The sequence below is a fragment of the Falco peregrinus genome, chromosome W, assembly GCF_023634155.1.
Source record: "Falco peregrinus isolate bFalPer1 chromosome W, bFalPer1.pri, whole genome shotgun sequence".
In the NCBI taxonomy this organism is placed as follows: Eukaryota; Metazoa; Chordata; class Aves; order Falconiformes; family Falconidae; genus Falco; species Falco peregrinus.
Window position 1 is genome coordinate 21,801,655 of NC_073743.1, and position 71,700 is coordinate 21,873,354.

The 71,700-nt window shown below is 41.9% G+C and overlaps 2 protein-coding genes across 3 annotated transcripts; both read left to right on the top strand.

Annotated features, from left to right (window-relative positions):
- The first annotated feature begins 3,087 nt into the window (after positions 1 to 3,087).
- LOC129782548 (methyl-CpG-binding domain protein 2-like) lies at positions 3,088 to 43,579 on the top strand. Of its 2 annotated transcripts, none has more exons than XM_055792620.1 (7): positions 3,088 to 3,233; positions 15,791 to 15,950; positions 22,667 to 22,804; positions 32,917 to 33,007; positions 33,754 to 33,931; positions 40,785 to 40,925; positions 43,084 to 43,579. In XM_055792620.1, the coding sequence occupies exons 1-6, from the start codon at positions 3,121 to 3,123 to the stop codon at positions 40,912 to 40,914; spliced, it is 810 nt and encodes a 269-aa protein (XP_055648595.1). In that variant the 5' UTR covers positions 3,088 to 3,120; the 3' UTR covers positions 40,915 to 40,925; positions 43,084 to 43,579. The 2 variants fall into 2 exon arrangements, with proteins under 2 accessions (XP_055648595.1, XP_055648596.1); XM_055792621.1 differs by lacking the exon at positions 3,088 to 3,233 and adding an exon at positions 11,752 to 11,775.
- Positions 43,580 to 43,701: 122 nt separating this feature from the next.
- Positions 43,702 to 51,372, top strand: LOC129783004 (uncharacterized). The gene is made up of 2 exons (XM_055792612.1): positions 43,702 to 46,202; positions 49,229 to 51,372. Exon 2 carries the CDS (start codon positions 49,876 to 49,878, stop codon positions 50,980 to 50,982), a length of 1,107 nt encoding a protein of 368 aa, XP_055648587.1. The 5' UTR covers positions 43,702 to 46,202; positions 49,229 to 49,875; the 3' UTR covers positions 50,983 to 51,372.
- Positions 51,373 to 71,700: the final 20,328 nt, after the last annotated feature.

Sequence of the window (71,700 nt, forward strand, 5' to 3'; positions counted from 1 at the left end):
GCATTCCATCCTCGTTGCTTCACCTTTGCAAAAATATTACTGCAGCCAGTATTTAAGAAAAAAATGTTCCTAAAGAACTACACAGGCATAATCCTAACATAGTGTATAAATCCCATATAACACCAGCAGGATATGTTTAGTGCTGGACCCAGAATGCAACCAAGCTTATTTTATGAAATGCTGACGTTGTAAGTAGTATCATCATGCTATGAGGCTCATTTTAATAAAAACTTTTAGAGCAGGAAAATCCCAAATACTGTTGCACTGTTGCACACGTGTGCACCCGCACACAGAGTTTAACAGAAAGCATTTGGCCTCTACTGGAAAATTGTTAATTTTGTACCTGTAACCTTGTACGACATTTCCCTGTATGGAGTTAGATCTTCCCCATTAACCAGGATCAGCTGAGGACACTTCTCCTTAGCATCCTTGACAGACATCAGTTTCTTAACTCCAAGTTTTCTGGCTGCATAGTTACAGGTAACTACAATGTATTTCTGTTGCACACCTAAAAATAAATGTTTTTTAAAGTTTAGGTTTTTTTGTACTTTACAGAAGACTACAGTACGTTCATGCTGCTGCAAAGCATACGCTTTGATCAGAACGCCATGCCACAGAACAAGCAGACAAAGCAACACAACAGTCTTATTTTACAAAGACCACGAGAAGGACAGATCTCTTGATTTAATTACTGGATGGTAAGAACATTTTAAAACCTTATAGATGTTTTTTTCCCATTGTATGGTTGCTCTCAATTTTGGGCCTTTTTAGGCAACCTACCCATGAAAGTGCTCTTTATGTAATAGTCATTTTCGGATGTACTTTCTTCACTGATCATAAGACACTACCGACTGCCTCACATTCCTTCTTAACTCCTGGGTGAAATAAAGCGTGCTTTAAGCATGACTGTGTCAAAAGGCTCTGGCTCACTTGGGGAGCTCAGCCCTCTCTATGCCCATGTTATAAACCAGCTTCAATCCCCAGAACTGCTCAGACACGTTGGCAAGTGCCTGTACTTGTGCTCAAGAGGATTTATTAACATTGTAGTCAGAGCCACACAGAGTCTAGACTGCACCTTGCTCACTCTGGATGTGGTTACAGGCTCTGGCGTACCTCACCACACAGTCACATCCTCAGTTTACTCACATCCTTAGTTTTTTTTTTCTGCCTGAATACACATAATCTCCAAATTAACAACAAAGTAACTCAAACCTAAAGGCTTGTCTCTTAATTCAGGATTACGGATAATTTCTACTTGTGCATAAAAGCAGTCCAAGTCAATGTGCACAATCACTCTGCGTGCTGCGCTTCTTGCTGATATGGACTTGCTGTGGCCTGCTGCGGGGAAAGCAAATGAACAGATTAAAAATTACTCGCCAATTTACATGCAATGTTACAATTTTTTAAAAAGTTAATTCAGAGTAATAAACATATTACAAGAAGACTATAAAATTTACAAGTTTTATGCTAATTCTCGCATTGCGTTAATTCTAGGATTACTTAAAGAGTGTAAATTGTCCATAACAACTAATCACTCCCAGTTTTGGGGGGGTCAGTTGTATTTGTTTTTCACTGAACTGGTTTAGAACATCGCTTTACTGATACAATATCCTTTTACTGAAACTTCTTTTTAATGTATTTCTGTAAAATAATCTGGTCTTGTCTTTGCTTCAGACAGCTCTATCAGATATTTGCCTTTCCCAGAGGTGGCCAATGAAGATGGCAAATCTCCATCTGACAAACAGCAAACCCTGCTACAAAAACAAGCCAGCCAAGGTTAAAAAAAAAAAAAAAAAAGAAAGGAAAAATTTAAGAAAAAAAGGTGTTTATTTCCCTGAGGTGAAAATAACCCCATGAGCAGATACAGTCCAGCCGCAAGCCCGGTCCGTGTGCCCTTCTGGGGGCGCGGCCCCTGGCCGCGAGCGGCACCACGGCGGTAACGCCAGCCGGAGCGGCCGGGGCTATGGCTGCCCAGGAGAGGCTATGGCTGCCCAGGAGAGGCTCTGCCCCGGGACGGCGCCACGGGGAGCTAGCCCTTGCCGTCCCTGCCCCTCCGAACCCCACGCGTGTCCCCGGCTAGCGGCAAATGGGGGGGTGCGGGCGCGCCGCCGCCACCGCTCCCCTCCGCAGCCGGCACCATTGCTCCCCGCCCCGCCGCCAGCTGCGCTCACATGGGGCGGGCACTGCGGCCCCTTCGCGCTGCGCCCGCCCCGGGGAGGAGGCGACCGGCCGCGCCGCGCAGGTCCTAGCGCCGCCGCCGGGGAGGACCGGGGCCTCCGCAGCCGTCCGGGCCTCGGCACCCCGAGGGGACGCCCCCGGGTGGCTCTGAGGGGGACGCGGGGGACGCAGAGCCCTTCGGGTGTGCGCTTTGGGCTTTGCGGCGGGGCCGCCGGGGGTTTAGGTCGTGGTGCGAGGCCCGAGCTCGGCAGGGCCGGCAGCCCCCGGCCGGGTGAGGGGAAGGCGGGCGGGGAGGGGGGCGGAGGACACAAATAAACTGAACGTGGGGGCTGCAGGGGTGCTTTGTGCATGGGCACCTCGGCGGAGAACACGGGCGAGGGCGGGCTTATGGCATGCCGGCATCCCTGCCCCGGTGGGTTCCAGCGCCGCGGCGGCGTCCCCAGACCGGCCCCGGGCGCCCGCCGCGCTCCCTCACGCTGGGGGCCAACCGGGACGGGACGCGCCACGGTTTCCTCCCTCCCCAGCACCTGCCGGCGCCGTCCCGCTCCGGGCTCCTCCAGCCTCCGCCGCCGGGGAGCCGGAGCCCTGCCGGCCCGGCGCAGCTCCCCTCCGTAACGCGCTCCCTCAGGCGGCCGCCGGCGGCCCGGCACCGCCGCTGCCGCTCTGTCCTGCCTACGGCGCTCTCTATGGTCGGTAAGGTTGGCCGCTCTGGCCCCTCTAGGCCGCTGACACGGATTCCGGGGCTCGGCCGCGGAAGCGGACGCCGGGCGAGAGCTTCGCCGGCTGCGCGCGCAGCCCGTGCTCCTGGCGCCGAACAGCGCGCCGCGGCCGCCATCGCCAGGGGGTCCCGGCCCCGGCCGTGTCCGGGAACAATAAAGCTCTTGTTGCGAGTACCGGGGGAATCCCTTCCTCCGCTGCCGCCTCGGGCCTAGCGCCCGGTGCATGGAGAAGCAGGGCAGGATGGACTGCCCCGCGCTGCCCCCGGGCTGGAAGAAGGAAGAGGTGATCCGCAAGTCGGGCCTCAGCGCTGGCAAAAGTGATGTCTATTACTTCAGGTACGTGCCGGCCCATGACAGCCCGCTTCACCGGCGGGACGGCGCCGGCCCGGGTGGGGACCGGCGCCAGCTGCTCCGCCGCCCGGCCCCGCCATCTGCTCCCCGGGTTCCCCCTTGTCAGGGGCGGCGGGGAGGGTCGCGGCCGGTGCCCGCCCGCCTGTCGGGGGGCGCGGGGAGTCCCGGTGCCCGTCCGCCTGTCAGAGGGCCGGTCCCCTCCTGCCGCCCGCCTGTCACGGAACCGCCGCCGCTCGCCTCCCGCCGTGGCTCGGCTGCCGGGGCCGGCTGAGGGGCTCGGTCCGCTCCCGCCTGTCAGGGGCCGGGGGAGGATGGGGCCTGTTCCCGCCCGCCGCCGCCCGCCTGTCAGAGGGCCGGGCCCCCCCCGCCGTGGCTCCCCTGTCAGGGGCCGCAGGGCGGCCGAGCTCGGTGCCCTCCCGGCGCCGCCCGCCTGGCAGAGGCGGCTGCGGGGAGAGGCCCTCATGGCCGCGCTGAGGCGAGCGGCGGTGCCGGCGGAGGGGGCGGATGGGCGGCTCTCCTCAGGCAGCCCAGCACCGGCGGCGGCCGTGGGGACCGGCTGGCTGAAGCCTGCGGGAGCCGTGCGGCTGGCGGCGGGGGTCTCGGGGAGAGGCGCCCGCAGGGTGGGCTGGCGGCTAGCCCCCCCTCCCCCGCCCTCCGCCGGGGCTCCTTCTGCCGTGTGGGCAGGAGCCCCGGGCAGCCAGCCGTACAGGTAGCGATGCTCCGTGGTTCCCTGCCAGTGCTGGGCTGGCCGGCTGCGGGGCTGACAGCTGGGCAGCCGGGGAGCTAGTGAGACTTGCAAGGAGCCCCCCTACCCGGTTTTCCTTTGGGAGAGGGGTGCTGGTGGTGCTGCGTGCTGGCCCGCCACAATCCACCCAAGCCCGGCTTTTCAGTAAGAGCGGGGTCAGCCTAAAGGGAACACCCCCCTGCATTTAAACTAAGAGTTGCCATGATCTATATCCAAGAGGTCCAACCAAAATAGTTAGCTCATAGGCGGGATGTGTGCACCCCACCCCCTGCCCCAAATTAATTAGGAAGCTTACCATTAGCAACAACAGCTGAGATTTTAGCAAAGTTAAGGGCATGCAAAAATCGGAGAAGTCTTGCCACTGCAAAACGCTCTCATTATTACTGCACAGGTTATAGTAAACCCAAGAAAAGCAACAGCAACCTGATTTTGTTTCACCCTCCTGCTTGCTTTCAGAAACTGAAAGGATAGCTCTTTTCTCAAGGGAGAAATCAAATAAATTCTGAAGTTTTGCTCTTAGGCCTTGCTTCTGTAAGTCCAGCCTGCTGCACAGCAGAAGAAGCTGTCTTCTGCAATGGCTAACCTCTTACCCACAGCGCCTCTATTTATAGCTCTGTGTGCATCTGATGAACCACACCTGAAACTTCTCCCTAACATCGCTGTTTCTGAGCAGGCCTAGCAGTCTCCTTTTGTAGCAGTGAATGGATTTGGTCTTTCTGCTGCCCGGCTGGAGGAGTGGGAAGTCATACTTGCTCCCTCTCAGATGCCAGCTAATGGAAAAGTCGGTTTCTGTCAGTGCTGAATATGGCATCATTTGACCCATCACGTGCCTGCTGCTAAAGAAAATTCAGTGTCTGACAAAAGGATCGCTAGATGTGGAGGAGGAACGTTGCTTTTTTTTTGTGAGCTTTTTGAATAAATCCGCTTGAAAACCTTTTTAGACAAGTTCTGGTTTTGTCTTACCGCCTTTGTCTGAGTCGTGCTCCCAACCATATGCTAATATTGCAGCAGATGATTGGGTAACATCTGGCATCACTGTCTTATCTCTTTGCATCTGCCTTTCCTTTCTTCGGTGCTGCCCTGTGAAGCCTGTCTGAAAGATTGTGCTTGAGTCCTTGAATTTTCTGGATGGGTCCTGTTTTTCTGCAGATTGCTAAACTGAACTGTCTGCATAGGATTATTCTTTCCAGAATTAAATGCCAGACTTTTCTCAAGCCAGACAGTCACTGCTGACTGTGTTGGAATATATTTAATGTAGAAGGTCCAAGTAACTTCAGCTATTTGCTCAGAATGGCCTGTTTTAAAAACACTTGAGTTTAGCCACATGTTTGTTCCATCAGAATGTAGGGGTGTTGGTGTTTTATCTAATACAGATCCTTAGTTAAACTATGAAAACATGGGGGAAAATGCAGCAAGTTCTAGTATTTCCAGGTTTTAGTTTTGGCTTTGCAAAGAATGATATGTAACCTCATTAAGTTCATTAAAGTGCCTTAGTTAACTGACTAAAACCCTGAGGTTTATGGTTTTTTATGATTTCTTAAGGCTAGAAAAAAATGCCAAAAGGCATTGGACAAAGCTTCATTTACTGTGATGGTCTAAATAATAATAATGGTAATTAAGAACAACTCTTGCAAGATTAATATATGTTGCAATCTACCTTATTTGCATTTTGAAACTCACTTGTTTCAGGACTGCTTTATGGTATTTTTACATGTCATGTTTTAGGAAGATGTGATCCAGCTGCTCAGATGAAGTAAAACACCTCCCGTAGTTTCTGGTAGGGTGTTTTTTGTCCCCCTTCACATATATCTATGAGTTTTCTGACCTTTGTGATTATCATAAATAAGCTATTAAGAGGGGTGTGGTGGAAATACTTCATGTATACTGTACTAGATCAAAACACAGCTTTTGAGGTTAGCTCCTTCTGTGTAATGATCTGAGCCTTCATCCTTCAGATTTTGCTGCTGCTGTTGCCCTGTTAAGAAACTCTTTAACACAGTTTTTGTTGAAGATGCAAGACTGTAATCTGCTCATCACTGACTCTAGAATTCTGTCTTTTTAATGTGGGAAAGTGGTAGGAATAAACGTTTCAAATTTTAGGACGCCTTCCAGCATGGTTAGCAGTGATGCAGATCATCTGCCAAACAACCGCAAAATTGAAACTCAGAACTTACCAAACAGCTCATAGTTTAGAGTTTGTTGATTTCACTACAGATTACAGGTTTGGAAAAATAAGTAGTCATTTATGTCTAGAGGAATAACTTCTGTTCAGCAACAGGACTACTTCTGCACAACCAAAGTAAAACAAGTTTAAAAAAAAAAGTTTTGTGGCTGCAGGCAGGACTGGCATAGGAAATTTATCATTCCCCACCCCCCCCCCCCCCCTTTCATTCTGTTATAGCTATGAGGCAGATTTCAGCACTGCTATATTTAAAACAAATGGAAATCTGTTTTGATCCAGTAAGTAGAGCAGGCCAAATACATTCAAAGGAGTTATGTCACTCTAGTTCTGTTGGAAGGGGAAAAAAAAAAAAGGAAAAGAATGTTAACAAATGCTACGTTGTTAAAATATGTAGTTGGGTACAAAGCGGGTTTTGGTTTGTGTGCCTTATACAGACTAATATTCCTTAAAAGCCTGTGGAGTCAGGGTTTGGCATGACCACTTAAAGAATAATGCCACCCTTTTTTGGCAACTGTAGGATAATGGCAAAAGTGTACGTTGCATTTTAAGTTTATATGTCTTCAGAATAATTGGCTTAAACTTCTGGTTGCTTAATTTTATACAAACAGTCAGAAGAAATAGATTTCTGTGTGTGTCTTGCTTTGAGGATAGTAGGCTTGCGCAGGTGATACCAGAGGTCTGGCTCCACTTGCAGAATCCTTGTTAATTGTGATGGAGAAAAATCTAATTATTCTGGAGCTGAGTTTAGGGGAGGAAAGAATCACTATATTTAGTGACATAAACTTGTTTGGGCTAGAGAATAGTGCATTAAAAATCATGATATTGAATGTAGGACATGCAAAAAACAGCACAACATTCTCAGAATAAATACTTGGATTAGACCTTAATCCACACATTAGGTAACTTCCCAGAGGGTTTTACTGGCAGTCGGTCTGATGTGCATTGCCTGTAGCTCGAGCACGTACTGTCATAAATACAGATGTTCTGTCTCAAGAGCAAGGGCTATTCATAGCGACAATGATATGGATTAAAATAAAGAAGATTACGATGGTACCAAAATGAAACAGTGTTCTTTTGAATCAGTTTGAGATACGTAGCAGCTCCCAGGAATATATGTGTCTTTTTCTAGTTTAAAGAAGGCAGGAGTTCTCTTAACGACCATTTTGTCCATACTGTAAATTTAGTGAGCACTCACAGCAAAGGCGAGCTGAAAGGCAATTTTTGTTGATCCTCAAGAATAAGAAGTCCTCGTTCTGAGTTACTTGTCTGTCTTTGCTGCAAAGTCCAATGTCTTCCCCATATCTGCAGAGTGATAATCTGAGAGTATTCTTTCACTTTGTTTACAGACAGGAGATTACATTTAAAGCTATACATCTGATTTTTCTTTTAAGTCAATATGCTGTGCTTGTGATCCATGTCTCCACTTTGTCCTAACTGTTGTTGTCTCATTGTAATCAAAGTTTTCTGAGAAACTGTACCTGTACAAAGAGCCTTTTTGAAGTGACTCTGCTACTATTTGTGTAAACCCTAATACTGTAGTAAATTGGCATCATAATTTTTTTTAAGGTATTATTTCTTCAGCATATGATGAGGTAGGGGGTGCTGCTGTCCTGCCAAAAGACTCAGTCATGCTTCCAAAGTCCTGCAAAAGTCTGAGTAAACTAGGAACTTTGAACATGGGTATCTCAGCTATTTTTTTCTTTACCCCTTCTTTTTGTTGGTAAAATCCCTTTAGTGTATATAACCCCCTAGAGCGTTTACCTGTTGAAAAATGTTTCTTAAACTCTGGCATGAAATTATTTCTTTCACAGCAGCAGCAAGTTAAAATTCTGTTTTGATGCATTTGTTCTTCATGGGAAAAAAAGCAAGCAAGAACTACTCTACTTTTTTTCTAGTCAAGATTAAAAAAGCCAAGTAGTTGACACAGTGTTCACTGAATTCTGATAAACTGTTAAGTTTAACTACAAAAGCTTTTCCAGTAAGATAAATGCAGGAGAGTTTCCAGTGACAGTAGGATTAGGTTAATTCTGTGCTGCCTTTTTTTTTTTTTTTTTTTGGGTGCCCCCTTTGCTCTTTTTTTTTTTTTTTTTTCTCCTTAGGGAGACCTTTACTTTGTCTTTGAAAGCGAGCAAGTCATGACTTCCTGTGTGATGCTGAGTTGTGCTTATGTTATACATAAACTTACTGATTTTTTGTTTCCAAAGGTAATTAGAGCATAGAAAAAGTCCTAATAGTGAGGTCTACATTTTGAGATTGTACTTCACCTTCTGTGCAAGAAAAAACCTGCTGCCATTAGCCGCATGTTAATCTCTTAGTGCTGCTCCTGTTCTTTTTTCTGCAGTGCACCCAGCTCAGGGGCTGGCCTTCACTGAGGAGAATTTGCTGTTGCCATCTTGTTCTTCTCATCCCTTCTGAATGGCTGCATCATTTCTCCTTCACTGCTGGAAACTGTACTGCTTTTCTAAATTTAAGTGAAAACCAACACAAGGACAATGGTAATAACAAACAAGTTAGCCCAGGTTTTCTTGGGTAGGCTTTCTCTTACCATCATTAGCTTTTAGTTTGAGTATTTTGGCTGCCTTTTGTTTTGCCTGTTGGAAGGAGAATGAAAAAAGGAAGTTTTAAGTGGAACAGGTGTTATTTTTTATCTCCATGGCTCAATTACTTGCACTGATTCTGAAAAAGCGTGGTAACAATCTCCCCTACTTAAGTTCAGGGCAGCATCCGGTGTGCTGGTTGAACTGTGCTGCCTAATAGGGTCTTAGTATGTAAAATAAATCTGTTTTCTTTATAGGGTGAATTTGTCCCTGTGCTGAATGATAATAATGATTATTACAAAGTCACAGTGGTAACTGACTTCATTTTACAAGGGCACAATGAATCAGTCCTCTGTCCCAGCAAAGGAGCTGGTCAGGTTGTTTAGGAAACAGAAATAGATTCTGATAAATGAATCCAAAATATTTCCATAAATGGAAGAGTAAATAACAATCTAGAAATTAACCTTTTACAGTTGGTTGGTGTCAATTGTTGTTGGTGATTTAGTGTGGTAGTATAAGCTACATGTAGTATTGTATAAAAATTGTATTTTTGTTGCAAGCGAAATTAGATACCAAATGCTGAACTCCTTTGAAAGCATGAACATGTATTGTGTTATGCCATTTATGCAGTGACTTCTTCACTGAATCTTCAAACATCTTAAAGCATGTGTTTGAGTATTTGCAGAAAAATCTTTGAGGAAAGAGATCTCCAACAATTGCAGAGCAGTTTTGATATCCTGAACAAATCTGTCATGTTCCCTTAGGAGGTTTTGTCAGCAGCTGTCCAATGTTAGGTTCCCCTGAACATAAGATCAAACAACTAATTTTGTGGAATTTCTGTGGTCGTATTTACTATTACACTGTGAAATGCTCAAATATATTTTCAACCTCCCTACCTTCCTGGGCTTCATTCCCAACCTATGGAGGGGATTGACTGGTAGAAATACTTTGCCTAGGTAGCCAAATGAAGATGTCTTTAATTTGCTTTGCCTTTTCAAAAGTGTTCAGCATTTTTGTTCCCCTTCATGGGTATGTGGCAGTTCAGCCCTCCCCTAGGTCAGAATACAGCCTGCCAGATGGGATCCTGAGAAACCAGGATCTGTGCAACTGTTGGCCACCTTGGGGTAGGTGGCACGACTGATTTTTTTTTTTTTTTTTTTTTTTTTTTTTTTAGACTGACCCTGCGGTGCTGAAGTAGAGGGTGTAAACACTAACTTAAGTGAATGAATTGTAGTTTTAATAACCATGAAATCACACTTTCTCTTTCTTCAGTTTCTTATCATTTTAGCCACTGTGGCAAAACTGTAAAGCTAGAGCTGCTTTTAAAAGCAAGACATTTTAAACTTGGGTGGAGACAGCATGTTTTCCCTGTTATCATCTGCTGTTGGAGCATCTAGCTTGCTATGGTTGAAATTTTCCTCTAAAATCTGTTTGATGGGGAGGGCCAGCAAGCAAAAGCTCAAATAAAAAAAAAAGAAGATAGCTTGCCAACATTTTTTTGAAAGCAACCAAACCTAGAAATGTCTGCCAACAAGGTTATTGTTTTAATAAGCCACACTACTATTTTGCCTGTAAACTTGCTGCGTGTTTTGAACTGAGGAGGGGGCCAGATAGGCTAGTATCAAGTAGATTTTACTGTATGATAAAATTAAAGGTAACTTCCTTGTATGTTAATTAGCTTGCTCTGCTGCTTCACAGGAAAGATCTGAAAAGTGTCTTTTTTTTAATAACGTTCCTTGCAAGTTCATTATATGACATAATCATCCTCAGCCCACTAAGAACTTCAATTTGTATATATGTGAATTTGCACAAGCATGTAGCTAGAGGTGAAGGGTTGTGTTCTTCATTTAATCTTGTATAATGTGATTTGAGCCTTGATAGTGTCATTGAAATAATAGTTTTCAGAGGTTGTTGCGCATCACATCTTTTGAGGAGTGCTGGTTTTTGTTAATTGGTTATGTTAATAAACATCGTACAGTGTTTAATTTGACAGGATAAATTTTTAAGTGCTGATACACACGTAGAACTAAGTCTGTCAGGTGCACTAAATATAATATCTCTGATGGACCCACACACACCCCCTGAAACTTCTACTGAAAGTTAATAAAATTTTTAAAAACCTATAGAAAGTTTACTGTCTTTAGATAAGACAAAATATTTGTAACTTTTTTGGTTAGTGCTTGTAAAAATAACAATCTTACAACAATCTTATTGTTGAAACTCTATGTGGAGATCTTGCTGTGTAATCTCATATTGATCTTGCAATGCTAAATTGTCTCAATGTTGGGGCACGCTGCAATTTAGTTGGACCAGAGGCTTCGCTCTGTCACAGCACCCTGAAAGAACACTTTCACTTGCTGCTTATATGAAAGAAGTCAGTGCAAAATTAATGAAAGTGCAGAACATGTGGATGAGTGCAAATTTTACCGGTTTCTCCCATATCCATGTAATGTTTCCTTAAAATAATGTAGTGGTCCAGGCTTCTGACTTTTGTGGCAGTTGAAATTTTCATGTATGTGAACTCAGAGCAATGCATTTTAAAAATCTTCTGCAGCAAGTGTGACTTCGAAGTCTGAGTTTTCTTGAATGTCCCCTTGAGTTTCACTTCTAAGATATCTCCGGAGCATCATCCAAAGAACCTTCTCGGAGAGAAGAAAGCTTCATACCTCTCCTTCTGCCTTTCTATTCTACTCAAAACTAAGTTTGAACTTAAACTTGGTTTTAACACTTTTAGGGAAAAAAAAAAAAAAAAGAATATGCTGTTTCTTAGTTTCAACCAAGATATGTAAGTAGCAGGCTTTTATGTAGACATAGTGGTTTAAATAGGTTCTATAACCTCACTCTTTTCCATTAGTGCATACTAATTATTTAATAGATGCTCAAATAAAGCCTCTGCAAATAGGCCTTTTATTTGACTTTTACCTCATGGAGCTTTCTCTGCAGGTAAGAGAAAGCTTTGCAGCAGGAGCACGTTGGAGACCGAAGATAATCTGGGAATGATTCAGAAATGAAGGCATTACTTTAGTGGTTTGACAGCCTGCACTTTCAAAGTAGAAAAAAAAAGTAGGTAACAGCTACTGTTAGTGAAAAAATGAATATATGTGAAAACTAATACAAGTGGAGTGGAAATACAGTTTTGAGTTTATTCAAATCCTTCCAGCTCATGTATTCATCCCCCTCTTAGAACAGGGCAAAGGTCTGACATACGAAATGACAGGTCTGGATGACATTAGAAAAAATTGCAGCCTTGAAACTGAACAGAAGGCTGGTGGGTATTTTGTTTGCCAGCTACCAAGGTTGAACCAGAAGGCTTACAAAGCGTGTACTTTTCCAGTGTTTTGACATCGTATGAACTTGTTGAAACTCTGAAATGAAGAACAATTAAGGATAGGGGCTTTTGTGAAATATGGAATCAAATGAAATGTAGTTTCATAGCAGAATTGACTAGGTTTTAGAGTTTGTGCTGAAATAATGTTTTGCAGTAAGCAGAAGGAATGCTACTCAGTCTGTTGGACTTCAGTGAACTTCACTTTCAATGATGTGTCATTAGATTTCCTTGAAGCTGGAGAATGGAAAATACTACAGGTTTTGTATAATGGTTAAGGTATGGGCCTTATGTTAAAACAAGGGCTTCTTGGGTGTCATAAGCTACTAGTGGAGTTGCATGGATGATGTTCTTGGAACCAGTCTGTTCTTAGTATCTTGGATGCACAAATGACGTGTGCTGTGTATGCATTGTGAGCAAATTTCATACCTGGGACATCATCAGAACAAGTGAGAATCAGAAAATAATCAGGAGAAATTGAATGACTTTAAAGATAAGGGCATGATTTAGGATGAAAATAATAAGGAATAGAAAACTATGCATTTAAGGACTAAGAAAAACAATTCCTGTTTTTTCTCAGAGAGGGCAGCTGGGTGGTTCACCACTTGGAAGGAAAAGATGGGTTGACTACAATATGAATGTAGCGGGATGCAAAGGAGTAACATACTTCTGTGGAGACAGGAAGCTGCTGTGGTCACCAAGTGCTGACTGGAGGCAGCAACATCTGGGGAAGGAGTAGGGCAATGAGTGGTGGAATATGGGAAACGTAAAAAAAAGTCCACAATAAGTACTTGACTGAAGTGGCAACCAAAGCTAAGACGGGCAGATTGCTCTCTGCCTGCCTTTTTGTTTCCTCTCGTCATGTCAGGTCAAGGACAGACAGAGCAAGTCTATCATCCTTCACACTGGTGTGGGAAAACAGAGAACCAAAAGCTATGGGACAGGATAAAAAAAATGCCCATTTTCTGTAGCTTCTTTTTTGTCTTGGATTATTTTTTAATTGGCATGTTTTAGTTTTTTAATCTCAGCACAAAAACACAGTTTTTCTTGACACTGAGATTAAGGTAAATCTAGATATTTTGCTAATGGATTGCAGTCTGTCCCTGCTAAGAGTTTCACTGTTAAGTGGTAGATTTTACGCTTTGGATTGGAATAGCCTTTAATACCAGTCTTACTGATGATCCATGCAGATGCCAGTATGGAATATTGAATCATATACTTTGATTTGCTTTTGGATGACTGAACAAAACAAACAAACAAGACCTGTGAAACAATAGATTTGTAAATAAAAATGTTGGATGCATTTATAAAATTTGCTTTTATTTGTGAAATCTGTTTTCAGAGTTCTACAGGAAGAATTTTTAGTGAAGCTAGGCTGATAACTGCTCACTGCTGAAATTCTGAATTTCTTTGAGGTGTATGTGAAGCATTTATGTACAAGGAATCTGAAGAGGAAAGCTAGTAAAAAGAGTGCTGTATTGATGGCAGAGTCTGTTAGCTTCTTACACAACAACAGAAGGTGGTGATATGGGAAAAATGAAAGCATTTTTCATCTTTGGTACCAAAATTAGGATATAATAGAAGAAGATGTAGGATGGCAAATTTCTATTTTCTATGTGCTTTTAGTAGTTACTTAGTTACGGGCTAAAATGACTCTGTGTGTACAGGTTTTAATTAAAAAAAAATAAATAAGAATACTAACACCAGCTTCAGGATTTGCTTATAGTCATTGTTTTCTCCTTTTCATTCAGTGTTTTATGTTCATTGGGAAAGCAATTTGTAACAGGAGGCTTTATTCAGTAAATTCAACCCTTCCAGTCTGTTGGGAAACCGGGATGTTTAGCTAGGCAGCCAGCAATTCTTGACAGGGTTTTATCCTGATCTTTTCTTATAGGTGCCTGAATAGGAATGAAAGGCAATGGGTCAGATTATTTTAATAGCAAACTTCCTTGCCCCACAAAAGCCTTACTCTGTCTCTGACCTTCAGCACAGAATTTTTTCTACTGTTAACAAGCCAGAGTGTTAATCTGCACTATCTAAAATAAAACTGGTGTTTTGTTTAGTTTGGCTTATAGCATAGCTTCAATTCTTGGTTTATGAGAAGTAGAAAAGAGGTTTGTGGTGGGGTGTGTGTGTCCATATGTGTGGTGGGGTGTTTTGGTTTTTTTTCCCTCCCACACCCATCCTCGAGGAGGTTAGCTTCAGATTGTGATCTGTTTTAAGTCTTTTTCTCCCACCCTTTACCGCTTGTTAATTATGTCTTTCCATATTTCTGGATTCATTTTAATGACTTTGAAAAATGTTTGGCTTCATTAGCTATTTTTTCCCAGAATTCAGTACATATTCTTCAGTGGGGAAGTTCTTGCCTCAAGGCATTTTTAAGTTAAAAAAAACCCAACAAACAAAACCCCCCAAAAAAACCCTCTTTGGAAAAGTGAAGAAGACAAAAAAAATCTTCAGTAGTTTTCTGCAGAAAGGAAGTAGCGTGAAAATTCTCTGAGCTCAGTTAAGCTTTTGGGTTTCAGTAGTTGGGAGGATTTTGACACTTGGCTTGATTCATTGGGTCAAGATTTGCGTTGGACCAAGGGACTGTTGATGTCACATGAGGAGTCTTAAGCCATTTTCACAGCTCTCTCTACTGAGTTGCTATTGCAAACTGGTGTTGCAGTTTGAGTTTTACAGAGCAGTTCTCGATGCTTGATTTTCTGCTGAGCTTGTAAGTCGGGGGGCAGCACACCGCTGGCCCTTACCGTGAAATGAATTATGTAGCGTCTTGTCAGTAAGGTGCTGCTTAGCCATGCCTTGCACACAGGGCATGCAGACTAGTTAGCAAGTCTACAGGAATCTCCAGTGAAGTCAGTGAAAATACGCATGGATAAAATGTGTATTTAGCGCAAGCAGTGTGCACGACGTGTGTGACTGTGTTCGGTATGCTTGAGAATGAGGTAGAGTTGAGAGGATAGAAGGTTCTGTGATTGAAAGACTGGTAGATGTAGCACATCCTTAGGATAACTGGAAATGGGATGTTTGTTGATGTTACTCAGAAACATCAGCTGGGACTTTGGGTAGAAATAATTCCGTAATTCCAAATGAAGATGATTTAAATAACTTCCCTACCACTTCCATATGATTTCATTGTTATGGTGGGATCTATATGCACAGTGGCAGCTTTGGACCTGTTTCATATTCTGCATCATCTTGCTTGCTGCTTGCTTGCTTGTCGCTCAGTTACTTCCCTGGCTTTGCTCACCAGCCTTAGTGACTGAATAGCAATGAGAATGTCACATCACCTCCACTCCTAGTCCTGCGCAGCTGTTTAATGCCTTGCTGTTTGATAGCTGGGAAGGGTTGCTGTTGAGTCGAGGTTGGCCTTAGCTAGCCATCCTTTGGAACCTCGCATATGGGCTTTACATTTGTGCAGAGAGGGTCCTGCACTTGGCCACAGTCTGACATTTATGCTGCTTAGACTGGAGTTTGGTTTAGCTGTACTGCTAAGCTGGCTTCCCAAGGTGTAGTGTATCCTAGTGTCCCACAGCCTGACATATAAATCAAATCCTGTGCAAAGGATGGGAGTGGATATGCAGAGATTGGGCAGGTATGCCGTCTCTAACCGACACAGCAATGAACGTGCCACATGGAATAAAGATAATGGAAACTTTTTAGATATTTAACAAGGTATAGAACCTGTTATAAGAAGTCAAGGTTGTATCCTCTTGTACAACAAAACATACTAAAGTGTTTTCTTCTTTTTAGTCCAAGTGGTAAGAAGTTCAGAAGCAAGCCTCAGTTGGCAAGATACCTGGGAAACACTGTTGATCTCAGCAGTTTTGACTTCAGAACGGGAAAGATGATGCCCAGTAAATTGCAGAAGAACAAACAGAGACTAAGGAATGATTCTCTCAATCAAAATAAGGTTTGTTAGTAAATACTGTGTTTAAGGATATCCTAAGAATTTCCTTTCCTGTAAGTTCATTTAGCAATTTTTTTTTCTGCTTAAAGCAGTCTGCTTCTAAGATGTACATCTATGTTTAATTTTTAGTAGTGGTAGAGACATAAGTTTATAAATAGAAGGAATACTCTGCTACTACCGAGAAAAATATCAAGGTGAGGTTAAGTATGAATCAAAAGTTTGAGTAATTCGGGAGTTGGCTTGGGACTAAGAACTTCAGTGCTAGTCATCTACCTGAATGATGTTCTTCTAAATGGGAAAAGTTAGGACTGTTGATGCCAAGAGATTCTCCTGTGCAAGGCTTCAAATTGTTATGTTCATCTTCCTGTTCTGAGATGAAATAGTTCACATTTTTAATGTGTGCAGTGTGTGCCAGGAAGCTTGTTTCTGAGGCAAATGCATTTATCTGTACAAATCTGGATGGCTGTGTACAGCTATGTGGCTTAACAAGGCCAGGTGTTTTTCTGTTTAAGATTGGGCCTTTCTCAATTGATCTGATTGTTCTCTTATTGTCAATTTCTTTTTGAACAACAGTGTATCCTTTTGAATACTGAAGAAAATGTGTATAATAGATTAAAAATAAAAGGCTGAAGCATACAGGAGTGAAACAAGTGATGTAGCACATAGGAACATGACAAGTCAATTTAGCTGACTCGGATATAATATGTTTCTGGACAAACTTTAGAAACCTTATATGACAGTTTGAAAGGGCTTCTGTAACAACCTGCAATGTTTTCTTTTTAAAATATTCTATTTTCCAGGATTTCTTAACTTACAGTAGTGTATGAAATGACCTAATAAGTTATAGGTATGTCTTGTGCACTGATGTGTTTTTGTCATCTGCCATTTGTAATGTGGGAACCACACATTTCATGCTGGTTTCTTTTTATTTAAAGCGTGTGTTCAAATTATTTACTATTTTCTTACCACAGACATGAGGCTTTCAAATAATTTAACAGTTAGGGGTAGTCCAAGGAAAGGTTTTGATTATGCTTTTTGCATGAGTAGAAACTACAAAATTTGGTATATAAAATCGAGATGAGTCTGTGCTCGCTTTGTATTCCTATGATCTGAGATTACTTGAATGTTGTTGACAGTAGCTCTGTTACATACAAAATTAGGAAAGGGTTTTTTTTTGGGGTGGGTTTTTTTTTTTAGGTAAATAACATTTATTATTTCTTAAGTGACTGAATCTGTAACTCATGAGCTTTCAGGAATTTCTGCAGTATTCCTGTGATAGTTAAAAATGAAAATAAACATTTTCCTGGAGTTTTTTTTTTTTTTTTCCACAAGGCACTGAAAGAGTTTGGTTGGAGTTGTCTTCCAGTCCACCTTGCAGCTGTGCTGCTGGGGGGCTGTAAAAGACAGACTTGCATAGGCAAGTTTGTGTATAAACTTGCTCCTATTTTATAGGTTGTTTGGTTTTGTACAAACAATTTACCACAAATGTTTCTAAATCCTTTGGCTTCTTGTATGTTTCAAGAAGGAATATCAAAATACACTTGAGTCTTCTTTCTGGGACATGTCTAGGCAGTTAGATTTATGCAGCTGGTGGATGGAAATGCTGTCTTGCCATACTTGTAACTTTTGAGATTCTCATGTAACTGGAGCAGATTACAACTCAATGTCAAGATTGACATACTAATGCTACCTGGCTTCAAATGGAACTGCGGATAATATATGCTAATGAATGCTCTCCATTTTGTGATGTTAAATGTACAACAGTGTAAATAACACGGAAATATTCTTCTAGCAAAATACTTCTCTCCAATCTTAGCATTGCACATTCATACTGACCGTTCAGTATTGGCAATAAAGGCGTATATATGATAGGTTTATTTACGGTAAAGCTGCAGGAGGAGTTTCGCTTCAACCTATACTAATCTTGCCATTGTTTTCTGTGTATCCATTTTTACATTTCACTTGCAAATTATGCTACTTTATTTATTTGCAGTGCTTTTGAAGAGACAATGAAATAAGTAATACAATTGAATATGAATCCAGTAGATACAGCATACTGCTGTGCTTATAAAAATATGCTTATAAATTCTTCATTTTGTAAAGAAAACATAATAGAGAGTACTGGTTAAACATGCTGTCTGGTTATAAGTGACTTCTTGGATTAAAGGATTTGAAAAGCTTGAAAATCCTCTGCTGAGTTTTTAAAATGGTTTTATGTCCGGGGCATGTTGATGCTTCTGGAAAGTCATGTCTTTGGAAAGGTAGTGGGCTGAAATTCTTTTGGAAATCCTTGTTGGACCATAAAATACTCCTACTGAGTAAAAATGAGCAGGGAATTGATTTTTCTGCTGGCTAGTACATTACTATAGTTCCCAGAGTAGGAAGAGATTTTGTTCTGTGATAGTAGTCAAGCAGCATAGAAGCCCACAGTATGGCTGTGTTTCTGAAGGCCAAAGTGTGCCTAAAACTGAATATTGTGAGCTTAATCACCATCTGAAGTGAAGTAATCGGTGTCTGACCATTTGAAACGTGTAGGTGGAAAGCTCAAAAGAACTTTCTGTTCTCCAGGAGAGGTGTCGGTTGTAGGGATCTTTGTTACTTATTTCTATGAGGATGTGCTGGAAACTTTTCCTTTGTCACGGATAAATCTTATGTGTGGCTGGCTTATGATTTATTGTGAAAAAGTTTCTCTGAGTATCAGTCACTTCCTGTTAACGTGTGATACTTTTTTTCCTTGTATATCCCAAGATCTGCAGGTGCCGGAGATGGGTGAGCTTAGCAAGTTTCTGTGCTAGAGTTTTATTTCTATCGTTCAAAACTCAGTGACACAAATGAGAGACTGTTTATATAGGATGAGATCAGAAAGCCCAGATGTGGCAATGATTAGAGAGGAAATAAAACAGGAAAGTAGTGAGATTATAATTACAGTACTTAGGAATTGCTCTGTTCTTCGTTTAAACAGTTTATCCTGATGACCGTTTTCTAGTATGTAGCCTTGATAAAAAGTATGTGGGCCATCTAGCCCTTGAACCTGTATTTCCTGCATCGTTTATAGCTCATCAGGGTTTCACTTTAATTCTGGGGGCCATATCATTAATGTAGCTGCATTGTCTTGATTTTTCAGACTGCCTGAAGAAATCTACTTTTTATTTTCTGATTTTAATGGATTTAATTTTTAACTTCTCTTTAAGTCACATTACTGGCCATAAGGAGCCTGTAAATATTTTCTGTGAACCTGAATGAATGAAGACCTTTGTTCTAGAAATGTTCACTTTTCCAGATTTATCTCCCATATGGCAGCTGGCTCTGTAATATTATTGGTTTTGTCAGTTTTAATAGTTATTTTACCACTAATACCGATGCTACTGCACAGAATGCACTGGGGCCATGGACTTCAAAGCTACAAATACTTCTTTGAACTTGATGTCACAAGATCAGGGAATGCAAAGCTTGTAGGATAGGCAAGGTCTGTCAAGGTTCTGGTGTCAGTTATGTGGTGTGAGGAAAGTTCATTGTCAAAATACTTTGTGCAAATTGAAGTACGTGTGATTACTGTCTAGCTCTGGTTGGTGATGCTATGCTCATCAGAGATACTTTAATTATATATGAAAAAATGTATTATATATGAGAAAGTCTAACATTAGACTTACTATTGTCATCATCGGGGAGGAAAAAAAATGGAGCCCATAACCAGTATCCACCATGCAAAGCACACGCTAAAAGTGATGACCGCAGTATCGAAAGTATTTTTCTAGTGGACCTGGACTACCTGGGTGAAACATTAGGTGAAGATTGATGTCTAGATTTACTTATAAATTTAGATTCTCACTTTTGCTTTGTATAAAAAGATCTTAGGACTTCCATGCTAATTTGAATGGTAATTTCTCTGGTTGGTTAAAACTGTTAAGTGTAATGAGGCAGAAGTACTCATGCTCTGTTGCTGTTTGCTCTGGCCATGGAAACCCTGGTTCCAGTTAAACAAAATTCAGCAGCGTGTTAGGGGTGGAGCTGAAGGTGGAGATCTCTGAAGATATGCTGCTTTTCCCATTCAAAAGCTGTAATATTGCAAGACACAGAGATCGGTTAGTTTCTGGCTGTAAGTAGATGTCTGAATTTCTGAGAAAAACTTCCATTGCTTTAGCCTTATTATATTTAAATGAGTTAACTGCACTACCTGGAAATTGTGAAGAAAGGGGGCCTATTCTCAAAGCTCTTTTGCAACATAAATGATTCTATGATTCTGTGATTTAAAGGAGTGGTAAGAATAGAGAGCTGTGATCAGAACTGCTTCCATTGAAAAGAATAGATTTCTAGAACTCTTTCAGAATTCACCTGTCTGTTGTTGAATATTCTGGCATATTTCTTCTGTTGATCTGGGAAAGTGTTCTGGCTCTTGTGAGAGGATGAACAAATCAATATTAAGCCGGGATTCCCAACATGCTACAGTGATAACTATAAATGAGTGTCTGAATGGAGTCATACTGTTGAATAACTAAGAATACGCATAGTACTCGTGATAAATCACCACCTTTGCCATCTGCATGAAAAATCGAGGCCTGAAATTTTAAAACTATCCCTTCATTTAGATTATGTTGAGATGCCTGGATAAATGTGAAGTGTTACTATGTTGTTTCTTCCTGTCAATTACATTCCCTAGAAATACATGGAGGAATTCCTTATTTTTTTTCTGCCAGGCAGGATCTAATAGCACTGTGTCATCCTGGAGAGGCTATAACAAGAGGCCTCTCCCTTGCCTGTTCCCCCACCCAGCAGATGAATCAAATAGCTGGATAGAAGCACCCAATATAATAACTGGTGTATTTTGGGATTAAGTGGCTTGCCTGCAGAATGGTCTTCATGATAAAAATTACTTTCTGTGGAGTGCAGAGATTATACTCTCTTTATTGCTAGTTTATAGATTGTGCACTGTACACATATAGAAAGAATGACTTCACACTCTCTTTTCTCATCAGCCATCCGCCTTGCAATTACAGAGGTATGCTAAAATCAGGGTGTTCTGATGGTGGAGGAACTACCTTATCAGATTGCTTTAGCAAAGCTCTAAAAGAGGGATGTGTACTTTTAAAATAAGAATTTAATCTGCAACAGATGCAATGAAGAGAAGTCTTATTGCTTAATAAACCTAAGCCTGTTGCCATATTTTTAATCTAATTTTGATACAGGTCATTACAGAATATCTATAGTCAGTATTCTGACTTTTGTCATCTGGAATTCCAGAGTGTTGATCTTAGAAATGAATGCTTTTTGAACAAGCATGTGCTCTTTGGTTCTTAATGTAGTCTGTTTTATGAAGTTGTGTAGTCCAGATTGTATAATCTATATATGGAGGATATGAAGATTGAGATTTAATTCCCGTTTCTAAGACCAAGTGATTGCGTTCTCTCACAAAATTAGGAGTGTAAGTAAATCCTAATGAAAAACTTTTAACATGGATGGAGTCTAATACCAGTGTTCACTGTGTAACTTTTGACCTGTGATCTCACAGCCAATTATGAAACTTCTGAGATGTGAAATACTTATTTCTCTTCCTTTTGAATGACTGGCAGTAAACTTATAAAATGCAAAAGCTTAACCATTTTTCTATGTCAGAAACTAGATATGGCTATGAATTGTTTTGAAGTGCTTAAGACTGTCCTGCAAAATAGTGAACTTGCTTTTTGTTACACGTTAATTAGGAAAGTATTTATCATGGGATATTTATTTTCAGTGTCTCTCTGGTGTCAATATAGTGACGTGTCTTCTCAGTCACACTCTTGTATCCTTTGGGGGGGAAAAAAAAAGATTTTATTTCAGTTAAGGAAAATATCAGACAAAATTCACAAGCAGAAAAGTCTGGTATTATGTGTTCAAGACTTGGAAGAAATGGGATTACAAACAAAAAGCTGTGAGGTGCTGTTCCTTGGCACAGCACTTCAAACTGGCAGTCTGCTTTTGGATAGAGACAGGTTTAGAAAAGCTGGAATGGTGTAAGGTGATGATCTATCTTCTTTCTTCATCAGTTTTGGGGGTCATGGGAGAATTCTATTCCCCCACCCCAAATACTTCTGGGGTTATTGCTACAAAGAGGGCTTCAGGCACTAGTTTCTCCATTGGCCTAAGGGTTTGATGTATGACCAGATATTATTGGTAAAGTTATAGCAGATGCCTGGGAATCATCAGTTCACAAACCTGATAAAAGCTAGCTTTGTCAAAAGGTTTGTTGAAGTTGATATAGTTTTAGGTTTTTTTCCAGAATAAATTGCTGCACTTAATGAGGATTTGTTTGGTGTAGGAATTGCTTAGGAAATTTGTGACCAGAGTTATGTAGGAAGATGCTGTCCTTTAAGACTTGGAACTCTATAAACTGTTACAAACATATTTTCATGAAGCTTTGGAGATTTCATTTTGACATCTGATTGTGAAGCTGTCTCTTTTCAGAATGTAAGTCAGTTGAACAATTAACATATATATTTTAACAAAAGATGGACTTTCAAGCAGTTTGATTCTTCCCAAGAAGGGGAAAAGTGTGGAACCAGCTAAGTGTTACTTTTTTAAAAATTTCTTTTTAAAATGGAGGGCTGCAAAGGTTAGTTAAGTGCAGCATTTAAAGGAAATCTTTACTTCAGAAAAAAGCCTCGGTAGAAGAGGGTGAATCCAACATTAGTTTGTGTACTTTTTATGTATAATTTTTGCTAATTCTCTTTTTTTTTTTTTAACAGGGAAAACCAGACTTAAATACAACTTTACCAATCAGACAAACTGCATCAATTTTCAAACAACCAGTCACCAAAGTTACCAATCATCCTAGCAACAAAGTACGATGTGATCCACAACGAGTGACGGAGCAGCCACGACAGGTAAGAATCAATCTATTTCCATTGTTACTGCTCAGTAAGTTGTGAAACAAGCTGAAAATGTGCTTGTTTTCAGATGTGCTTCAATTACAGATGAGAATTCCAATCTTGAAGGTTACTTATAGGAATGTATTTCAAAAAATACAGAAATAACAGTCACATCATATGGAGATTCATAGTTCTTAATCCAAAACTTCATTCATATCTGATTACCACATTCCTCTTGAAATTCAGATCTATGCTGTACTGTCACAACTGGACATCAATTATAAAAAAATAAAATTGTTCAGGTGCAGCTTCTTAATAGAAGTTTCAATAAAATACACAGTTCTCATCAAGTTGTAATATCTCTTTTATATAGAAGAACTTTGCACAAAATCAATAAAATATTGTATTTTAAATCCCTCTTTTTCACTCTACTGCTACTATAAATTTAAACTACGGTAACATCAACTCATCTTACACAAATTCTTCTTTTTAGCTGCTTTTCTTTATGTCAATGACAGGTCGCCTGTTCACACAGCGCTTTTTTAGTTTTGTATTTTATGGGGAGGAGGGATCTGAGAAGAAATGAGAATCTAGTTAACGAATGAATAATTGGGTAAATAATGTAGTGTATATTGGACTGAAGTATTGTTTCTAAGTCTGACATGTCTTTTGAGGCATAGCATTATTACCATCAAATTGAAACACCTTATTCTGTTTTAGGGGTGCAGGGATGAGAAGAAAATGCAGAGGCATGTTCAAATTTTTGTACACTCATGTCACTAACTTTTAACAACATTTCCTTTGAAACTCAAGCTGTCTCTAATATTGCACTTTCAAACATCTTGAATGCTGTTCTTGTAAGAAATAACATGAGCAATTTAGACTCTGCATCCTCTAAATTCAGGTGAGAAAGAAAAAGAAGAAATATCGAGCCATATTGGATCATTTTGTTGAGATGTCTTTCAGCAAGATTTGAAGGCCTCAGCTAACCTCACTGTTGGTCCCATGAAGTTCAGCAGGGGCCATGTAAGTGTATCACATTCAGATCTAAAAGATGCATAATTGCATGTGTCTATTGATTCTCTTCACATTCTTTGGGTTTTCCTGTTGAATTACTACACTTTGTGTGTCAGGAATTTCCTTTTGGTCATGTCTGCTGAACCAGTAATAATCACCAAAGCATATGAAAATTATGGCACCTTTGTGGCAAGAGAAATGGATGCCTTAGCAATTCGTGTCTTGATGGATTTAAAACCATTTCATGCTTGCCTATTTCCTCCCTGATTTCTTTCTTCCAGAATCTTTTCTTCAGATATATAGTGACTGAAGTCTTTGGGAATGCATCCCTTATCTTTTGAGAAAGCCTATTTTGCAAATCCTTACCGGATAGTCAATTTTCAAACCTACCCAAGTTAAATCTTTGCTGCCTTAAAATAGGTTCTAATGGATTAAACTATAGCAAGATCTTCAAGAAATCGTTGTCTGCTGATCACTATGTCGGCATTCTTTTTCAAACTCCTTTCTCCAAGTTTGCAACAGTGCATCTTCGGAAGAGGACACTAAACAATAGTCTTACTCTGTATTGCCATACTTCATTTGGAAAAAATGCTAGCTCTGATCACACTGAATGTGGAATAATTAATCTTATATATCTAATAGGAAAGCAAATCTTGGTGTGCCTTACTCTTGCTTTTCTTCAAGCTAGATTGCTGCTTTGAGCTGTTTTTTAGTTTGTCATCATTCTGAGTAGTGATGATTGACATAGGTGGGAGACTTGGGAAAGGAGAGAACAGATTGTTACATTTGTTTTTACATAAAATTTGAGTTGTTTTCAGTAAAATTTTCATTAAAAAATCTGGAACAAAGAAATTTGCTCTAGGTAGTATACAGTCAGTTACTGTAGAATCTTAAGCAAATTGACAGCTTTCCTAAACAATTTCCAGTGATCTGGTTTCTTTACGCACTGATTTCCGTCATACAATGAACAATATTGGTTTGGTATTAGTAATAACCAAAAGTATGGAGAAACTGCAGACACTGAACATGTATCCACCCTTCATGTATGCATACATAGATGTACACACATGCCCATTGTTTGAATATAGCATGCAGTTCATTCCAATGTTGTACTCGCTAGCTGGAGCATAAATATTAATAGGTATGATCTTTGCCTGGTTTTCAAAAAGCAGTGATTTTTTTCTTGATAGGATCTGTTGAGATAAAGTAGAGAAGCCAGGGTGAGGACAGAAGTTGCTGGAAAACTTTGTTCTTAATAAAGTTTGTACCATGTAGAGCACCTGTTGCTTGAGATACAACTGTTGGACAAATGCGACCTTGCAAATGTATTTGAATTCTCTTCCCCTCCAGATAAAGCCTCTATTTTCCTTACATAAATAACCCCTATGTGTGACACTGTCTTCTCCTTCTCTCATACTCAGGTGTGCAAACTTTTCCGTACACAGACTGTAAATATATCAGTGTTGGATATTTAAGTGAATGCTGAAACACCGACTACATGGTCTATTTGTATATAAAGCTTACTCAGTTACCACTTCCTTCCAGTGTTATTCCTCCCTGTTTTCTTCAATCCTTGGCCCAAATCCCTTAAGGGATTCTTGCTTCTGTAGATATCCATCTCTGAAAGCTTTATCTGCTTATATCTATTGTATCTCCCTCTTCAAAGGACAGTCTAACCAGAATTCCCTGAAAATTCTCTTTGGCCTGCCTGCTTCTGTGAAGATCAAAATAAATGAGTACTGTAGTTCCTTTGGCAGTCAGTAGGTTTTTTCATGACCTGAGAGCGAGAAGACATGCCTGTTGGTGTTGGCAGGGAACATATTTGGCAGCAGCTCTTCTTTTAAGCAGTAAACCATGTTGGAGTTCTTGGAAAGATAAACTAATCGCAGCTTGCTTATGATCTTCGTATAGGTAAATCTGTCAAAGCAACAAATCTTTGTGGCAACTGCTGGTTCCATATATTCAGCATGCTAGTTTGTGGCATGCAAGAAGTGTCATGAGGTTGTCCAGGCCTTTTTCAAGCAACAGCTCTGCAAGACAGCATTTTAAAGCTTTCAAAGCCATTCTTAAAGGTTTTATAGGTTACTGGTTATCAATCAGACTGGAGAAATTTACCCAAGAAAAAATGGAAATGTTCTGAGAATCCTGGAAGTAGGCTGTGTCAGAACTTGAGCTGTGAGTGTATGCATGCATGCTCTGAAGGGTCAACTGGTACTCACTAGACCTCTCTTCACTATCAGCCTTCTTCCTCTGTGTGGCTTTTGTTCAAATACCAGCACCAGTCAATCCACTGAGATTTCGCAAAGTCTTCCTATCTAATCAAATGATAGTAGTATCTGTAAGTTCCTAAATAGCAAATCTAATAGCCTCAATTGCTGTTTTCTTCAGAGTGCTTTAACATCTCTTTTTGAAGTATCAACCTGCACAAAATATTTTGATAAAAATGTTTTGATAAACCGGTGTAAGAAAAGGAATCCTGAAAGATTGGTAGTGGGCCCTGCAAAGAAAGGAAAAAAAACCCAATCAAACCCCAACAAACTCCTCGGTTTTAGCCTCCTCTCCACTGTTAGAAGATTTCGATAAGACATGATACATTCTTGATGGATTTAAGGGTGATGATTTACATTTAAAAAGTCAGATTAGCATTGCTGAAAAGGAAACTGGAATTAATGATGACTTAATAAATCATGTAACTATATCTGTCATCTTCCTCTTAGGTGGTGTTGAGTACTGTCTTAAAATCACATTTTCTCCCTCCTTCCTATTTTGCAAACAGGCCACTAGATGTAGCAGTTCTTTGGGGCACGTTAATGCTCCACCTGTGCATCTGGATTTGAGTATTCCTCAAGTGTGAAGTGGGTGAATGTGAAGCAGTGGAAGTCCGGAAACTATTATAGGCAGTAAATCTTTTATGTAATCTCTTAAACTTGAGTTACTTGCCTGTCAAGTGTTCTTGACAGTACCTAACTGGATGAAATTGAATGGTGCTGCAAATCAAACTTTCTCATGGATCACTGCCCTTTGTACCCTCACTCATGTGGTGCCTCCAGAGGGTCCAGGTCCCTGTGTCCTACGTAGAGCACTTACCCTCTTCTTCGTCTGTTAGAGCTTCTTGGTTCACACTGTTCCATGCTGATTGACCATTTCCAGGGTAAATCCAAGACTCGTTCATTTTCCCCCGTGCCCTAAATGTGTGGTACCTGAGACACTGCTTTGGGAGAACTCTTGACTCCTGAGGACCCACTGATCACTAGTTAAATCGGGTTTACACTGTTGGTAGTGGTGGTAGGGATATTTGAAACCATACTAGTAAAACTGATGTTTATGTGAGTGGTAATCCGGTAAACCAGTGAATTTGCAAAGCAAATCAGTATCTTCCTGATCCATTTGGCTTAAAACATCCCACAAACATACCTCAAGTGTTTAAAAGGACATCCTTCCCTTCAAAGCTCATTTTGAGAAAATTGGACAGGCAGTATTATGTGATCCAATTCCTCTAGTTCTGTGACAGACAACCACCTTTAAAAACCACCTTAGGATAATTCTGAGGGTATTTTCTTTTTTAAAATGCCTTAGGATACAGCTGATATATTTACTTATAATCTATTTGTAGGCCAGAAGTACTCTTTAAAATTGATTTGAAAGTCTCTTTTATAAACTTACCATCATATATATTTGCAGTGGCTTGTATTGTAATGGGTTATTGAATAGGATTATATATGACAAATTAAATCTGACCATAGTCATTTCATAATATATATGCAGTCTAAAAAGCCTACTTTATGAGAAAAATTGCAGGATGTCATTTTATGTATGTCTTCTTGTGAACAGTTCTTAATAAGAAAGGCATATTTAGCTCTTAGCACTTTGTATTTTGTCAAATAGATGTGACTTTTTTTTTCCTGTGGATCAACTTAAAGGGTTAGAATCTAGAATTCAAATAGGGTTGGAAAACTTAAGCTTCTTGGTTAATATCTATTAGAATTATTAAAAAGAGGGATGGAAGCAACCCAATGAGATTTAAGTTTCATCTCCCTCTCCCAGGCAGCTAAGGGAACACTGAAATTTTGATTGGCTGTTATGGATGCTGCAGAGCTGAGCAGCTCAGCAACTGGATATAAAAAGAGGAAAGAATTTTTCTGATTTTCTGCAGAAATTCTCATGCTTTTTAAATTCTTTCATGGAGACTTTGAAAAGACCTCTCTTTAATCATATCTCCTTACTTAACTGCCTGCAATGTCATTTGTTTGAGCAGTTTCCCGAACAGTAACTGGCATTCTGGTCTCAGCCTTTAAAACACATTTTAAAACGTTACAAAATTGCAGGCTGGCTGTGTCTGCAGTACAGTATAGATATGTTGACTGTGCTTTGTGTAGACTAACTTTTAATCAGCTTGCAGACCAGTTTATAATGCACCTGCAAACAGCATGGAAATACACGTGGTTGCAGAGAGCTAGGAAGATGCCAAGGCAGCTCCTGGAGCTGTGACTGTGCTGCTAAACTTGCTGTGTCCATCCTACTTCTGAATTAGATGGTAGCTTTTTCTGACTGCTGCTGCAAGTTAAGAGTGGATATCTGTAGTTGTCTAAATAGAAGAAACTACCTCGGTAAACAAATCTGTGAACTCACCAACACTGGAATCATTGTCCTTTCTTCTGTGTGTCCAGTCAAGTACCTCAGTCTGTTGACATCTACAGTATTTTCAATACTCTCTAAATAGTAAATGGCAGAAGAAATCTGAGGTTCTTGTTTATGTAGAAATCAGTCACCCTCCAGGAATGTTTGAATGTTAAGAACACATGTGCTTTTCTTTTAAAAATAATAGAATTGGAATGGATTTCTTTCTAGCAAAAATTTCCTGTAGGCTTCCTTGAGCTTGAGCAACTGCAAATAGACTTTTATTTATCTAAGGAAAAGGAGCGAGCAGCTCATAATATGTTTGGTGGTTCTTGCAATAGAAAGGCTAATCTATTGTTTCTTTGTTGTCTGAATGAGAAATAGTTGCTTAGGAGACTGTGTTTTTTGCAGAGATTACGGGTTAGATTATAGTTCACCATTAGTCACAAATAGTTTTTCTTGGACAAGAAACAATTATGGAGGAAGCAATATTTTATAATTCTCCAAATAAAGAACCTCAGAAGCACAGTTGTGGTACAGCTCTGCCATTATGGAGTTTCAGAACAAGGAAGTGAAAATTCTGCTCCACCCTGGGGACCTTGGCATTGCATTCCTATGCTGCCTCCTCTGTCACAGGAAAAAAAACAGGCTTGCCCTCTGGAGAGTAAGTTTGAGAGATAAGGGATACATTTCTTGCTCAGCAGGAGATTATTGCATAAGAGGTCACTTTTGACATAACGCGCATTGATTAATTTCCTAGGAAATGGAGCACTTGGCTGATGGGTCTTTCTGAATCTAAAACACTCCAAACATCAGTAAATGAAGGACCATGGCTTTAGTCTCTTTTTGATGTGTGTTCCCTAACCACTGCTTCAAGCTAAACTGAAATATAGCCATTTTTCATCGTCCAGCAGGATGAATACCCATAACTGAATCCTCAGAACGATTATTCATTTTGCATTAGTAGTGAAATACCACATCAAAACAATGACAAGTCTTGAAATCCAGTTCTTCTCCCATTCCTTCCTCTGCTGGTTCCATCAGGATTCTCATTACTGAATAACAGGTTCTCATGTCTGCTAATGCTTCTTTCCTTGGGGGCATGTATCTTGCTTTTCTGTCTGTACCAGTGCATCTTCAAGCTGAGAAAAGCACAGGCTGGAGAGCTCAGTCCATTTTATGAGGAAACCTCTGATGGTGAGATGCTGTAAGGTTATTATGCAGAAGGTGGCCTCTGTGGCTGGCAGTCATCTGTTGAGTTTGGCTGGCTGTAGCTGCAGACGCTTGCATTGTGTGAGGGGCTGTTCCTTGTTTTACAAAGTCCAGCAACGCTCTATGGCTGCTGATGCAACCAAACTAGATGGGATTTGTATGAATTGCTCCTAATTTAGGAGCCTGTTTCTCTGCTTAGCGGGGCACAAAGCCTGTGAACCCGAACTTTATTTTCTCTTTTTCTATTCCCAGTCTCACTAATGGTGAGAGAGCTGTAAGTTAAATAGTGTAAGCTATGTTTAGGGCTGTACCTCGGAGGCAGATATTCTGCACATCAAGACTTGCATGATCTATTTCGGTTACTTCTGCTGCTGTGGAATGGTTGCATCTTCATCATGTAAGTGAAGTAACACAAAAGCTGTGTCTGAATTTGTATTTAGTAGCTTCCTTCCCTCTCTCACCGTCCCTTAATAGCTATTCCTGGCACAGCTGATAGGGAAATACTTGTCCAGATCTGGTCCAGCTCAGAATCTTCAGTAAAAACCAAGAAAAGACACAGGGCTTCAGAGGGAACTCGTAAGAACCCAGAGAGGGTTGGAAAACAAACTTCATAATAAAACTCTAGGAATGCAGTTCATTTCTGGGCAAAAAATTAGTAGGAGTGACGTGTGCAGTCTCGGTGGTGATCTGGGGAGGTGAGAATTTGAAGCACAGTCATTGTCATTTGCAAATAATTATACATAATGGTGCTGGAAGCTTTGTGCTAGGAAAATGCTTTGCTTCAATCTTGTTTCAGCAAGTGTGTCTAAGTGCCAGGTGCTTTCTTCTACCTGATGCTGACCTCAAAAGTCATCTGAGGTGTTGCTAGTTGTACAGACTTTTCCCTGCCTTCGCAATCAGTGCTTAAAGAGCTGAGCGAGTCCTGATCTTGGAAGCTACACCCAATCAATACTGCGCTACACTTCCCAAATCTTCTAAGCTTTCATATGTGCTAGTTGTCCTTCTTCAAGCACTCTCTCCCACGTGGGGATTTGCATTCCTAATATACTCTCTATAACCAAACCATTCTCCCGATTCCTTGTCCCTCTGTGATGTGTGCTGGGTTGTTCCCAGTAGGGACCTGAAGAATCAAACCCCAGTAATGTTTGATTGTATTTGGTGATGTATTTGCTGCTGTAGACCAGTTCATTTTATCCCGAATGAACAGAGCTGTTCTTATGTTTACCTGTAGCATATAAAAACGTGGCTTGGATTTGGGGTTGGTGGGCCTTTTGCTTATCTCTAAAAGTTGATGAAATGCAGAAGGAAAGGAGAATGCAGGGTGAATTCTTTGAACAGTGGAAAACATAAGTAAGCTTTCTAGAGACTTTGTCAAGATCGGAAGCTAACCCAGTGACAAAATACTGAATTGATAAGATTTTACTTTGACATCATTTATCTGAATCCTGATATTGCTTTTAGAGTTTGGCTAGCAAGTTGCTGGTTTTGCCTCTGTAACAAAGGATTTCTTTAGCCTTCTAGACAGCTTTAAGGCACTGCCACTCTGTCCACAGAGCTGTAAGGACCGCTGTAAGACACCTCAAGTGATTTCTTGGGGTGGGGGCTTAGCAATAGTGGTAAACAGCAGGAGGAAATGGCTGGAGGTACTAAATATTTAACATTCAACAAGGTAATGGAGGTGCCTTGATACTCAGCTAACAATGTAGCTCAAACCTGGGTTGGAATGTTGAAAATTAATACTAGTTAAGAGTGAGGAGTCAGTTTACAGGAAGCATTTGAAGTTTAAGTGGCTCTAGTAAAATGAGATGCAAGTGTCAACAGGTATTTTCAAAAAGCTGTCAAATCACGGAGATGTCAAGAAGGTGTGAAATGTAGTCAGTTTGTAGAGCTTACTTAGGTGAACCTGTGTGGGCTTTTTAAACCACTTAGATCTAAACTCCATTACAAATGCGTCCTGTTGTCCAGAGAAGAATGCTTAAATAAGTAGATCTCTATAAAATGACATAGTAATCTCTCAGGCAACACAAGTGTCATTCAACTGATTTATGAAGCTGTACAGACGTGTTGTGGAGAGTACTGCATTTTTCTTAGCGTAACTGTATGTTTTATTTTCAGTCAGTAGTATGCTTTTAATGCTAAGGTAGATGTTCTTTGTTGTGTTTTTCTTTGACTTTACTACCTCTGTAACTGAAAAAAATGTGGGTTTTTTTCTGAATAAGAATCACTGATGTACAGTGATACAGTTACGATGTTGTGTGACTGGCACTTTAGGTTCCACAGAAGATGAAAGAGGATGTGCTAGTGGTTTCACTTCGGGTTTTAGAGCAGAGTGTGACATTCAAAAGCCTCATCTTAAACTACCGCTTCTGGTTACACAGCTGCAGCAAAGAATTTCCTAGGAATGAGAGTAACTGCCTGTCTAGTTTTATGTCTCAGATTTTGCATCTATGAAAAGAAAGATATTTTTTTTCTCCCCCAGAAAAATAAGAAAAAGTGCAGGAAAATCAAACTATTTCTGAATGCCCTTTCCACAGAAAATTGCAGAGCTACGATCTTGCTTACCTCCTTATTAAGATTTTTTGTTAAAGGTAGTTTCCCATGGAATGGAAATCAACTTTTTAACTAGCTTTCATCACTATCTTGTTAAATAGAAAGGCCATTTTAAAAAACAAGTGTGGCTAATCTCCAGCCCAGAACTTCAGGATGAATCTTCAGACCAGTAAGATAGCAGTGAGTAGGGAAATCTGTATCACTGGACAAAAGTCTCTTAGGTCAAGAAATAGGTTTCTGTGAGAAATGGAAGCATACTCCCAACTAATAAACAAAGCAATAAAAAGTAAAATGAATGTGAATTTAATTCACGTATCTTCCAAAAAGTGGAAAGACTTGATTCTGTTTCCAGATAAGTCAAGAGATCTATGCAGTGTCAGGAAGGGCCGGGTCATCAGGCCAGCATAGGTCTGAAGTGGCATAGCTGCTGACCGGCGTTGGTGTTGGTGCAGCTGGACTGCTCTGGCGTGCAGAGCTGTCTCCAGGGTCTCAACACACGCTGCATAATTCTGTACAAGCATGTTCTCCATGGCTGAAACTCCATCAGCAGATAGGATATTACCTTTCTGGTAGCTTACATGACTGCCAGGTTGCTTGTTTTGTAAGCTGCTAGGCACTGTCTTTTATTGTTTGAATGCTGTTTATTTCCATGAGCTGATTTAGTTGTTTTTTTTTATTATTATTATTATTCTAATTATTTCTCATGAGCAGTCTTGCTTTCTCTTTTTCAGCTTTTCTGGGAGAAGAGGCTACAAGGCCTCAGTGCATCGGATGTCAGTGAACAAATCATAAAATCCATGGAACTACCTAAAGGTCTTCAAGGTATTGTGGTCACTTGCTGCAGTTGCTTCAGATCCACAAAATTGTTTGTGCTTAAAAAGGATGGAGTTTTTGATGCTCTTAAGTTTTCATTTTGCAGTCAGATGAAGTAAACTTGAAATTATAAGTGTTCTTTGCTGACAAAATACCTCAGTCTCCAAAACTGTATTTATTTTTAGTTAATTTATGTAGTTAATATAAACCACACTTCAGAACTGCACTGTTATTGGTGAAAGTTGATCTAAAATACGTTCAAGTCATAGTTCAAAGCTAACAACTTTGTTATACTGCTTGGGAGATTTTCTTGGGAATGTTAGTGTTGTAAAAATCTCCAGTGTTCATTTTCCAGAATTGATTTAATACCTTGTCATGTTAAAGCAAAGGCTGTGCTGGTGTGGATTAATACCATGAAGCTGCAAAGAAACTATTTCAGTATGTGACTGATAAGTTTGTGATGTGATCATCTTGATTAAAAAATTGATGATATTGTAAGTGTTAGTGTAAACAAAAAACGTAGCCCATTTTAGAAATGAGATGCTTTTTGCAATACTGACTTAAATGTAAATGAGAACTGTGCTATTACAAAGCCATTGTTAAGAACTTGCATTTAACTGTTTTGATTATACAATCGTGTATCCAGTGGCAGTTATATTATGAGTACACATAACCTTTACAAACTGAGAAGAGCTCCGCCACTTGAAGTTACGTAGGGAACGTGAATGGTAACTCTTCGGTTATCTTTGGTTTAGGAGTTGGCCCAGGTAACAATGACGATACCCTGTTATCAGCTGTTGCCAGTGCTTTGCACACCAGTTCTGCACCTATCACGGGGCAGCTTTCTGCAGCTGTTGAGAAGAACCCAGCCGTCTGGCTTAATACATCTCAACCCCTCTGCAAAGCTTTCATAGTCACAGATGATGACATTAGGTAAGTTTCTGGAAGTCTTCAGTAAAACAAAAAGCAAGTTCCATTAAAGTAGATTCCTTCCTGGCTCAGTGCAGTCCTGGAGATAAGGGAAGTGTGAACATTTTTCTTGTACCTGTTGATTAGGTCACCCGCTTAGAAAAATGAAAAACTGTTTTCTTTTTTTTCTTTGAGGCCAAAATAATGATAGAAAATATTCCCCAAGGTATGAGTCCTAATTCACATTTTCTTTCCCAAGATAGAGCCCTAAACATTAAGCTATAGTCATAATCCGTATTGGCTTTCTTCCTTCCCTTTTCTGGTTAGATCAAGTAAATTTGTTGTTCTCTGTTAAAAAGTAAGTACTTCAACAAAGGAGAATAAGAATATCCCCCTATAGCATATAGTTTTGCAGCTAACACACCCTCTTGAAGTGGGAGATTGGGATATGGTATGAAGAGCACAGATAGATCTGTTCACATAGGGGCAAAGGTTTTGTTTTTTAACAGCTGTACTGTTAATTTTCTTTTCAAAGAAAGATTCATTATTTTTGGGGGTACTAAAAGCAGGAGCTTCAGCACTGAATTTCAAAGTTAGGACCGAGTGAAGAGAGAGATTTCTTGTTGCATTGACTAATTGCCAGAGTGTGGCAAGACATGGGACATAAGCCTGTCATCCGATATATTTCTTTTTAGCATTGCTTAGCATGAATCAGCACATGGGATGAACACTGCCTCGAGTATCACATTTTTAGTTAATTCTGGATTGCATAGGGAATCTGAAGACCAAACTTGGATCTTGCAACTTAGTGCACTCGGCACCAAAGTATACTACTAACACAGTCTTTTCTAAGCCCTAGATGGCTAGCTGAAGCTTCTGCAAATCTAATGTTAAGGTATAAAATTATCCAATTTCCAGTGCTTTGCTTAGGGATTTACTTTGCTTTATTTTCTTAAACGTTAACTTGAAATGCTTTCAAAAGGTAAGCTCTTCTTGCTTTGTTAAAAAAAGTTACAGGGCAGCATGAGAAAATTTCTTAGCACGTTTGACAACGTTTATTATTTATTTGAAACAAAATTCCTTTTTTGTCTTATCAGTCATTCAGCTGTTTTTAAAAAAAGTAAATAATGAATTAGAAGTCAGTGCTGGCAACTCAGGAAGAACACAGATTCTGAACTGGAGAAGCAATACCTCTGTGAATATGCTGCCAGTTCAGTGTCTCTTCTGATTCATGACTTCCTAGGCAGCTCACCACCACCAAAAGATTCTTGGAAGTTACTTTTTCATACTGTTTGTATGAAGCTGACTTTCATTTTAAGACCATCCAGAAAACATGAAGAATTAGTATCAGAATACAGCACTTGTTATCACTAAGGAAAGCAGTACAATTGCTTTCTGAACTTACATAAATGGTATGGAAAAGGTTGTCATTGGGGATATCTGGTCAGGTGCCAGCATATATTCTTTAGTACTACAGATTCTTCAGGGAGATTATTGCAGTTGTTTATATCTACTAAAATAGCTGTCAGCTTGACTCATGTTTAACTTGAAGTATTCCTGGTCATGTAATGATGGTAAATCTCTTTCATAGTCAGGGTAAAATGCAAAATTTTCTCTTCTGGTTTAGCATTCAGTGGGAAAACTTTAAATAACCTGCTATAAATGCATGGTTAAGAAACAGCCATGCTTCCTGATCACTAGGGACAAACACCTATTTTTTTTCTCAAGTTGTGGCATACACCTGAATAGTTCTGCGCTTCTTAATGCTAGTCCTGTGAAGGGTAAGTATGTAAAATGAGTGTGGTGTGGTTCTCCGTGGTCTTTACATCCAAATCTTAGCCTCCCGAGGCAGGCTTTTAGAATTCCTTGTTAACTGTCTTCTCCCATACTGAGTCTGTGAGATCATTTATCTTGAGACCGCTGCTTTGCAGCTTCTTTCCTGACGAGCATCTAGTTAAGTTCTTTGCAACTGCACTATTGAGTTGCCTTCATTTCCATCAAGGGCTAAGACTGACAACCTTTGTGTCTCTGCCAGATAAATGCTTTAAACAGTTTCTCTCTTTTGGGATGAACTGGGGAATGGTATCTTCTGCAAATAACAAATAGGTGGATTGTTTTTTCCAGTTATGCTTAGGTGGATGAAATTTTGCAATATATTATAAAAATAATTTTTGACTCACAGCTCTGTTCTGCTTCATAGTCTAGTCTGTCATTCTTTTCAAGTGTCTCTCTCTTGAGTGGGATTTTCTAAAGCTTACCATTTTCAGGGGATTTCTTTTCCTAAAGCATGTAAGTAGTTTCTGAAAAATCCCATCTTGCAGTTTTCAACAGCCATTTGTCTTGCTCAGTCTAGGTCCTTTGCTGAGCAGCACCCAGTAGGTTTTGTTCCTGGGCTTTCTCAGCTATCTTGACATTTCAAATAGCATGGTAGTGGTACTTCTGCTTTTTCTTATGGGTAGTCATAACCTGTTAAATTTACCAAAGCATAACAATTAATGTAGTACTGGCTGTAATCTGGCTGTGTCATGCTCTGCACAGTAGTGGGTAAGACAAAATAGCTGTTAATCTGTCAAAAAAACCTGAAGTTGTATTTACCATGAGACAGCAATGGAGAGTAATTAAAGTTTAATGCTCTCTAAGGTTTTTTTTGTAATGGATTTAATAATGTCTGAATCCATATGAACATACATTCATACTTAACCTGTATGAACCTTGATCCAAGCTAGTCAGCTGTAGCTTGGTTCCTCACCAGATTCCTCAATACCCTATACAAATCTCACGTTCCGTGTGGCAGACCAAAGCCACAAGAACTATAATGTGCCAGAGGAAGAAAATGAGATCGAGAGTGTTTCCACAGTCTGAGCTTTCCTCGGGAATAAGAAAATTGTAAGGTAAAGTGATGCATGTTGCAGAGAGACAAAACCCTAAATAATCCTTATCAATCTTGGTTATGAGATACAATTTGTCTCTAGATCTGGGGGCAGAAAGTTTATGTCAGGAAAGCACAGTAACTAGGCACGTGGGGATTTCTGTAATTACCATTTAGAATAGGCTGTCTTTACAGTGGTTAATTTCTGCTGAGATGGGAGGAGGAGATGGGAAAGATGTGTTGGAAGTGATGTGTTGGAGAGGCGTATGTGTGTGAGGGAGTTAGCAGATGCCTCTAAACCTGAGTTTAATATAATACAAGAAATACAGTCAACATAATTCTCCTTTCAGCAGTGCATCTCAGACCTGGTTGGTGGAAGACTTCTGTAATGCCTGCTGCTGAGAAGCTCTAGAGTATTTTTTTCATAAAAACAGAGTACATGTTACTGTAAGCACTTATGGTGATGGTTCTTGATTAGAGTGTCTCCAAAAAATACTATATTTGAATGTGCTGGAAGAGCAGGGAAAGAGATATTACTTTCCCCCTGACACAAAGGGAGGTAGAGCTGATGTTCAGACAAGCACAAGTTGGTTCTGTGGATTTTTCCCATCTAATCTGAACCCATTTTTTATGTTAAAGACAGAGTAGATATTGCTGTGCCAGCACATAAGGACCTAAATCAAATGGAGCCTCAGTAGATTTAGCAATATAAAAAAATGGTGGGAGAAGCCAGAGGGGAGGTTGGCACAGTACCGTAGTTGGATTTCATACAGTACTGTGGAATCACACGTCTTTAAAGCATGCACACATCAGTTAGTTCTGTGGGCTAAGAAGAGTACAAGTAGTGAGGACAAATAAAATCATGCTAAGCATAAGGAAATCATCTGAATCCTGTTGTGTCAAGCAGTTCTCCACTGAAAATAAGGTTGGAATTGGAATTAGAGGCTTGTGAATTTCTGTGTTGGGAATAAAGTGTCTTTAATATTAGCTTGCTTTCGAAGACAATAGTTCTTAAACTAAAGGATGAGGCTTGTGTCTTGCTGGGAGGAAGGCTGAAAAGTGCACGTGGCTGGGGAGCTGCTTAGCAGCAAGTGATGCAGCTGAGGAGGTGAGAAGGATCAGCCCAGGCTGCAGGACGGTGCCAGGGAGCCATGGAGGTGAAGGGCTGAGGGCTGGTAGCAAAAAGTGGGCACTTGTGTGTGGCTGTCTTCCCTGGCAGCACTGCTAACCCTGCTGACTTAACGGGCTAAAGTAGTTTTACTTTATGCTAGTTTATCACGATAGCATTAGAAGTCACATGAATCAAATTGAATGGAGCTACTCCTAAGCCCTAGAGTTTTATTTAGTGTTAAAGATGAGCACTTCTTATTAGTAGTGTTTTCTTGCTGTTGGCTCTTAAACATTTGCTCTTGGTAGTTCCTGTGCTTTAAAAATCGTATTACTTGTATAAAGAGCTATGGTTTTAATACTTAAAAACCGTTTGCTAGAAGACCAGACCCTTCAGGACCGGGAGTGGTGTGAATTATTTTTTGGTTGCTGCTCCCTGGTAGATCAATTAGCTGGCTGAAAACTTGGAAATGAGTTAACTGGCAAAAGCTATGTCTTCCTGTGAGTTTGGGAAGCAAGACCTAGGAGTAACCTCTGGAGAAGGTCACGTAGACCATGAATAGGGACCCTGGGCCCTTAATAACAGAAGCTGGTCCAAGATAGAGAAAACTGACTGTCACTTCTGTGTATTGTGAGAGTTAAATACTCTGGTTCTATGTCTGAGGTGGTAGGAAGGGGCTTGTCACATCAGGATAATGATTCCGAAATTGAGGACAGGCTGAGGTTTATGCTTCAGCATGTTTTTTTTTTCAAAACTTCATCAGTATAGTGAAGTGTGTTTAAAAGATCTCAAATAAGGAGCCTAATGAGGTGGTAAAGCTCCCCAAAGTTGATATATAAGATACTTGCTGGCCTTTATGTTAGATTCTGTGCCTGGACACCAGACTCATTGAAGAGCAAAGCAGGGAATGACCTTGTAGCCACAAGAAAGAAGGAAAAGGTGTTCCAGAATAACTTCTTGTGTGCTTTCTGTGAAGTGTATTCTGTGATACACATTTAGGTTATGAAATATTCACAGCCTGGAAGGGGCCTCCTTTCTCTCCCACCTCTGCTGTTCATGGCTCGATTCAGGTTCCTGAGTGGGCAAGGTTACCAAAATGCCCTGTGACTTTTTTGACAAAGGGAGGATTGCTGATTTCCCATATCTTCACTGGCTATGTGATACTTCAGGGCTTTTCCAGGAGATACACTTAAAACGCCCAGTGACCAGAACAGTGTTCAAGGAAAATCTACCTTTCATTCTTAATCCATTCTGTGTAAGAGTAGGGAAGTGTCCTTCCTGTGTTTTAATTTACTGGAATTTTCTTTGCACTCTAATGGAAAGCTTTATAAAGATACTCCAGCAGCTTTCTTCTTCTGATTTGGTCATTCAGGCACTTTTTAAAAAATGCTGTTGTTAAGTGCTCGTAGTTACCATCATAGCTCAAATTAGCCCTGAGTAAGGAACCACCAGGAATCAAGGGAAGGGATCTGCTGGTGTCAGTGGCTGTAGTCTGAAGCCTGTTGCAATGAGTTTGTAGGTTGGGGACTGTGGAAAGATCCCACTGTCTTGAAGCCAAAAAGGGGACAAATAAATTATACTTCAACTATTTATTTTCCAGTGTGCAGTGTATTCCAACAGTGTGATGGTGACAAGTTTTTTGTACTGATTTTTTTTTTAATTGTATTTTAGTTCATGTGTGCTCTTGGAATCACTTTCATTCAATTAACAAATACTGAATTTGCTACCCTAACTTTTATTTCTCCTTTGTCACAGGTTCTGCAAAAGATAAGGTATCTTTAGTTTTGTTCAGTTCTCTGCCCCAGGGTTTGAAAGATCACTCTAGGCATTGAAAGTTAACAGCTCTGGGACAGTAAGCTGTATATTGAAGACAGAAAACAAGGATAGAAAATACCTGGAAGATAGAAGACAAGTTCTGTACTGACCTGCTAGCTTGTTTTGTTGTGGTTTTTTTTTAATTCTTTTTGCTATCTCTGTAAGCAGACAGCCTCCTCTGAAGTACTTGGGGAGGGCTGGTAGTGGTTGCAGCTATAGAACTGAATAGCTTCAGAGGCTGTTGCTCCTCAGAGGCTTCTGGCTTCTGTGGAGGTTGTGGGATATCACTCCTGCTCTTCTAGGATTTGATGTTCTTTCTATCTGTCCTGCCATCCTAAAGAGCCACAGGGAGTTTGTGGCACTAATGAATGTTTTCCTGTGCCTGCTTCTGATGAGTTCTGGCTATTTTTAAGTGTGTATTTTGTTTAAAGGTTTTCTTTTTTGGAAAACATAGCTTGATAGAACAAGTGGATTTTCATGTAAAAAACACCCTGGGTCTGATGCAAAATTTGTGTTCTTTGGGGAAAACCTGGAAAGAGGACTTCTTGTAACATTTGAAAGCTAGATACTACCTTCTAAACTAAACAATGAATCAAAATATCTTAAATTTGTGTTGATACTGAGGTAGTATTTTTGAATTAACTTTCCCCAAGGAAACAAACCTTTGTTTCAGCAGAAGCTGCTGCCATCTTAAATGCATCACTGACTAGCAGATAAGACTGAATAGATAGGTAGGAGTAATTAAATAGATAAATGGAAAGAGTAAATAAATGGAATCAGTGAAGGTCCTTGAGATTCTTCCTCTGCACACACGATGCTCCATGCCTGTCAGTGTTTGAGGCATTTGTACAATACCCTTAATAAGATGCTGTCACTTTTGGTCAGCCCTGGAGGGGTCAGGTACTTGCACTAGACAATCATTGTAGGACCCTTCCAACTGGAACTATTTTTTCGTATTCTGTTCCAAGTTAAAATAAAAGTTGAAAAGCCAGTCCTGAATAATTTATGCAAATATTATGCTCCCAGCCTACTAGTATACTTGAAGGAGTGATGTTTCTGTGCCTTCTTCCCTTTTCTCCTTTCAGAAAACAAGAAGAGCGGGTGCAACAAGTGCGTAAAAAACTGGAGGAAGCACTAATGGCAGACACTTTGTCACGAGCAGCTGATACAACGAAAGATATAGACGTAGAAATGGATAATGGAGATGAAGCATAAAAAGAAATCAGGTGAGTCAGTTCTCCTGGGGGCACAAGGAGATTTACCTGTCTCGGCTGCTGGCAGTGCCTGGGCAGTCAGTCGGTGGACAGTAGTGTATCACACACCGGCAGTCCTGCTTTCTCCTCCCAAGGTGATAGCTGCCTTGCTGGTGATAGCAGCAGATATCTGATAGCAGCAGAGCACTAGGGTGATTTTGCATCTATAGATGTGAACATCCTCACAGTAAATGCTACACAGATCACCTGGGAGGAAAAAAACAGTGGTTTTCATCCTTCACAGCAAAGACCCAGTCTCTAGAAACGATTGCAGGTGTGTTTTCTGGCACTTCATACTTGTTGTAAAACTGGGGTAAACCAATCAAAGTAACTGGCCTTTTTCTGTTTGGCAAAATTTAATTTTGTAAAATTGCATAACAAGTTCCTGAAACTTTTCTATTTAATTATAAATGGATAATAGCACTACCAATTAATTTTCCAAGGCATCTTCTTGTGTCTTATACCTGTTTTCAGTAGTGATCTGTGGGTTTGCCAAACTTTCTCTAAAAATTTTTTTTTTTTTTAATCATCTGCAGAAGAATGGTAATTCATCCTCTTGTTTCCACTGAGTGCCTAGTGCTCATTTATGAAAGTGCACAGCTTTTAAGATCTGACCTTTTCATAAGCAGTTAGCTGAAGTTTTAACAACTAAGAATTCTGTCTGGAGATGGTTGTGTAATTTTAAAGGACTTAATTTCTTTTTTTTTTTTTTTTTTTTGTTATGAAGTTACTACCCACAAGGGGAAAGAATATATGTATTTCCTATTTGGCAGGTACAAAGGAGTTAACTTTTATACAGCTATGAATACTGTGGTAACCTGTAGACATAGGATGGAAGTTTCCAGGCTGTGACCTGCTTTAGCAAGGCTGCAGAGCATTCATACTGGCATTTGACCTATAGCACAGAGTGGTAATTATAAAAGAAGGGTGTAAGCCGATAAGATTTGCAACCATCAGCCAGGTATTATTTTTGCACTTGGTATCTGGACTGCACACCAGGTTACTGCTTCAGATACACGGGTGTGTTGCTTGAGTAAATTCTTATTTACATTTTAAAAACAAAATGTATTTATAATGTACCAACCAGCCCCTGAATATTCATGTTTCTAATGCACAGTCATTTTTATTACTTACAATGTCAGTGCAACATAATTTTGATCTTTAAGTTGTGGACAAGAGCTATTTGCCAGTGTTGTTTACCGGCCACTTAACAGGCCAGTAATCTTGATGTTTTCCAGGCTACTAGAATCTTTCAATTACTCTAAATTATAGCTATTTACTCTTAAAATCTTAATCCCTGAGTGTTTCTCCTATAAAACTCTAATTATGGATAACTTTAAAGGAAGGCAAGAAAGAACGTTGTTTGAAGATGTGACGTTTTAAACCTTTGCCATTTTATAATCGAATTGTTGTTTTGAATTTTTTAAATTTAGCATAAAATAATTTTTTCCAATGGAGTCATAAGGCTATTTGTAGAAGTGATTCTTTTTGCACTGGTACTGTGGTTCTCTGCGGAAATCAGTTGGAGCAGTAGACCTTGAGTTTCATCAACTTGTGAACTCATCGCCTATTTACGTGTACACAGCTAGTGCCCATGCAAATGAATGCGTGTTGGTTATGTTCTATAAAACTGCTTTTTTTCTGCCTTACTGGGTTTAATTAGAGACTTCAACAAGATTTTTGAGTAAGTGCTAATGTAAAATAGCTTGAAAGATGCAAGTTGGTGGGGTTTTTTTTGCTTTATACATACTAATGTTCCAATATGATCTTTTCATATTGAGAAACTTTTCCTGTACACATTATGCTGTATTTAAAAAAGAATTCAGAAAGTGATGTAAGGCCGTGGGTAATGTGCCAGGAGGCTGTGTGGTGCAAGAGGCTGGATGTTAAAAGCACGTTATGTATGCAAGTTGTGCTTAATGAAAAACTAACTAGGCATCTGCGAGACTCTTAACAACTGAGCAGCTACTTATGTGGTATTAATTTTTTGGTACCCACTTATGAATTATTTGTGGTGCGATCTTAATATGGAGCTGAAACACAGCTGTAGCTGCTCCAACAAAGTCGTTCTAATTGCTGCAACCATCAGCCTGTACTTTTCCAAAAGGGGTTATTTCTTTCTCTTTTACAGGTACTTCTAACTGACTTACCCCAGGAGGAACTTCCGAAAAGACAGAGGCACTTTCTCCTTTGGTCTTTCGTTATAAGAAGAAATGGACCCATGCACATTTATATAGCTTTCTAATAGCATTAAAACCAATGCCTTTTTTAGACTCCTATTTTTGATGTATATATCTTATTTGAAAAGCAACTTTATTTTGTGTCCCATGACTTAAAGTCCTTTTTTAAGTATCAAACGTCACCCTTAATCTAAAGCTGAGCTTTTGATGCCAGGTTGCAAACCTACTGGAATTATATTGCCTGTACTAATTTTTTTTTTTCCTGTGGTTTTTGGTAAGAATGGATCAGGAGAACAGAATGATTTCCCAATTAAAGATTATTGTGACTCTGTATATAAACAGATTTTTATACCTATGGGTGAAAACACCTGTACATTCTTCTGTCATCACTGTAAAGATAAATAAATGATTATATTCCAAGCAGCTGAAAAGCTGTTGTGTTGTGGATAGAGTCGGCATCCCTGCTTATATTTCAGTGTTCCCTTGGCCAGATAGCGAGTCAGCTGGGAGAGGCATTTATCCACAAGTACTGTCTTTGCCCAGAGCACTGCCTCAGGAAATCTGTCTGAACTCAGGAGCAGGCGTGGATTTTTCAGCCGAGGTGAAGTACAATTGTGTATTTCCTCCGAGAAAGGTGACTACTAAAAATAAGTAGCCAGCATGACTCAACAGAGTTCTGCTTTGAGGTCAAAGTGAGACTGTCGAGAAAAAAGTGTCTTCAGCATAGCTTGCAGCGGGTGCCCAAACTTGGGCTTGTTTCTTTCTACCTAGACAAAGCAGGGAGGACATCCCTTGCAGCGCCCTAGGCCACCCTGTTGTTGTGAAGTGAGTAACTGTGCAAGCCCCAAATCAGAAAACTCAGAAATAATCAAAAAAGCCGAGCAGGTTTGCTTCACTTCCCTGGAGCCTTAAAAATTAAATTGCCTGGCAGGTCAGAGTGGTTCCAAGGTTAGGAGAATGTCTGCTTTTCCAGGATGTATCGTGCCGCTCTGCAGCCCATGGTTGGGCAAGCTTTTCCGTCGCCTCTGGAGTCTCTCCTGGCTACAAAATCACAAGAGGGAAAGCTGATCTTACTGCAGGATTTCCTGGGATGGGTGCGGGCTGGGAATCAAGGCACATCGTTGTTTTTTCTGAAGTAGCTTCCCTTCAGTTGATAATTGGGCAGAATAAAGAAGAATCATGGTTCTGGTCTTTTCCAGCCTGGTCATGGACTGGAGAGCGATCAAACTCTCTCCTCAAGAACAGAATGGCGCCTGTTACTAACAGACAGCTGTGAATGTTGGAAAGAAGCTATGCTCCCAACTAATTATTCTTACATGGTGAATTTAATGAAGATTGCTTTTTGGGAATGTATGTATGCTACGCTACCTAGTAACTTTTCAGAATATGAGTTAAGGGTCTGTCAGATAAAAATCTCAGAGAGTAGAACCTGAGGGAAGATGAGTGAAAACACATCATCATTGGTAATTAGTTGAATTTAAGAACAGTTTATACTTGTTCTAATTCCAGAGTAGTATTGCATAATTACTGATCAAAGGGTATGTGAACGGGGACGTGAGTGACTTCTGTGTAGGTGTACAACATGGTCTCATTAAAATGAAAATGCCAGGACACTACTCTTCACATGACTGTGTGTTAAAGTGAAATACAACCAGAAACGGCTTTAAAAGGCTCTTCCTAATTAAAATATTTCATATGAGAGCGAAAAGCAGATGTAGCTCTTTCAGAAGAAAGGTTACTCTTAACAGTAACTGTTTAACCATGACTTTGTAGTTTTTTGCTGTTTATGACACCAATACTAACAGTTTATGGCCTTGCGTAGGATACCTCTGGTACTGCGTGTGCAGACGGTGCTGCCCCGCTTGTGCTTCGTGCCTGCCAGAAACCACGCTGCTGTTGGAGCTCCGCTGGCATGGTGCTGTGCCTTTTAATATGCTGCTCCATTTCTTCATGGTGTCTCACTGCCTGTTTTTTCGTGAGTAACCACCATTTCTAAAGGTAGCTGAAAAGCCTCGGGGGAAGAAAATGCCTTTTTATTTTTATTTTTTTTTAACTGAAAAGATGTTCTTGGTCAAAAATTGAAAGCTTTGTATTAAACCCCAAAAGTTTCCAAAGTTTGAACTGAAATTTGACAAAACAATTTCTACTAATGCTTTCATCACCTTTCTGTCAAAGTCATCGTTCTGATGGAGGCCTTTTACCTGTTGGCAGCAGGATGATATTTCGATTCTAAAAAGATGGTTATTAATCCACTGCAGTGATGGCTTAGGTCCTTGGAGCAGCTTAGCAAGGAATGATTTTCTGGTTTTAATGGTATATTTCTATCTGGGTGTATTTTCCCACCTGGTATATTTTTCTGTCTGGGTATATTTTCTATCTGGTAGATGTTTCTATCTGGGTATCTTCCTGTGAGGGAAGGGTGTCACTAGCCTCTCGTTCCCAAGGATGGATCTTGTGCCCCTGCCCTACATCTCTTACCTTTCGCACCAGCAAAAGTAATCTTTTTGTTACAAAAAGTGTAGAGGGATTTTTAAAGGACCGAGGACATATGTTACCATTGTCCGGGTTGGATAACCCAGGCCTGTTAGTTGAAACTGCAGAGCAGCTTTAAATTGTCCTGGGGAACCGTGAAATCCACACACTGTCATCGGCACACTCTGATCAGGCGCCTGCAGCATGCTCACCGATCAGCCACACGGACGCCCGCGTGGCCAGAGACTTTTATCCAATCACCTGTGTGTAAAGTCGGGTGAGCGGTCGGTTTAAGTTATAAATATGACCTGTTTAATAAAGGGAGCACGGCATGTAGCCATATTGGTGTGATTGTCGTGACTTGGCCGACTCTCCACGGGGGACCCTCTTCGTCTGGTGCCCGAACAGGGACCCATTTATTCGCTTAAATGCGGTTTAGCTTAAATGCTGTTCGCTTAAGTGCGGCAGTCTCCGTGCATCGGACCCGAAGGGAAGTTGTCCGATTAGGGAGCTGGAGGTCGGAGACGGGCGGAACCTGGAAGGCGAAAAGCGGAGTCCAGAGTTCGGTGTGGAGCTGCAGATCGCACCCCCGCCGGTGGTAAGACCGCGTCGAGTAAATCGCGGCAGGGCTCTACGCTAAATTCCTCTCTGTGAGGGGGGGGGGCACCACGGAAGACCGCAACGAGTGCGGCGGGGTTTCCCCGTTGATATCCTTTCTGTGAGAGGGGGGAGCTCTGAGAAGACCGCGATGGAATTAGACGCGGCAATTAAACTGTTAACTGGCATCCTCCTTGGGAGAGGGGAGGGCGTTAAAGAGACAGAAGTGGAGGCCTTAGTTCGCTGGGCACGAAAAAAGAATAAGGTCCCCGAGCCCGCGTTACTGTTTAGTATTGCGGAATGAAGTGGGAAATTGCCTCTGGGATACTACGACCGAGGGAGGTAAAGAAAGAAAAGAAGCTAAAGCGTTAGGAGCTATGTCACGGTCTATAATTAACACTCTGGAAACTATGAAGGCGGAAAAAAAAGTAGCGGCGGCAGCCATAGAAGCGTTGGGGGGAGATGTGGTAGAAAAGCCGGTGGAGCAGAAGGGTGATTCACCTAAGCCTTCTCTCTTGGCTACACTTTTCGGAGTTGGGCATCCTCGTCCTGTGAAGGGTGTGTCCGCCCCTGCGTGTTCAACAGTGCCGGAGCTTTTAGATAAGACAGCGGACAAACCGGAAGTTACTCCTCAGAAGCCTGCTGTAACTGAGCCGAACCCGGAAGAGGCGGCTGAGCCTCCCCAGGAGGGCGGGGCAGCGAGTCCTGCTGCACCAATCGGAGCTGTGGGTGGAGCAAGACCAAAACGGAGGGTGGTGACAGCTCGTAGGTCACATCAGGGGGGGCAAAAGCGCCGTTGGATGATGTATCCTCCTCTTCCTGAAACATCATCGGACGAATTTGAGGAGGAAGGCGGGGAGAAGCCTTGTGATAACAATACAGAGAAATCCTTACAGGAGGTAATAGATAAGTTAGGAAACCTGGTAAAGGGAGTTGAAATGAACCTGCCTACTACTTCAATCCCTGTAATTCCTCCAGTTAGCCCAACTACCCCACCGATGCTGAACTCGAGAAAAGATCCAATTCTACAGCGTTGGTCTGGTGTTGTTTGTGATGCTATTTTGGAAGGCGACTGGCAGGTGACTAGCTCCTTAGCTTGTCCAGTAGTGGTTAATAATCTGGATGCACATAACTGGGACATGATTTATGGAAGATTAATGATCAGATTTTAGCGATGGGAGTGTTGCAACCTGCTCTTCAAACCTTTTATGATGATCCCTCAGATTTGGCAAATTGTTGTGATAGACTTGAAAGACTGTTTCTTTACGATTCCCTTACACCCTGATGACACACAAAGAGACTCACTAACGATGATTTGCAACCGTTCCGATCCTGGTTGCATGGCATCGAAGCCAACAGTCCTCAAACTTGTTCACCAGAACAGTGGGCTGCCTTAGAACTTGTGTCCCGCAAGATTCAGACTGGCTGGTGTGGTCGCCGAATGGCGAATTATCCGTTATCCTTCTTGGTTTGTAATGTTACCACTTCACCTTTTGCCCTTATTTTGCAACGGCAAAAGAAAAAGAGGGAAAATACAGCGATCATTTTAGAGTGGTTGTTTTTGCCATTGCAACCCAGACATCGTATTTTAAGTCGCCCTGAAGCAGTAGCGGCCTTGGTGAGAAAAGGAAGAGACAGGATTGTTGAAATTGATGGGACTGAACCGGCAGATATCAGTATTCCAGTCCGTGGTGATTATGAGTGGCTCCTGAGACATTCAACAGCCATACAGGAAGCTTTGATGGGCTATACAGGTGTTGTACACAACAACCGGCCCAAAGGACCTCTCTGGAAGATGTTAGAACATTACCAGTGGATTGCGAGACCGTTATGCTCAAAAAGACCAGTTGACGGGCCAACGGTGTTTACAGATGCAGGACGAAAGATAAAGAAGGCTGCGTGTGTTTGGCAATCCGATAATCAGTGGCAGAAACAAGTGATCACCGGTGAACCACGGGACAAACTTCAAACCTTAGAACTGAAAGCAGTGTGTTGGGCATTGGGAAGCTGGAACAATACACCTACAATATAGTATCAGACTCATTGTACGTAGTTGGTGTAGTACAGCGCATTGAAGATGCCTTGCTGAGAGAGACAAAGAATCAACATCTTGGTGAAATGTTTATACAACTGCGTAGTACTCTTCAACAGAGAAAACATGAATTTTGTATTATGCATATTAGAAGTCATCAGTGGACCGTTGGTTTGGGCGAAGGTAATGCTAGAGCTGATGAAGCAGTCAGCTGTCTGGCAATAACTCCTCCAACAAATAAGTTTGGAGAAGCTCGTAACAGCCACGAGATGTTTCATCAGAATGCAAAGTCTTTACATCGACAGTATCAAATACCCATAGCAGATGCAAAGGGCATTGTTTGCTCCTGTCCTCAATGTAGTCATCATGGACCTGGTTTAGGGGTGGGCACTAACCCAAAAGGTCTGAGGGCACTTCAGGTTTGGCAAATGGATGTAACACATGTACCTGACTTTGGAAGCTTAAGTATGTGCATGTCACAATTGACACCTATTCTCACTTTATATGGGCCACTGCACAAACCGGTGAAAAGGCATTACATGTGGAGAGACACTTAATGTCTTGTTTTGCTGTCGTGGGAGTACCTGTAGAAATTAAGACAGACAATGGTCCAGCGTATAGTAGTCAACGAGTCGCTAGGTTTATGACAACTTGGGGAATTAAACACATTAAAGGGATTCCTCACTCCCCAACGGGGCAAGCAGTTGTTGAAAGGGCAAACCGTACCCTGAAGGATTATCTTCAGAGACAGAAAGTATCGCAGGACATAGACGTAACTAAACGGTTGACTAAGGTGTTGTTTACCTTAAACTCTCTCTCCCTTAGGGAGGGTAGAGAGGGACCACCTGTTGTTATACATCACCAAACAGCGCGAGGGAACCAAACAACTACAGTTCCTGGTTTGAATGTTTTGTATAAAAATATGGCTTCAGGCATATGGGAAGGACCTAATCCGGTGTTATTTATCGGTAGAGGTTATTTTTGTATCTCCACAGATAAAGGACCTATATGGGTCCCTAGCAAGTTTGTGCGACCTGTATGTCAAGATCAGAAGACGGAAGAGAAGACTCAGAGCGAGCAGACGGAATAAACTGTCTATGTTGTAAGGGATGTAACCCGCGGGTGTTATGCCAATGTATGCTATGTGGGGTAAAACGGTTCTGTAAGCCAAAGCTTAAATGTAAATGGTGTGAAGAGTGTATGTGTTTGATTAGTAACCAGGCATGAAACAAGAGAAATCATACGACTAGTGTAATACCATGCTGATTGGAGACAGCATACATCATCAGAATCTGTGAAAGCACAGATTTGTGGGCTGGAATGTAAGAAAAAAAAGGAAAAAAAGAAAAAAAAGTGGAAATTGCAGGACTAAACATGTTTGAGTGGTGGACTTGGTTTGCGGTCTTGATGAATTTTTTACCCATTGGCCAAAGTATTATTGACATCTTGCCTAGGACAAACATATGGGTGACACGGGCAAATATCACGGGAGTAACAGACTTTTGTTTTGAGTCTGCAACAATCTGACAACCCCTTTAGAACTTGTTTAATTGGTATTCCCCTGCAAGAGAATGAAACAAATTTTGATGGTTTTTGGAATGTTAAAACAGTGGATCTGACTTCCAATCAGAATGGTACATGTATGAGTCCAAATGGGCAATATGTTTGGCCTTCTATGCGTAATGCAGCGTGGCAGAAAACGGTTATTGAGAATTTAAATCAGCCACATCATTTACCTTTGCAGGAGTTAGACCTATTGGGTAGCGTTGTACCTGTTGAATATGTTAATGTAACTGCAACTGGTATGGCAGACTGTACCCACATGTCATCACCACTTCAACCCGTGAATGGCACTGGAGTAATTTGGTTTGGTGACCCATGGCAGTTATGGCTGACACATCAAGGTGAACGGGGGTTTTATACAGGGTTTCAAAATCTAACCGGTTCACCTATTTGGGGTGAATTGAAAACTGGGGGTTTCCATGTAGATGTATCAGGGGGTTATCAGCTGCCACCGGGAGTCTTTCTGATATGTGGGGACAGAGCGTGGCCAGGGATTCCTTTGTATCCTGTCGGTGGACCATGTTATTTAGGGTGTTTGACCTTGTTTGCTCCACGTATGAAAGACTTATTGAAAATGGCTCAACAATCTCATAGATCACTGAGGACACTGTGCACCTTTGATGAAACATGTAATGACCGAATTGATCTACAGTCTGTGACAGCAAATGTCCTAGCCTCCATATTTATGCCGGGGGCAACGGCAGCATTAAATGCTAAGAATATACAAAGGTTAGCGTGCTGGGGAGAGAAACAATTTAATCTTACATCACAGATTTTAAGTTTGTTATTGCTTGATGTAGATAGTGTTAGGCATGCTACGTTACAAAATAGGGCTGTAATAGATTTTTTGCTATTAGCACATGGACACGGTTGTGAGGATTTTGAAGGGATGTGTTGTATGAACCTTTCCGATCATTCCATATCGATGCACAAGAAGTTGTCACAACTGCAGGGAAACATGAAGCATATTCTTGCTGATGATAATCCCTTCGATGAATGGTTGAGAGGACTGGGGATAACAGGTTGGTTAAAGACGTTATTGATGGAAGGAATATGCTTTGTTATAATCATTGTTGTGATGTTCTTAGTTTTTAGCTGTTTATTTTCTTGTTTGAAGAAAGGTTTAACATCTATCGTGAAACAGACATGGGTTGTCCAAAAAGAAAAAGGGGGATATGTAGAGTGATTTTTAAAGGACCGAGGACATATGTTACCATTGTCCGTGTTGGACAACTCAGGCCTGTTAGTTGAAGCTGCAGAGCAACTTTAAATTGTCCTGGGAACAAGCAGTGTGCGAAGGAAAACAAGCTATGCACAAACAAGAAGCCAGGTGCAGAGCAAGTCCTGGGAACTGCGGAATCAACACGCTTGCATCGGCACACTCTGATCAGGCGCCTGCAGCATGCTCACCGATCAGCCACACGGACGCCCGCGTGGCCAGAGACTTTTATCCAATCACCTGTGTGTAAAGTCGGGTGAGCGGTCGGTTTAAGTTATAAATATGACCTGTTTAATAAAGGGAGCACGGCATGTAGCCATATTGGTGTGATTGTCGTGACTTGGCCAACTCTCCATGGGGGACTCTCTTCGAAAAAGTTACCTTTTTGAACTGGTTAACTGCCGGCGGGGGGGTGGTGGTGGTTATGGGTAATCCAAGAGATGGGATTCTTGGATGGGATACATCTTGGCACCTCCCCACACCTCGGTACGTGCCGTCCCTCCTTTCAGGCACGATACAGGGATACTCCTTAGACTCCCAACTAAGGCCATTGCACTTTTGGGAAAATAATACCAAATTCTGGGGCCACAGAGGAAGGTTGGCACGGTCTAGCTGGGTGTTGGGGTTGTTACCTGCGACCGGAGGGACTTGGGGTTGAGGGGCTGCCTGAAAACCGCTGGTGTGTTTTGGGAAAGGAGGAGAGATTTATGGTTTGCTCCTTCGCTGGTTATAAAAAAATCATTGACGAGCAAATTTAGGGGGTCATCTTTTCTTCTGGGAGAGAGAAATTGCTCTAGAAAACCTGGGTTAGATGCCTTTGCCTCTGGGCCCGTAAAAGTAGTGATCTTACCTATTCTGTGTGCTGGGAAGAGATTTTGCAGGTTCCTTGTCCTCACTGCTGTGAGCAAGCTTGCTTCCCTGGGACCGGGGCCGGGCAGGGTGCTGAGGGCATGCTCGCTGGTACAGTACCTCGCCGTAGGCCAACTGAATTGGGATTTATCATTAACAACCTTCATCTCTTACAACCCTTAAAAAAAGTAGATTGTTAATAATTTTGGCTAATGTTTGAGGACTCATAGTGTAGTTTAGCCTTATCCTGTCATGACTGAATTTGACAAATACGAGCTGCAGTCACATAAAATTTGGAATGCACTTTTTCATATAGAAATGGGCATCAAAGCAAGAAGATGGGAATGATTCTGTTCCTGCTGGAAGGAGCCACTCTTACCTGAAGCACTTGATGTTCACAGCACCCAGGGTGCAGACACCGCAGCAACGAGTCCACCAGCTTCTTTCCAAACTTGCAACTAGTTTGAAACCACTATTTTCCTCTTTATTTTCCCAGTATTCACATTTTTTTTTGGTGTGCAAGTTTTCTGTCCCTGCTCTGAGGTCTGGGTGTCGAGCTCTCTGTCCCCACGTACACAGGGATAGGAAGGGTGTGATTAGGTTGCCCTCAAACTCCTGCCAGCCCCTGGCACCTGAGCGATTGCAGCTCTCCGTGCAGGCAGAGCGTTACACCACCTGCTGTATGTGCATTGCAACACTCCGTTCTGATTTTCCTTCCAGCGGGGATGTGTTCACACGCTGCTTTATGTTGAACTGTTTGGTAACAAATACGATTTACTACTCATGCATGTTGTTCAGTTGCTACAGTTCCCTTCCTCAGTCACTGGGATTTCTTCTCCTGTCTCTTGCCTGGTCCTCATCGAGGATGTAAAGCAAACTCTTTAAAGGTACCTGCATGCAATAACTATATTTAATGTGAGATCAACAGTTTAGGTCTGGGTCCTCAAATGAAGGAAGATCCATACAGGTTCCACCATCTTCTGTTTGTAGTTCTTCCCTGGAGGTGCTGGAGGCTGCTGAGCAGAGAGCTGCCTGCGACCACTGCTCACCCAGGTCTTACCTCCGTGGCTGGTTGGATTTTGCTTACGTTACCTGCCTTAACATTTTGTCCTCAGAGGAACTCAAATAGGGTCTAAATTAGGCCTTGTAGCTGTTGAATACCATATTTATAGTGCATTTTGTGTCTGGAAGTGGCTGTGCATGCCATCTGTATGGGTAGCTGCAGACTTGGGTACTATGCGTACTATGGGTACTTGCGTACTATGTGTACGCACATACTCTGCTTGCAAGAGTGGACCAGCGCGATTCACTGGGCACATTTAAAGAAAAATTAAGATGATCTTTAAATCTGAAGCAGCCTCTTTAATACAACCGAAACAACATCAGATACTCTCTATAAAGCAGTTCAATTATATAACTTGTTCTTTGTGTTCTCAGGGAGGTGGAATTATTTCTCAGGCAGCAGAATGCTCAGCTCGCCCTTCTTCTTCTTCCTTTGTGCTTGTGCTGGAGGTTAAGTCCAAAAGCCAGCTTGAGAAAAGCCTTGGTGCAGAATACATCGCCACCTTCTAGAAAAAAGCGTAAGCTGTTTAATGGAGCGAACGTCACTGACACTGTCTGCCCTCCAGAGAACCCTCAGAACAGCATTTTTGCAAAGGGCTGGGTGTTAGGGATGCACGAGAGGTTTTGGTGTGCGAGTACGCTTCGCCTTTCCCATCACATCTCTTTTGAGGCAGCTGTTGCTTAAAAATAATGCAATAATTTTGTGGGGGTGCTAAAATTCTCTGCTAAAATACACCTCAGTGAAATGAGCATCTGCTTTTTCATTGACTTTAGAAGAACCTAGGCACAAGGTTTCCTTTATATATCTGCACTGGAAGGACTGGCTTTTTCCTAGCTTTTCTGTCAAAAGTTTAATGACTTCTCCATTAAAGCTGAGCTGGCTTTGTCGATGCGTCACTGGTTGCATCCTCCGTGAGCTTCCAGTGCTAGCAGCTTGGTTCAGGTACGTCACACAGCTTTGGATGAGAGGTCCACATCCCGTGTTCAAACCTGCAGTCACACGCTGGTCCTGCAATTGATTGAATGCTAACGACTGCGTAGTCTAAACTGGAAATCTGCTTTAAAAAGGGATATGTGGCAACAGATCGTCCGGGAGTGGGTAGGGATGGTACCTATTTTTTCCAATGGGATACCAATACATTGGCTGGACAAGATGTCCAGGCACCTGCAGCATCTCAGGTGGCTGCTTGTCCTCAGGTTTCCCTAGGGGAATCTTAGATATTCCCCGATTTGTGCAACAAAGTCATAGTGAAATAGAATCATCATCGAATGATAGAATGGTTTGGGTCGGGAGGGACCTTAAAGCTCACCCAGTCCCCCCCCATGTCACCAGCCTAGGTGGCTCCAAGCCCCAGCCTGGCCTTGGGTGCCGCTGGGGATGGAGCACCCACAGCTCCAGGCGTTCAGCTCGTGCTGCACCCATCCCGACCTTCCACCCCGAGCCCTGCGGGAGCCAGACTGGGCAGCAGGTGGGAGAAAAAGCAGGAAAATGATGGAAGGGGCACTTTTCCCTCTCCATCCCCTGCAATCCCTTTCCCATCACCGGGAAAACGCCGCTGCGATGGAGGCAATTGGGGCCGAAGCCTCTAGAGGTCGGTGCAGCTCAACCCATGCCCGTATCCCCGGAAGCGCAGGCAGCACTCATCGCAGGCTTCCAACGGGCAGCGTTTCTGCCAGCCCTGCCTGCAGCACTGCCAGCAACCCCACCACCGGCATGGGATCCATTTAAGACCAGCCTGGGGATCGGGGGAGAGATCTGGGGAGCAAAATACTCTTTTCCTTTTTTCTTTTTTTTTTTTCCTTTTTTTTTCCTTTTTTCCTTTTTTCCCTTTTTCTTCTCTTTTCCTCTCTTTTTTCTTTTTTCTTTTCCTTTTTTTCCTTTTTTCTTCTCTTTTCTTCACTTTTCTTCTCTTTTTTCTTTTTTTTTTTTTCCTTCTTTTTTTTTATCCTGTCCGCAGGCAGCCAGAGCACCTGGAGAAACAGGGCAGGGATAGCTGCTCCCAGGGGTGGCCCGTGGAGAAGTACCACACACGGGATAGCAGTGATACTTGCAGACAGATGTGTTGACTGCCCCTCTTTTCCAGTATTTTCCAGAATTATGGCTGTCTGATTGTTGTGACTTGTGTATTGACTATTCTGGGACATGCTGTCTAAATCCAGCTGTGGAAATGAAGCCGTAAGCCCGCTCTAGCATCACCCTGTGGGCTGTGGTCTCGAGTCTGAGGTGGGAAAGCTGGCAAGCGGTTCCCTACACAAGCATCCATGGAAGAGGGAAGATGGTAGGTAGGTGGTCAGATATGCCAAAGGCTTCAGCTCTGGGCTTAAATGTCCCCTGTTCCGCTGAAATTCCACTGAAGGACCTTGGCCCTTTGGTGAATTTGATGCAAAGTACCTTGAAGTCTAAAAATAGAGATGTTTGGGGAAATAGAAGGCTTTACTGTTTCCATTATATTTACTGTGGTGCACAGGGAGGCTGATTCACAGCCCTTTGAAACCAGAGAGAAAAAAAAAAAATCTGTTGCCTCTAAACAGGCTCAGCTGTGGTTATTTCTAAAGTCATTGCAAAGCGAAGCAGTTCTGATTTAAATCAAGCCAACCTGCGCTCTCCCGCATCCCCCTTCCCAGCCTTCCCGCGGCTCCCAGTGCTGCAGAAGCTCCTGGGGGGGTGGGAGGGTGATGAAACCAGCCACAAACACTTTAATTTGTTACATTAACAATTAAAAAATACATTAATTGCACATTAAATCCGAACCAGAATAAGAATAAAATGTAATAACATTCAAAACCTGCTCAGGCAACTGCCCTTCTTTGCGCCGTGACTGTGTAACAGGATGGGTGGCCGGGATTTAGGTGGATTTTGATCATTTCATTGACACATCCAGTTGGAAGGAGCCCCTGCAATGCATCTGTGCTGCTGCAGGAGGTGTATTTCATTTGTTTTTTTAGTTTGCAGGGAGCTGCAGAAATCAGAATGTCCTGGCAGCCGGTATTCCACGGTCTGCTGAGGTTTTCAGGAATTCGGCCGCAGCCGAGCCAAGGCCACCAAAGGAACTGATGCCTTGCCACTGGTGCCAAGGCCACCACTGTCTTATACTCGCTGTATTTTAAAGGGTAAGTGCTTAATATTTTCTGACAGCCAAAGTCTTCGCTGAGCCTCTGCAAACATATTTAACTGCTCGGTAAGTAAAGCGAAACGTTAGGGAAAAATCATCTGGAGCAGACCCACAATGAAAATATATTTTTCTTGCTTGAGAAATAGGTGTTCTGCTCCAAAACATTTTGTTTCCAGGTGGCTTTGCCCTTTAAAAAGTTTAACCCACCTAAATTAAAAGATGACATTTCTACTGAACAAAGAATATTTGTTTAAAAATATCCAAATGAATCGTGTGGTATCTCCAAATCTCTCCTCTCTTTTACTCAATGCTGTTTATCCAATTCTAAGCAAATTCACGGACTCAGTCATCCTAAACTTGCATGTGAAAGGCTCTCCTGCTTTGGGCTGGGTTTGTTTCCGTGCTTCTGTTGATAGATTGTCATAAACAAAACAGGGTAAAGATTTTTCCTCTATAAATGTTGGGGGCTTTTTTTCTGTTTAAAAGTCTTTTTTTTTTTTTTTTTCCTGTTCAGTTATTCTTCTGTAATTTTATGGTACTTACCTTCCCTAAAACTTCCAGCAATCACCGTAGCATAGCCAGAAAGACTGTGCACCTTCTTACAATGACCTAAGGACCAAGGAATTGGTTCTGTGATTTACAAATATTAGAGGAAAATTAGCCCCTGGGGAAGCAAGGACACCTTGTGCATCACACCTCTCTCCTGACCCCATCAGCGGTTCCTGCTCCCACCCTCCGCTGCACCTCCAGAGCTCCCTTCTAGGTACCCCATAGTGATGTGGGTCATTTTTGACTTGATAGCTGCTCATGCAGCTGAATTAGAACTGGGATAGTAACAAAACCAGGGAATGGCGTTAGCATGAGGCTGAAGAAGGTGTGATTCCCACACGCTTCCCTCTGGCACTGCCCCGCCTGCGTGCCAAAATGCCCTCAGAAAAGTTTCAGACTGAGGGACAAGTTCCAGCCAACCCCCACCGTCTCCTGCAGATGGAATAATGTTTGCTGCAGCATAAAATGATATAAAATTTCTGAGTGCATGTGCAGTTCAACAGATAACCTTTATCAGTCCTTAGGTTTGCTTCATCTCTTTTGTAAATTAAAAAGAAATAATAAAACGAGTCTTCTCATACCTATATAATGAACAGCCATCTCATACATATTCTTGTACGGGGTGTGAGAGAAATATTTCTGAAATCGTGTGCTGACAGATGACAAACTGCCAGCACCCAAGCTGTTATGAACTATTTTAGCATGTACTCATTCTCCATGAATGAGGCTTAAAACAAAAGTATTGATTCCTGTCTCCGGACAGATTTTAGTCTCTGAATGATTATATTGACATTTGTCTCAGGGGGAATTTGTAGTAAAATTATCAGCATAAGATGCTCCCTAGCATCTTCTCCCCAGTCTCACATCCCTGCCGTGGCCCCTAACTGTCTTTCCTGGTAAGTTAATTGTTGTGTAGAGAGAAAGTTGGTCACCTTTCAGCCAGACCACCTTGCTGGAGGTTGGAGAAGGTGAGTGTGGTGGGCTGGTGGGTTACTGGTGGGTTTGGGGTCACCTGCCAGCTGCGGAAGGTGGTACCCATGGATGGTGAGGTGGAGTCCCCCTCGTATTCTCCCTGTACTGCCAGCTCTCAACAACCAGCGTGAGCAAAGAGGTGCCTCTTATTTTCAAAATTCTGTCTCTCATCGCAGGTGGCCTTCCTTTCCCTGTCTGACCTGCTGTGATGTTGTAGAGCTGCACATTTTTTTATTGGAGCGGAGAAATCCACGGAAGATATTCTTTAAGTACTTCACAGAGGTATTCATGTGGTGGGAGTCCAAAAGTAGTAGCATTTGGCTTTTACAATTAAAATCATGGGGGATAGCAGGCATCCTTAAAGCACTTTGGAGAACATCTGCCTGGCTGGGGCTGGGAGTCCCAGACACTGGGCTGAGGTGGGTGGGCATGATGCTGTTCAGTGCTGGGCTCATCCCAGGGTGGTCCGGTTGGGCAGCAGTGAGTCCCCTCCGGCTCCTGCAGCCACTGCAGAAAATTAAGCTCTTGTGGGTGATGCAGAAGGGCAGGAACCAACTAAAACCGCTCGGGATTCTCTTCTGAGGGGGGGCCTATGGCTCTGGGGGGGCTGCGGGTGCTGCCCCAGGCAGGGGGCTGCGGTGCCACCTGGGCAAACCCGACACCCCTTTGGGTGCTAGCAGCCCCGGGGTGCTGCCCTGGCGGGGTGCTGGGCACAGAGGTTAAATAACCCCCCTGAAAGCTCACCTGAGCCTGGAAGTTTGCCAGCAGAACAACGATGGACTATTTATTCCCCAAAAGTTATTCCGACGGAGGCCCCCTGTGGAAATTTATTCCACATTGGAACGATTATTTTTTTTCATCTTTAGCTCCATCCACCTCCAGATGAGGGAAAAATGAATGATTTCAGATTGTGAGGGTTTGTGCGGGGATATACCGAAATAACTCTCGGGGAACAATTATTCCACCAATGATTCCAGCAGATCTATTTTGGGAAATTTCCCAGTGCCGGAGCACACCCAAACCTCACTGCCTTCACAGGGATCATTCCAGAAACCAGCTCTGCCTCGTCCCAGTAAGGGACAATGCGAAGGCAACTGACCTTTTTTGGCTTTCAATAGAGGGAACAAATTAAAATTAAAAGATTCAAATCAGAAAGTGAAAAAGGCAAGGGGATAGAAAAAGAGAAAGAAGAAGAACAGGTTTCTGGGGCCAGAAGAATTTTTATCACCACGCTTAAAATTAGTCAATATTGCTGACATTTTACAATTCAAAGGAAAATAACTTTTGCCAATATCTCGCATTCTATGAGTTTCAAGCAAGGTGTAATTAATACAATTTATTATCTTTGGTGTGAACCTGATGTTTGTTCAGTCAATGCTCACAGTCATGCTCATGTCATTAGAAACTCTTTGTTCCCAGCACAGAATAATTTGAGGCATTTATTTGTATGGGAAAATCCTGTAGAGTTTTTATAATCTATAGTTGGTTTTATAGCTGGTTAATCAATAACCAGTGTGAATGCAGGTTTTGCAATGCTACAATGTAAAATCTAATTTTTAAAATGAGGCTTTTACGGGTGTCCAAAAATATTTTTTTTCAATGAAACCCCCGGCAACCTTTCAGAGGTGTCTTTCACGGGCAGTTTTTTAAACCCCAAATTCAAAATTCGATAGAGGTCTTCAACCCTTCGGCTTTATTCTAGACTGTTGCTTATGGAGTTTCAAAAGGGAGTCTTGGATGTTACAGATGGTCCATTCTGGAGCCTCATTTTATGGTGGGAAGGGCATGGAATGGAACGAAATGGCACAGGAATGCAGCTGCCGGTGCCATTGCGCTGCTGCCACTGCTGCTGCTGTTTGCACTGCTGCTGCTGTTTGCGCTGCTGCTGCTGTTTGCACTGCTGCCGCTGCTGTTCGCACTGCATGCCTTGACGAAGACGGCTCTTCTGCATGACTTTGAATCCCAGCACCAGGTCGTATAGACTTCTCTCTGTATTTAAATCAACATAAAACGCTCTTTCCCCCCCCCCCCCCCCCAACAACGACAGTATCTTACTCCTTTCGCAGGCGTAGCCTGATTTTACTCTTTGATGCATTTTCAAGAGCGGGTCTGTGCGTGTGTGATGCATCAACAACCTTATGTCCTCTTAAAAGTGACATCAGGGAGGGCACTCTCCCGCAACACCATCTCACCTTGAGTTTTCTGAGGTCAAACCCAGCGGCAGTGCCCACGGTGCTGGTCGCTGGCAGGGTCTCTTCACATCCATCCAAGGGGGGAATGTGTCCCTAAATTGGGGAGCGTGAAGAAATTGAGCGAGAGCATTTTATTAATGAGTCCTCAGATTTCCTCTTCTTTTCAATTTTATGCCTGGAGTTCATGGCTAGGAAAGTTATGGGGCAATAACTATAGAATTATTAAAAATGAAACGAGCTTGTGCAGTGGACTTATTTTACAGTATAGCTTAGGGACAGGAGAACCTTATAACTTTATAAGGTTACAGGCTTTAAAGTGATTTAGAACGTTTCTGAAAGTTTTACCATTTCATAAAAGGAAAGAAGGGAATGGAAAAAGTTTCTTTACAGAAACCTGAGTGTCTAACTTACAGAGAAAAGAAAAGAGAAGAAAAAAAAGCCCCAAAAAGAAGGTGGTGTCCAGACTGGGAAAAAGATGAATCCTTTTCTCATCTCATTTGGCTATGGATGTTCTGCTGCTCCTACAGCCGGACCTGGACACTGTCCAGCTGGATATGAAGCTCTTTTGTAATGAGAAGCCCTTAGGGATGGCAGGCTGTCAGGTCACCCGTCTGATACTACAGGTCCAGGTGCCCTGTTACATTTCAGAGTGACACCCCGCTGTTGCAGAATGGATGAAAGAGAACGGCCACGGTTCCATAGAAGGACTGTGTGATACAGCTTTTGACATAAGTCTGGAGTGAACCAAGCTAGGCCGCAGCGAGAAATTACCAGACTTGCTAGAAATGGAAAATTACCAGGCTTGCTAAAAATGGAAAATTACCAGGCTTGCTAATAAGGGAAGAGAGATAAGGTTATGCTGACCTTGTAAATAACTTTGAGGAATTCACATAGATAAGAGAGAAAAAAAAAATATATGTAGTTAGCTATCCGCAGAAACCGCAAATAGGAGGACGTATGAAAGTGTAATCCTTTAGAGCTTAGCCAATCAGCAGATGATTTGTAGGCATAATTAACTGGAACTGTATATAAGACATAATCGCGCCGTAATAAATTGAAGCTTGCTTTATCACTCACATTGAGTCGGCCGCGTGCTTCCCCTCGCTCGTCGCAAAGTGGCGCCCGAACAGGGACCCCCAATCCCTGTTCTTCACCAGACAGCGAGGACGGAGAAGCACTGGTAGCAGTGACCAGGGAGCAAAGATCGACTGATGCTGGCATCGTGCCCGATCCGTGCTTGAACCAACGTTAATCAAGGAAAGGTTCGCCGTCCATGAGTGACTACCCAGGGAAAAGGCTGCATCTTAATCAAGGAAAAGAACTGTTTAAAGCGCGCTATGGAAAAAGAGGTAGCACTCGCTCTTTTACAACACTTTTTAGAAAAGCGGGGAGTAGGCCCTTTAAAAGTTCTGGCCGGGTTAATTGCATTAGGTAGAGCAAAAGGATATTTTGCAGATCCTGAGCATATGTTTGAAGTAGAAGAATGGCGTAATTATGGGGATTGTTTATGGGATTCAGTAATTGATGATGATAAAGCTGCTAAGAAATTAATGAAACCTTGGAGAGAAGTTATTAATTGTTTAAAAAGATATAAAGTTGAAAAACAAATGGCAGCAGCTGCTTCCAGCCGACTCGAACGGTCTGACCCGGCTGCTGGGCGTCTTACGGCAGGAGGTGATGATTTTACCCCCCCTGCCTCGGGAATCCCTGTTCCTGTTGTTCGCCGACCCTCAGACCATCCTCCTCCCCCTCCTCCTCCGGAAGAAAAAGCTTGTCCCTCGGCACCACCTCAAGAGGAGGTGCAGGGAGAATCACAAGAAAGTGAAACTGAGGAGGAGACAAGTGACAAAAATGAGGGGGCAGACGATGGGGAGTTAAAAACTGATTCAGCTAATAAAACTTTTAAACCGCCTTGCCTTCACCCGCAGCCACGACTAATTCGAGTCGGTTGGGACAAAATAGTCCGAGAAGCGATGGAACAAAAAGACTTTGATGTCGTAGCTCAAATTAATCATCAAGCCTATCCAGTAATTTACACTGTTGATAATGCAGGAGTAATGACAGGAGAACATCATACTTTAGACTGGAAAATATTAATACGGAGTACAGTTAATGAGTCAGGTTTACATGGCGAACCTGCAAGGCAAATGTTAAACTATATTTGGAGTAGCGGAATGCTTTGTCCAGAAGACATTAAAAATATAATGAGACTCATTTTGAAACTATCACAACAGTTGTTATGGCAAGCCCATTGGCAGAAACTTTGTGAACTGTCTGTACATATGCCTCGTGCACCGAATGATCGTTTAGCGGGTTTAACAGTAGAACAATTGATGGGGACCGGGCCCTTTGCTTCTGTAGAAATGCAGATGCAATCTGGCCCAGATGTCTTATTAGAGTCTATGAGGCTAGCACGAGAAGCCTTACAAAAAGTCAAAACTACACCGGCTACACCCTCATATATGTCAGTCAAACAAGGAAGGGATGAATCTTTTGCCTCTTTTGTAGATAGGGTTACAGATGCTATTAATCGTGCAGATATGGCTGACTTTATGAAAGGACCTTTGTTAAGACAATGTGTGCTGGAAAATTGTAACTCTTACACAAAAGGCATTTTAGTTACTCTTCCTCAGGATGCCTCTATTGGAACCATGTTAGAGCGAATGAGCAGAGTTCCTGTAGGACCCCAAGCTCTGTTAGTTGAAGCGCTTAGGGAGGTAGGGGACAATTTAGTTAAGGCTCAGCAGCAAGCATTTGCAGCCCTCGCTCCACTGAAACCTCCGGATGAACGTCGAGACAGAATACACCATTGAAGTGACTATATATGTTTTCGTTGTGGACGTTCGGGTCATACGCGCCGGCAGTGTCGAGAACGCCAAGTATGGTGCCAAAACTGTCAAATAAATAATCATAGTACCGCAGCTTGCCGACGTTCGGGAAACGGGAAGCGGAGCGCCAGGAGTCACGGCGCACCGACCCCAATAGCGGCTCCAGCAACCTGCATGCCGATGACTGTCCCCAGCCAGCTCCCCAACCAACAACCAACACCTCCCGCCTTCAACCAGCCACAAATTTACGACCAGCAACCCGAGGGAGCCTCGGACTGGATCTGGCAACAGCAATAGACATTACTCTACTTGATAATCGTCCACAGAAAGTTGCCACAGGAATCAAAGGACCTATAATGATAAACGGACAACCTCATGGAGCTTTACTGATGGGTCGTTCTTCCACTGGCCTCAAGGGACTCTTTGTTTTACCAGGACTTATTGATTGTGACTATAAAGGAGAAATTTTTATAATTGTTCAAACAAGTTTTCCACCTATATATATTCCTAAAGGTAGTCGCATTGCTCAATTAATACCACTCCAACACTTAACTCACCAAATGTCTGCAGTCTCCAATCACGATCGTGGGACAGATGGTTTTGGATCCACAGGAGGCTTAGCGATGTTGACTGTACCTATGAACCGACGACCACTCGCCCAAATTATTCTTGTACATGGGACTGATAAAAAACACATGACTGCACTTTTGGACACTGGTGCCGATATCACAATCATCGCACGTGGTCAGTGGCCTTCTTATTGGCCACTGCAACACGTCCCTGGAGGAGTTGAAGGAGTAGGGGGAATAGCGCCTGTTCAGCGCAGTCAACAAAGAATACAAATCATCATTGATGGAAAAACAGCGATACTACATGTTACTGTTATGCCCTTACCTAGTGGGGTGAATGCACTCATCGGAAGAGATGTGTTGAATCAATTAGGAGTACTACTTACTACAAATTCACCTTTTTAGGAACGGTCACTGTCAATTGGACTTTCCCGATTCCTTTGAAATGGCTAACAGAAGAGCCTGTTTGGATCGGACAGTGGCCGTTGAAAAAGGAAAGTCTGCAACAAGCACATTTGCTAGTTCAAGACCAGTTAACACAAGGTCATCTTAAACCGTCAACCAGTCCTTGGAATACACCGATATTTGTAATCCAGAAAAAATCAGGAAAATATCGGCTTTTACATGATCTACGAGCAGTGAATCAACAAATGCAAGCAATGGGAGCCTTACAACCGGGTCTTCCTAATCCTGCTATGTTGCCCACCGAATGGCATTTATTAATAATTGACTTAAAAGACTGCTTTTTTACGATTCAGCTACACCCCAATGACACTCAACGATTTGCATTTACATTGCCATCGGTTAACAGAGAGGGACCTGACCAGCGATTTGAATGGACTGTGTTACCACAAGGCATGAAAAATAGCCCTACCCTGTGTCAGCTATTTGTTGATGCTGCTCTCCAACCTATTCGAAAAGCATGGCCTCATGTTATTATTTACCATTATATGGATGATATTCTATTTGCTCAAAAACAGCCTTTCACTGAACAACAGGAGACCTTTTTACAACGACAGTTAGAGATGCAAAATCTCGTCATAGCAACTGAAAAGGTCCAGCGTTCACCCGCATGGAAATATCTTGGCTGGAATATTACTCAGTCACAAGTGAGTCCACAAAAATTAACCATTTGTAAAGATCTGCATACCCTCAATGATGCTCAAAAGTTATTGGGTGACCTCCAATGGCTACGCCCAGTAGCAGGCATCACCAATGATGAACTAGACGTGTTACGACCTTTATTAAAAGGAACAGATCCATCTAATCCTGTTATTGTTTCTAAGGATCAACAAGTTATGATTCAACAACTCAGTGAGCAGGTTGTAGAGCGTGCAGTAGATCGAATTGACCCTAATCTTCCTGTAGACCTCACTGTGTTAAATGGTCCCTCACACTTTACTGGTGCACTTACACAGTGCAAAAAGAAAAAGGGGGAGACTGTGAGAGTATTAGAGTGGATCTTTACCAAAATGCAACCAAAGACTACCATCCAAGAAAAAACGCAAAATTTGGCAGAAATCATTCGAAAAGGAAGAACGCGAATTTTACAAATTACCGGGATGGAGCCAAATGTCGTGTATCTACCAATACGCAGAGAAGACTTGGAGTGGTGGTTGCAGAATTCATCAGCTTTACAGTTAAGTTTATTAAGTGAAGCTCTGGAGATTAAAGTTGAGCCTTTAAAAGCACCTATATTAAAATGGATTAGTAATTATGACTGGTTAAAGCGTCCGAAACGAAGTGAGCGACCCTTAGCGGATGCTATCACAGTTTATACGGATGCAGGGAAACGCTCAAGAAAAGCAGCAGCAACATGGCACGAGAACAATCAATGGCACCACCAAATCCTTCCTGCGAAAGCAGGAGATTCGTTACAAACTTTAGAGCTAGCTGCTGTTGTATGGGTAGGTACCCAATGGATACATGCGAGGTTAAACATTGTAACGGACTCGATGTATGTTGCTGGAATCGTAAGCCGAATTGAAGATGCTCGCCTTAAAGAAGTGCAAAGTCAACGGCTGTTTGAACTCCTTAGGCAACTGTTGTCAGCAATACAGCAGCGCACGCAACCCTACTGCGTTATACATATTAGAAGTCATAAATGGTCTGAAGGTTTGGGGGAAGGGAATGTGCGCGCTGACCAGCTCGTGTCTGTAGCAGCTCCACTAAGCAAGTTTGTTAAAGCACGAGAATCACACAACACATTTCACCAAAACACGCGGGGACTGCATCGACAATTTGACATTACAATGGAAGAAGCTAGAGGAATTGTACGAGCTTGTCCTACGTGCAGTCATCATGGACCGGGACTAGGTATCGGAGTGAACCCCAGAGGACTTAAAGCCAGAGAGTTGTGGCAAATGGATGTCACTCACGTTGCTGAATTTGGCAGATTAAAATATGTACACGTTACAATTGATACATATAGTAAATTTGTATGGGCTACAGCACAAACAGGGGAACGAGCACTCCATGTAATACGGCATTTAACAAGTTGTTTTGCTGTCATGGGAGTGCCACAGACAATCAAGACTGATAATGGCCCTGCTTATGTCGGTGAAAAAATGAGACGTTTTTGTCAAGCATGGGGAGTGCGACATATTACAGGTATTTCTCACTCTCCCACGGGACAAGCAATCATTGAAAGAACACATCAGACATTAAAGCAATATTTACAAAAGTTTGAGAAGATTACAGATGTACAAGAGAGACTTGCTAAAGTTCTTTTTGTGTTGAATCATCTATGTATATTTGCAGAACAGCAAGAATCACCTGCATGGTTACATGGGTATCTTAAAACATGTAAAGATGATGTTCCAATGTTTGTTATGTACAGGGATCCTTCAACTGGTTTGTGGAAAGGGCCAGCAGAAGTAAAGTATGCTGGAAGAGGTTATATGTGTGTACTTACCCCCACAGGGCCGCAGTGGATCCCAGCAAAATGGACCAAAGCAGCAGTGACTGATGCTCCAGTAACCAATGTCAACTTGTGATTGATTTATTAATATTGTTTTAGCTATATTTTAAGCATAATGTTGAGAATTGTTGTGTTAATTAATTTTGTTGTCGTAGTTGTAGCTTTTGTGCCTAAATCATTGTTTGATTTGCGAGAAAATGTATGGGTAACTTTAAGTAGAGCTATTAACACAACCACGTTTTGTGCAAGTTTGTCAACCCCTAGCGTACCCTTTTTAACTTGTTTAGTAGGTGTGCCGTTAAATGACTCAGATTGGATCGCCCTTAACCAGTCTCTTAACCAGATGCCAAAAGTTACCATATTGGCTCGAGGTAATAATATGAGCAGCTTTTTTGAAAAATTTGATAACTGGGATGACAAACTCCCTATTGGTCCTAGCCCTCAAGAAATCGAACTAGTCGATTCACTAAATGCCTCTTATTGTGTATATTTGAATTATTCCTGGTACCCTTGTGCTGGTGAAGCCTCTAACATGCCTTGTAGTACAACTGCTATCACTCCCGTATATCCAATTAAGAATCAGTTTAATTGGAGTGTTTGGTGTAACCATACCAGTCGAAATCTGTCTAATCCTGCACCTGGAGTATTATATCCTAGGAAATTACCCCCTGGTTTGTTTTTTATTTGTGGTAATAGAGCATGGAATGGAATACCCTCAATGCCTGTAGGTGGTCCATGTACCATCGGTCATCTGAGTTTAGCCTTACCACATTTTCATCCTAACAAATCAAATCCAGTGAGATGGAGAAGAGACACTTCCCAGATCCTTGGTAACACCTGTGATGATAACGTTCAACTTTGGAACAAATGGGAGGTATTTTTTGCTTCGTTATTTATCCCAGGTGCCGCCGCTGCTCGGGCCCACAAAAATTTAGAAAAGCTGTCTTGTTGGGTGGTTAAACAAGCCAACCTCACCAGCAGAGTTTTATCAGACCTAGCTGATAGTTTAACTATTGTTCAACATGCTGTTTTGCAAAACCGCATGGCCATTGACTTTTTACTATTAGCACATGGACATGGCTGTGAAGATTTTGAAGGCATGTGTTGTATGGACCTTGAAGATAATTCAAGCTCCATACATAAAGAAATCAAACAATTGATGGAACATTCTCAAAAAATTCAACAAGATGTTGGATTTTTTGGCCTTGAAAGCTTAACAAATTGGCTTGGGATAGGAGGCTGGTTAAAAAGACTGTTGCAAAGTGTGTTGCTTATAGTAATAATTGTTATCATTGGATTTATATGTTTAAGCTGTGCTCTCTCTTGTATTCGAAAATTATTTGAGTGTGTAACTGGACCAGTTTTCCTTGTCCAAAAAGAAAAAGGGGGAATTGTTGCAGAATGGATGAAAGAGAACGGCTACGGTTCCATAGAAGGACTGTGTGATACAGCTTTTGACATAAGTCTGGAGTGAACCAAGCTAGGCCGCAGCGAGAAATTACCAGACTTGCTAGAAATGGAAAATTACCAGGCTTGCTAAAAATGGAAAATTACCAGGCTTGCTAATAAGGGAAGAGAGATAAGGTTATGCTGACCTTGTAAATAACTTTGAGGAATTCACATAGATAAGAGAGAAAAAAAAAATATATGTAGTTAGCTATCCGCAGAAACCGCAAATAGGAGGACGTATGAAAGTGTAATCCTTTAGAGCTTAGCCAATCAGCAGATGATTTGTAGGCATAATTAACTGGAACTGTATATAAGACATAATCGCGCCGTAATAAATTGAAGCTTGCTTTATCACTCACATTGAGTCGGCCGCGTGCTTCCCCTCGCTCGTCGCACCCCGCCTCCTTAGAAGACCCCCCCGCTCCGCTGCACCTACTGCTCTTCAAGCAACCGATTTTCACCCCCCATTCCCATATCCTCCCCTCCAGCCCTCTCTTCCCTGTCCCGCCAGACCATGCAACCAAATTGCCACGTTTGGGTCCTGTACCAGTTTTTGCCAACTTTCTTTTGCTGGCAGCCTTCCCGTGTGTCTGCAGTGGATGCCCAGACACTGGGGGGAAGGACTCCATCAGGTTTTGTTGGTGCTAAAGGACGTTTGGGGCCACGTGAGTGTTTTGGTGGCCGGCGCTGCTCGGATGCCTCACTGGCATCAGTGGGGCTGATGCTGATGCTGATGCTGGTGGGACTGGAGCTCCCCTCTGCTCACTGCAGACACTTGGGTGCTCTGTAACTATTGTGAAAATAATAAGGGATTGAACTAGGGAGTTTTCTGTAGAAACATCAGTGTTTTGGGGGATTTTTCTAATTCCCTCTCTGGATTTGTGCTTTCACCAGCCACCCCCGGGAGGGAGGTCAGGGCTATTCATTCCTCAGCGGATGCAGAGGTTTAACAACTACATTTTTTCCAAGTACAAGCTTTAACTTTTGCTCCTGAAATTCTGAATACATTTGTTTATGATGCTGAGTAATTCACTGAGAGCGAGCGTGCGTGAGGCTCAGCGAGTCTGAATGCAGTGTCCGAAATATCATCCATTACATGTTTTTTTATCAAAATTCTGAGTTGTCCTTGAACCTGGTGAGCTGCCCCAGCTCACCTCGGAAGGCTGCATGGCTGGAAACGTTGGCTTCTGGCTCGCCTGTTCTTCTTTTGAGTAGCTAAAATCTATTCTTTTCTCTATCAGCTAATGCTCACCGCAATCAGCAATGGAAGAAAGCCTTGCTTTGAATGATTTATTTATGTACATTTGTTCTTCTGACTTGTGTGACTGGGTCTGAAATATTCCTTCTACCAACAAGAGCAGTTTGTGCTGCAGTTTGCAGACTGAGATGGTATTCTGACTGACAGCCAAGCAGTTATTTTCAAAAAGCAGTCTGAATCGGGATTTATAAAATGATGAGCATCCCAATTTTGCAGGTGGAGGAAGAGAGATGCATTTTCTTCCCCAGAAAAACAAGCTCTGGGAGAAGGATGATTTGAGTTAAAGTAGGATAAAGGCAACAGGGACCTGACTCTTCGTGTTCATTCCCAAGTGGCAATGGTCAGGGTATGGAAAGAACAAGAAGTAAAAAAAAGTTAATTTTTTTAAAATAAATTTTAAAAATTATTGTTACTTTATAGATAAATTTGAAATTTGTATTTAAATTTGAAAATTTAGGAATAAAAGTTAAAATTAAAAAAAAAAAAGGTGTGAGTGGTGGAACACTGGGGGCTCAATGGGGGGATGGATTCATACTCCAGGTCTGTTCTGGAAGGCTGAGTGAACTGGTAAATTAGTAACTGTCACTTTTATAACCAAAAATAAAAAAAAAAAGGTGTTTGCAAACAGAACTGGGATAAATGGAGCAGACACCAGTAAAGACTCTGCACCAGGACTCTCCAGGGGCAGTGTCCTGCTCTGGTGGGTGTCAGTGTTCAGAGCAGCAGCAATGTCTCACCCCTATTTTCCATGCCGTTTGAACCCCTTAAACCCTGGAACCACAGAATCATTTGGATTGTAAAAAAACTTTAACCACGATTTAACCCTTTACATGATTTTCTGTACTGAGAAGGACATTCATTATCTCCTTTGGCAAAAATACCTTTCTCTGTCACGTACTTTATACTGCTCAAAGTCCTGTCTCAGGGGTGATTTAACGGTTGGACTTGATGGTCTTAAAGGTCTTTTCCAACCCAAACGATTCTGGGCTTCCCGGATTTCTGTGGGGTGGCAGGTGGTTGGGGGGATGCTGTGTAGCGCCGCAGCAGAGCAGGAGCAGGCGGTGGGAAGCCTGCCCGGTTCCTGAGGACCTCAGGCTGCTCTGTGAACTTGTTATAATGCTGGGTGCTTTGTGCCAAAAGCTATTGCTGTCACATTCCTATTTATGCAATGCATTCACATTTTCATAATTAGGATGCTGCCCACCCAAACTCACAGCATGGGTACTGGGTACTATGTCCTGTGCCTTGTACCTCTGCGCTGCTGTCGAACATCTCGCGACCGGTACACGGTCATCTCTGCCGGAGCACCCACGCCTTCCCCGAGGTTCCTCTCCTGGGGTTTTCATCCTTTCTCGTGGTTCTTTCATTCTTTATCGTGTTTCTCTAATCAAAGACACCTACTGAAGGAGTTCAGCCCTCGTCCACGTGGCGTTCATTTATTTCATCCTCCGATTTCCCGGTTAGTGGCTGTTTTCTCCTGGTAGTCCTGGAAAATTTCAAAACCTGACTTAAACACCCAAGAGGAAAACCAGCAATCAAGCTAAATGTAGGTCAAGTCTCTTTGTTGTTTTTTGTTTTCTTTAAGTAAAGGTTTAGTAGTATTAAACAAATGTATATGCTGTAGCTGATAAATTGTATAATGAATAAATGTATACACTGAAAGATAAATTAGTTATGCTCAGCAGTTGCTTAGTTGATTATATATATTAAATATATTATATATATATATTTAACAAAATATCTTTATTTTTCTCTCAACTTTCAAGTTGAAAAGGATACCATCTTGATTTGCTTCTTACCTTGTCCTCGCGCTTCCACACACAATTGCCCCTGATGGTGTTACACTGGTGAGAGGGGAGAAAAATCTCTAAAATCAAGGACCAGATTGTAATTTTGGCTCTCACCGACATGAACTTCTGCTGGGGGAAGCTAACGTTATTATATTTGTATATATATATTATATTTGTATATATATATTATTATGGTCAGGGTATGGAAATAACAAGAAGTAAAAAATTCTCAAGAGATTAACGAACAGCAAATAAATATATATATTTTCACATAGTATATTTGCTGTTCGTTATTCTCTTGAGGAGGTATCCCTTGGAAATTTCCTTCCCCGGTGCTCACCCATGGTGTTTAGGTACAGGTGACAGGCATGCCAGGGCAATGATGATTAACTGCATGGCTTTCCTCTTCAGCTGGATGGTGCGAATAATTAAAACACATGTAATTTGTGGTAAGGCCAGGACTTGCCCAGACACAAATAATTTCTCAGCATTGTTATATCACTGTAATTCGCCAGAGAGAAGGGCACCTTGAGTGGAAGATGAAGCTAGGTGGAGAGGATAGCGTATCTGGAGGAATGTGTTTGGGTTTTTGTTAGTGCTCAACAGAACGGCTTGGGAACCACTTGGATGGGCTTCATACACAGCGCATCTGATCTCATCCTTCCCACGTGAACACGGATCGTCTCAGAAGGATTCTGTGCTGACCAGGTGAAAGAAGATTCAATACCAGTCACAGGGGAGTATCTGAGGGTCTTGGGGCCAAATACGGAATATTCACTGTAATTACGTTTGTGGAATCTCACAAAGGTGGTGGGAGCGAAGTGAATCTGTTAAACACTTCCAAAACTTTCCTTCGTTGAGGCACGGAACTTTGCGAGGATGCTCTGGGATTACAGAGCTACGGCACACACAAGAACTGGGGCTAGGAGCATTAATAGAAGATATTTTCTAGATTTTTTACTTAAAGACAGCCCTAAACAATAAATGAAAGGCAGGAGACACAGTCACAGTAATTCCCTTCGTATCCCATGCGTTTTGTGGCTTCCTCAAGGCTTCTTAATTGTTCTGGTATTGAATAGCAATCATTAGCAGTGCCTCCTTAGCACAGAGGAGTACAGTACTTCACAATGAGCA

Excerpts from the sequence above, each read along its gene's own strand:
- LOC129782548 (XM_055792620.1), top strand. The coding sequence starts at position 3,121 with ATGGAGAAGCAGGGCAGGATGGACTGCCCCGCGCTGCCCCCGGGCTGG. Across the intron at positions 33,008-33,753 it reads ACTACCTAAAGGTCTTCAAG|GAGTTGGCCCAGGTAACAAT; the intron begins GTATTGTGGTCA and ends TCTTTGGTTTAG. Across the intron at positions 33,932-40,784 it reads GTCACAGATGATGACATTAG|AAAACAAGAAGAGCGGGTGC; the intron begins GTAAGTTTCTGG and ends TTCTCCTTTCAG.
- LOC129783004 (XM_055792612.1), top strand. The coding sequence starts at position 49,876 with ATGAGTCCAAATGGGCAATATGTTTGGCCTTCTATGCGTAATGCAGCG.